Source organism: Podarcis bocagei (genome assembly GCF_964188305.1).
Source record: "Podarcis bocagei genome assembly, chromosome: 3".
Lineage (NCBI taxonomy): Eukaryota > Metazoa > Chordata > Lepidosauria > Squamata > Lacertidae > Podarcis > Podarcis bocagei.
In genome coordinates this window covers 97,398,152-97,470,240 of record NC_138127.1, presented here as the reverse complement: position 1 = coordinate 97,470,240, position 72,089 = coordinate 97,398,152, and positions in this window count along the sequence as shown.

Here is a 72,089-nt window from a genome sequence, read left to right as displayed (position 1 = left end):
CCGTTGACCTTCAGATCGGCAAGCCCAAGAGACTCAGTGGTTTAGACCACAGTGCCACCCGAATCCCATTTTCATGATGTAAGCCGCATGGACAATAACAGAGGGGTGATAACTGCACTCCTCAAATATTCAGAGCCTCTTTTTGTAGGGCTGCTGTTTGTGCTGCCACTATTGCCCCATTTCTTTTTCTCCTTGTTCATCTTCTCAGGGTCTCATGGTGTTGCAGTGCCAAGGTAGTGGCCCTACTGCTGCTGCCTACTGGCAACACTGCAGTCACCTTTTGGTTGCAGGCTCTCTCTTCCCTATCCCAGCCCTCTTCTCCCATGCAGCAGCGAGTGGAGTCAGCATCTTCAAGCTACACTGCCAACCATGCCTCACCCTCGCTGGCACAGCTGCGTGTCAGACCCAGCGCAGTGTGGGAGTTGGAGCTGCTTCCAGCTATTTCTCCACAAGCGGCTTCACTAGCTAATTACTGAATATGAAGTAGCTTTCAGGACACGAGGGCAGCGATGGCTGTTGTGTGTCCCCCCCCCCCCCCGGCCAGTTGGCAGCCCCATCTGTGCAGCTGGAAATGAACATGTCTCTCTCTGTGTGTGTGTGATCCTAGCAATATCCAAAAAGCAATCGTGTAATTTCAGAAAATGTGTCTTTTTCTATATTTATATCAGGCCTTGCTTAGAAATGGCAATCTTTTGTGTGTGTTGGGCATATATATATATATATATATATATATATATATATATATATATATATATAAGATTGACAGGTTCTTGACAGCCTCCCTGGCTTTTGCAGACCTAGGCAGGGAGCAACACCAAGCAGCACATTTATTTGTTTTATTTTATTGAATTTATATGGCTGTCCATCAATAAATATTCCCAAGGCAGGCAAGACATGAACTAAGCCAGCCAGCATAGTTCGTTCCACTCTTGTTGGATCAACATACATATGCAGTGAGCTGAATTTGATTTGGTGAGCCTGCTGTGCAGCTTTGCTCATTTACAGCTCTGTCTTAAGCATGTTTCCTCAAAAGGTAGGTTCCATTAATTCCAGACGAGCTTCCTTTCTCAGAGATGTGCTTAGGAATGTTCATAATCCTTAGCACACTTACTGGGAAAGAGGTCCTCTTGTCTCAGCGGGACTTCACGTAAGCACACTTAGCATCAAACTGTTCTTTTATTTCCAAATACCTGGGCAAATTTAGAACATGGAAGTCTATTTCGTGAAGGAAAAAAGATAATCTTCTTCTTCTTCTTTGGTGATCACTCGTAGCCTAGTAAGATTGGCTTCCATAAACATGGTTTTAACAATGAGTCCGTAAGTGATTGTGTAGGCCAATTCTGGACCCACACATCCTTCCACAGTGGGGACATAGGTTTCCAGGTGAGAGGTGATCACAGTGTGGATTTGCCAAGCGTGCCTTCCTCTTAGCACATTTCTCCCTTTCGTCCTGAGTTCGAGCGTCTTCAAAGCCCATGACATCCTTTGGTAAAGGCTGTTCTCCAACTGGAGTGCTCGCAGGCCAGTGTTTCCCAGTTGTTGGTGTTTATACTACATTTTTTAGATTTGCCTTGAGACGGTCTTTAAACCTCTTTTGTTGACCACCAGCATTACGCTTTCCATTTTGAAGTTTGGAATAGAGTAGTTGCTTGGCACTGTAAACAAGAAAAGATTGTTCATAGACTGGAAGTCTAGAAAGTAAGAAAGAGAGCTTTGTGGTTTCCCTTACATTCTCAGCCACCAGTTCCTACTAGAGATGGATGGATCTATCCATTTCAGTTCTCTTATTTTCTCTCTCTTTCTCTCTCCTTTTTTAACAATATTCAATACAGTTTTCAACTTTCATGCAGCAATTGTGGTTGTTTTGTTTCAAATCCTCATAAAAATATCAGCACTTTAATGTGAATTTATCTTAATAAACATATTTTTGTAAGGATTTTTAACTAACATACAATGGTACCTCTGGTTGTGAACGGGATCAGTTCCAGAGGCCCGTTCGCAACATGAAAAGCCCTCAACCTGAAGTGCTGTATCTGCACAGGTGCGTGACGTGATTTGGCACTTGTGCGCATGCGCAAAGCACAATTGAACATTTGTGTGCATGTGCGAGCAGCGAAACCCAGAAGTAATCCTTTCTGGTACTTCCAGGTTGCCGCGGGACGTAATCTGAAAAAACGTTACGTGAGTTATGACTGTACACATTTTTGTAAGCAATATCCCATAATATAATACATTTTGTATGCAAATACATGCATTTTTATGCATGCATTCCCCTAATATCTCCATTTTTGTAAACATTAGTTGGAGAACAGCATCACAAAATAAGTGCAGATTTGGAAGGATAGTTGTTTTCAGTTTGCACATTGTTCAGAAAGTGCAAATTTCACAGATTCATTTTTATATACAAACTGAACCACATCCCCCCCCCCAATCTCTAAGTTCTTCCATATGACTCGTCTTACTAAAATCAGATCAGGGTGAAAATCTGTATGTAACCCACATAGTTAATTCTCAAAACTATCAATAACTGAAATTGTTAATTCAACACAAACTTTTAATTTGTCCTTCTTTTTCTATATTTTACTCTGTGAGTGACAACATTATATATATATATATATATATATATATATATATATATATATACACACACACACATATACATATATATATATATATATATATATATATATATATATATATATATATATAAAATAAATCAGGTAACCATTTTGCAGTAATGCAAAAAATAAATAAATTCTTTTTTCAAGTTACAATTTGCTGACAAACACAGACTTTGAACTGGCATAGACTTAGAGTCTTTTCCCTTTTTAAAAAACAAAAAACAAAAAACAAATCAGAAGCATTTTTGATGTTTCCTATCTCACTTGAAAGTTTCATTTCTGAATGTCGCCTGAGTGACAATCAAATCAATAGGACCAAAGGAAAGTTTTCATTTTGGGACTGTGCTACTTTTAATTGAAGAAAACAAAAGGTTTTGCTGCAGTGGAAAGGAAACTTTTCCAGAGTGTCTCATTTCCCCCCAGAAAACAGTGAAGAGCTTTGCCAAAAAGTATTCAAGTCCCCTCCCCACCCTACTTTCTCCCATCTTTTCTGTTCTTCCTGTTAGACTGGGGGAGTGTCTCCTCTCAATACTTTAGGCTGAAAGTACATGCGTTCTGCTTAAAAAAAACAACTTATATGACATTTTTCATTTACACTTTTATAAATCTCAAAGCAGTTTGCAATATATCTTACCCTCCAAGCTTTTCAGCCCCTAAATCGGGAAGCTCCCTTTCTGTTCCTGAGCATTCATGCATGTGTGAGAGCACAAGACCAAAAGACACTCTTTTTTTATTTCATGAGAACAAAAAATGAGTGGCTTTCATTCTGGTGCTCTGGAGGAACCCAGCTGATTCACACCAGAGTGAGCTTCTTTTGGTTTGGCAATGGAACCAAAAAACGGGACTTCCCAGGATTCAAACAGAAGCCTTGACTACTTAAAATGGGACAGTTGAGAGGTACAAGATATGCAAAATGAGAAAAATCAATAAAGAACAGCAATTTAAACATCCTGGTAGAACCAGACTTGTCTCCCTCAATAATGGTCGGGAAACGGCAGAGTGAACAGAAAGGTCTTAACAGTATACCTGAAGGAGCGTCTCCACTCCCATCGTTCAGCCTGGACACTGAGGTCCAGCTCTGAGGGCCTTCTGGCGGTTCCCTCACTGCAAGAAGTGAAGTTACAGAGAACCAGGCAGAGGGCCTTCTTGGTAGTGGCGCCCGCCCTGTGGAACGCCCTCCATCAGATGTCAAAGAGATAAACAACTATCTGATGTTTAGAAAACATCTGAAGGCAGCCCTGTTTAAGGAAGTTTTTAATGTCTGATGCTTTATTGTATTTTTAATACCGTACTTTTCCGTCTATAAGACACCCCCTTTTTTTAGGGTGGATGGCCAAAAATCTGTCTCTCGTCTGTCCCCTCACCAGCAGAAGCTGCCAATCACCCACCCTATTGCCGCAGCGTCAGCCAATCAGCACCAGCCATTGACACAGCAAACGATAACATACCCAATTTTTTTTTTTAACAGTCCCCCAAAGCACCCCTAGTCAGTGCTTGCCTGGTCTCCGTAAGGTGCTCATGACACAAAACAGCCACTGAAGTGGAGAAGGTCCTTCTTTGAACCCTGGCTAACTGACCTTGGCCAGTCACAGACCACAGTGATGCATTATGGGAAATTAATGGCAGCCACCTAGTGTCATCTACAATTGCAGTCAAATGCCCTCAATGTCCCTCTGGCCTTAATAAATGAAAGCAACTAAGCTGCTGCTTAGTTCAGCCCTTTTTTCCTAATGTGCTCAGAGGAAAAAAGCTTGGGGTGTCAGTTTCAGCAGGTCCTCAAGAATCTCAGCACTTGCTGCAATCCAGAAGAAATCTCCAAGAAGAGGAGGAATTCTGCCTTGTATCTTTATACATATATCACTATGTATCCTCATTGAGATTCATATTTCCAGTGCTGGAACATGAGTCTGAATAACATTTCAGGTCCTTAAAATGACGAAAACATATCTGGATATGACTTGAAAGCAACGAGTGTATTACCGAATCATGGAGCTGCAAAACTGTTGTAAAACGGTGCAAATTTGTTATCCATTATTATTAATAATAATAATATTAATCGTATTAGTTGCTCATTACAAGAAAGGCTCTACATAACTCACAAAAATTAGCTAAAGGTATAGCATAAAAACAAAAAGAACACATGACAACAAAACCATTACAACCCAGAATACTTCAGCAACACAGAAAGATTTGCGATAAAAAGCAGGCCATTTTCCACCCCTAATTTTATACCAGTAGACCTGGTATGAAGCATTCTGCCATAAAGCACCAGTCCTGCTGTAAAACACCATAAGATACAGCGCTCTTCAAATGGAAAACCTGTCAAACAAAACTGCCTCAAATTTATTTGCTATTTTTGCTTGCATGGAACACAGTAGTGTTGGAATTTCCATTGGCTGCAGCAGTGAGAGGACGGCCACCTCTAACCTGGCCTGCTCCCAGATGTTGTTGGACTACAACTCCCATCACCCCTGATCATTGCACCATCCTGCCTTGGGCTGATGGGATTTTGAGTCCACCAGAGGGCAGATCTACACTCATGGCTTTTAACATTAGGGGTTAAGGAATGGTTTTGATAACCATATGGACACGCAATGTTATTTTTTTGGACGCTCACAATACGTTCTTAAACTATTACACCAGAGAGCGCTGCAGAGCAACCAGCTACCAGCAGTAGGGAGAGAGCCGTTTTGATGAGGGGGGGGGGGAACAAAGGTAGGAAACGCTTTATTTTACAAGTATGCCCTGTGACGTTTTAGAACGATATGTCTAATATCGTTCTAATAACATTAAACAGGTCAGTGTAGAACCAGCCAGAATCTAGAGGGCACCAGGTTGGAGACCTGTTTGTAGGGCAGCAGTTGAAGAAGGAGCAAAAAGGGTTTTCTTGTGTGTGTGTGTTTCTTGTGGCTGATTAGCTCTTTTCCCTGTGTAAAGGTCAGAGGGGGCAGGGTTTCTGTTGAGGCAGGGGATTAGCTGTGGGAGGAGCTTCTCAGAGTTTGTAGGGCAGCAGTTGAAGAAGGAGCAAAAAGGGTTTTCTTGTGTGTGTGTGTTTCTTGTGGCTGATTAGCTCTTTTCCCTGTGTAAAGGTCAGAGGGGGCAGGGTTTCTGTTGAGGCAGGGGATTAGCTGTGGGAGGAGCTTCTCAGAGTTTGTAGGGCAGCAGTTGAAGAAGGAGCAAAAAGGGTTTTCTTGTGTGTGTGTGTTTCTTGTGGCTGATTAGCTGTTTTCCCTGTGTAAAGGTCAGAGGGGGCAGGGTTTCTGTTGAGGCAGGGGATTAGCTGTGGGAGGAGCTTATCAGAGTTTGTAGGGCAGCGGCGCGCGCCTAGCGGCGCGCGCAGTTATATCCATCTTTTAGATTTAGGGGAGCTAGTCTCAAACGTTTGTTGGGGGAGACCTAGGTTTTTTTTTGTGGGCGAAGTTATTTGTCCTGTCTTCAAGCTTTTTATGATGGAGGACCTCTGTAGCCACCCCCAACAACACGATCTCAAGATGGAAGGGGAGGGAACAGCTGCAGTCGCCTGCGATTCCTGCGCAATGTTTGCCATCTTGCCAAAGGTTGCAGGCAGCTTCACCTGCAGCAATTGCATGTTGATTGCCCTTTTAAAAGACAAAGTCCAGCAACTGGAGGAACGTGTAGCTACGCTCCAAAGAATTAGAGAGCTGGAGCTCTTCTTGGAAGCAACAGAGCACACCGTCCCCACCAAGGAGGAGACAGGGGACTCCCCTGAGAAGGAGGCTAGTTCATCAACACAGGAGCCAGATATATGGAGAAACGTGACTCAAAGAAGTAGGAGGCCCAGGGTTCACTCTGATTGTTTAGAAATACACAATCGCTTTGAGGTCCTCTCCCCTAGCATGGAAGACGAAGAGCAGACTCCATTTGAGGATCTCTCCCTCATTACAGTCGATCAGGTATATGAAGACGAGCAGCAAAGTCAGTCCTCAGGGAATGTGCAGGCGACCTTGGAACGGACAGCTCACGGAAGAACCCCGACCAAACCCAAGAGGAGGCGTGTAGTGGTGATAGGGGATTCCCTACTGAGGGGAACAGAAGCAGTGATCTGTGGGCCTGACAAGATGTCTCGGGAAGTGTGCTGTCTCCCCGGGGCTAAGATCCAAGATGTAACTGAACGACTGCAAGGAATCATAAAACCCACTGACAAATACCCCTTCCTCTTGGTTCATGTGGGAACCAATGACACTGCAAGCAATAGCCTCCAGAAGATCAAAAGAGACTACGAGGCTCTCGGCAGGAAATTGAAGCAACTAAATGCACAAATTGTCATCTCGTCTGTCCTCCCAGTTGAACGACGTGGCCCAGGGAGAGAGGGGAAAATAGTGGAAGTGAACAGCTGGCTTCGCAAATGGTGTAAACAGGAACGGTTTGGATTCTTAGATCACGGACTGCAGTTTCTTGAAGATGGACTTCTGGCAAGTGATGGGTTGCACCTCACAACGGTTGGGAGGAATGTTTTTGCCAAAAATCTCAGAAACCTCATCAGGAGGGCTTTAAACTGACTAATGTGGGGGAGGGAGACAGTGCTCCTGAAGGTAGGAGTCTATCAATTAATGAAGATGATCATCCAAATGTCATAGACCAAATGGAGCAAACAGCACGCGGACCTAGTGGTGGGAGGAAAAAATCCTTAAATAAGAGACACGGGGGAATGATTAATGGACTTCAATGTCTGTACACTAATGCGCAAAGCATGGGAAATAAACAAGATGAGCTTGAGCTCTTGGTACAGCAAACTAAATATGACATAATAGGCATCACTGAAACCTGGTGGGATAAGTCCCACGATTGGAATGTAATAATGGGGGGATACAATCTATTTCAGAGAAACAGACCAGACAAGAAAGGAGGAGGAGTGGCGTTATATGTCAGGGATGTGTATACCTGTGAAGAGATCCAAGATTTAGAACCTCAAAGCCAAAGTGAGAACATTTGGGTCAAAATTAAGGGAGAGAAGAATAAAAGAGACCTCATTGTGGGAGTTTACTATAGACCCCCAAGCCAAACGGAGGACATAGATGATGCCTTCCTGGAACAGATGGCCAAGCATGCAAAAGGAAGGGAGATAGTAGTAATGGGGGACTTCAATTACCCGGATATTTGTTGGACGTCAAACTCAGCCAAGAGCATAAGGTCAAACAGATTCCTCACTGGCCTTGCAGACAACTTCATTGTCCAGAAAGTGGGAGAAGCAACAAGAGGAACAGCCATTTTAGATCTGGTCCTAACCAATGTTGATGACCTGGTTAGTGGGGTAGAAGTGGAAGGATCATTAGGCGCGAGTGATCATGCTCTTCTGAAGTTTACTATACAGCGGAAAGGAGCAGCCAAGCATACTAGGACTCAATTTCTTGACTTTAAGAAAGCCGACTTCATAAAACTTAGGGAAGTGCTGGGTGAGATCCCATGGACAGCAATACTAAAAGGAAAGGGAGTTCATGATGGCTGGGAGTTTGTTAAGAGGGAGATAGTAAAAGCACAACGTCAGGCAATACCAATGAGACGGAAACATGGAAGGTGCCTAAAGAAGCCAGGGTGGCTATCTAAAGAACTTTTAACTGAATTAAGATTAAAAAAGGATGTGTACAAAAAATGGAAAAGGGGGGAAACCACCAAAGAGGAATTCAAACAAATAGCCAGCACGTGTAGACACAAAGTCAGAAAAGCTAAAGCACAGAATGAACTCAGGCTTGCTAGAGAGGTTAAAAGCAACAAAAAAGGCTTTTATGGGTATGTTCGTAGCAAAAGGAAGAACAAAGAAACAGTGGGGTCACTCAGAGGAGAAGATGGTGAAATGCAAACAGGGGACACAGAAAGGGCTGAACTCCTCAATGCCTTCTTTGCCTCAGTCTTCTCCGATAAAGAAAACAATGCCCGACCTGAAGAATTTGGAGCAAATGATTCAGCAAAGGAAACACAGCCCAGAATAACTAAGGAGACAGTACAAGAATATTTGGCTAGTTTAGATGTATTCAAGTCTCCAGGGCCAGATGAACTGCATCCAAGAGTATTAAAAGAACTGGCAGATGTGATCTCAGAACCACTGGCAGTCATCTTCGAGAAATCCTGGAGAACAGGCGAAGTCCCGGCAGACTGGAGGAGGGCAAATGTTGTCCCTATTTTCAAAAAGGGGAAAAGAGAGGACCCAAATAATTACCGCCCAGTCAGTCTGACATCAATAGCAGGGAAGATTCTGGAGCAGATCATTAAGCAAACAGTCTGTGAGCACCTAGAAAGGAATGCTGTGATCACCAATAGTCAGCATGGATTTCTGAAAAATAAGTCATGTCAGACTAACCTGATCTCATTTTTTGACAGAATTACAAGCCTGGTAGATGAAGGGAACTCAGTGGATATAGCCTACCTTGATTTCAGTAAGGCATTTGACAAGGTGCCCCATGATATTCTTGTAAAGAAGCTGGTAAAATGCGGTCTTGACTCTGCTACCACTCAGTGGATTTGTAACTGGCTGACTGACCGAACCCAAAGGGTGCTCATCAATGGTTCCTCTTCATCCTGGAGAAGAGTGACTAGTGGGGTGCCACAGGGTTCTGTCTTGGGCCCGGTCTTATTTAACATCTTTATCAACGACTTGGATGATGGACTCAAGGGCATCCTGATCAAATTTGCAGATGACACCAAACTGGGAGGGGTGGCTAACACCCCAGAGGACAGGATCACACTTCAAAACGACCTTGACAGATTAGAGAACTGGGCAAAAACAAACAAAATGAATTTTAACAGGGAGAAATGTAAAGTATTGCACTTGGGCAAAAAAAATGAGAGGCACAAATACAAGATGGGTGACACCTGGCTTGAGAGCAGTACATGTGAAAAGGATCTAGGAGTCTTGGTTGACCACAAACTTGACATGAGCCAACAGTGTGACGCGGCAGCTAAAAAAGCCAATGCAATTCTGGGCTGCATCAATAGGAGTATAGCATCTAGATCAAGGGAAGTAATAGTGCCACTGTATTCTGCTCTGGTCAGACCACACCTGGAGTACTGTGTCCAGTTCTGGGCACCACAATTCAAGAAGGACACTGACAAACTGGAACGTGTCCAGAGGAGGGCAACCAAAATGGTCAAAGGCCTGGAAACGATGCCTTATGAGGAACGGTTAAGGGAGCTGGGCATGTTTAGCCTGGAGAAGAGGAGGTTAAGGGGTGATATGATAGCCATGTTCAAATATATAAAAGGATGTCACATAGAGGAGGGAGAAAGGTTGTTTTCTGCTGCTCCAGAGAAGCGAACACGGAGCAATGGATCCAAACTACAAGAAAGAAGATTCCACCTAAACATTAGGAAGAACTTCCTGACAGTAAGAGCTGTTCGACAGTGGAATTTGCTGCCAAGGAGTGTGGTGGAGTCTCCTACTTTGGAGGTCTTTAAGCAGAGGCTTGACAACCATATGTCAGGAGTGCTCTGATGGTGTTTCCTGCTTGGCAGGGGGTTGGACTCGATGGCCCTTGTGGTCTCTTCCAACTCTATGATTCTATGATTCTATGATTCTATGATTCTATCTCTATAACTAGGCCTTTGGCTGATTTAACAATTTGTGACCTTTTGAATGTGTTTGTGGGAGGTGGGGTTATTAGCTTGCATTTGTTTGCTTTGGTCTGAGATTCTGTGTTCACATTTTGTATTTCTATGTTGGGAAAGCCACTTCCGACCTCAGGAGGAGGTGGTGTTGCGGGCTCCCGCCCCCAACAGTCGCGTGGAGGCTGGCTCCCAGCCCCGCATGATCTGGGGAATCCTCTGCCGCGTCATCACCCTGGCCAGCCAATCCTGGCTTGTGGTGTGTGGCTTGCCGCATTTAAGGCAAGCACGGCAGAGGAGCTTCCTCTTTGCTGTTGATCAGCTGGGGAATTTCCCACCCACCCACCCACCCACCCTCTAGGTTTATCCTTTGACCTTGCTATGGACTTCGGTTGGTCGCCGTTAAGGGCCCTGCTAGGAATTTTTCCACTTGGCAAATTGGCACCGGCCATTTGGTTTTTTCGCCTACCTCGTAGCAAATTGTCACAACTTTCCTGGTTTGGCGGTTAGGCATTGGTCGGGGTATTGTTATGTAGATGAATGGGGGGGAGCACCATTACCTCCCCCGGTTATTTAAGGGTAGTCCGCTAAAGGACTCCGGGGGGCGTGGCCCTGTCCGAAGCCTAGGGAGGCCAGGGCCCAAGGCACGCCCCTGAGCGGTGACCCCAGGGAAGTGCCTAGTTGATGTGCATCAGCAGGCTCCCCCTGCTGGTGTTAACCCTTCCCGGCCTACAGCCGGATAGCTGATTAGGTAAAGGTAAAGGTACCCCTGCCCGTACGGGCCAGTCTTGACAGACTCTAGGGTTGTGCACCCATCTCACTCAAGAGGCCGGGGGCCAGCGCTGTCCGGAGACACTTCCGGGTCACGTGGCCAGCGTGACATCGCTGCTCTGTCAAGCCAGAGCCGCACACGGAAACGCCGTTTACCTTCCCGCTAGTAAGCGGTCCCTATTTATCTACTTGCACCCGGGGGTGCTTTCAAACTACTAGGTTGGCAGGCGCTGGGACCAAGCAGCGGGAGCGCACCCCGCCGTGGGGATTCGAACCGCCGACCTTTTGATCGGCAAGCCCTAGGCGCTGAAGCTTTTACCCACAGTGCCACCCGCGTCCCATATAGCTGATTAGCTGATTAGATCAGGACCAATGCCTAAACCAATACCACTCATCACCTGTAATCAAGAAAGCTGTGGCCAATTTTAGCCTATTAACCTTAATAATTGTGTCTGTCGTTATTTCCACTAGGAGGAGGCGGGAACCCGCCATGCTCTGTGATCTTCAGGTGAAGGGCTGTATACAAATTGTAATCATCATCATCACCATCATCTCTTTCGGCAAAGAGAATCCCATTGGGTGAGACACGGCACATGCAAATGTAAGAACTTAAGAATAACCTGTTGGACCAGGCCAATGGCCTGTCTAGGCGAACATCCTGCCCTTGCAGCTACTGACCAGATGTGTCTGGGAAACCAGCAAGCAAGATTTGAGCACTCTCCCCTCCTGTAAATTTCAGCAACTGGTATTCGGAAGCATATACCCACCAACATTCCTCTGATTAAAATCGGAACCCTCTGTCTTTTGGTGTCTTGCGAGAACCAGCTGACTCACGGCACCAAAATGGGACATTGCCGGATCCAATCAGAAGCTGGGGTGGCTTCTGTAATTCTGGGATGTCCTAGGAAAATCGGGACGGTTGTGGAGTAGGGAAGCATTGCTGCCTCCAACTGCAAAGCCAGAGCATAGCCATCATGACTAGTAGTTTTCAATAGCCCTCTCCTCCATGAATCTGTCTAATCCACTTTAAAGACATCCAAGTTTTAAAGCCATCACTGCTTCCTGTGCGAGTGAGTTCCACAGTTTAACAATGTGCTGCGTGAAGAACTAAAAAGATACCAGCAACACCATTCCTCCTTTAAGAGTTTGCCATCTATAGTAGACTAGGAAGTCACTTTACACCCTGTAATTTCTTTTTTTTAATATATATTGTGTCTGGCTCGGCAATGGTAGATATTAGGGCAGGCATAGGCAAACTCAGCCCCTCCAGATGTTTTAGGACTACAAAGCCACTCCCGACATCAGGAGGGGGGGTTGCGGGCTCATGCCCCCATCTACATCCTCACGGGGCTGGCTGCAGCCCCGCGAGACTCAGGGATTCCTGGGTCTCATTATTATTCATCATTCACCCCGCCAGCCAATTGGCTGGCAGTGGGGGTGGGCTTATTAGGGGGCATTTAAGGTCGGGGCAGCCCATGCTCGCCCCTTTTCTCCATTTTAGCAGCTGCAGTTTTCCCACCCACCCTCTAGGTTGGCATTTGGACTTTGCTATGGGCTTCGGCTGGTCGCCACAAGGGGCCTGGTAGGAGTTTTTCCATTTGGCTAATTGGCTATATTTTGGAAGCCACTTGGTTTTTTCGCCTACCTCGTAGCGAAACGTCACAACACCTTTGGTTTTGGCAGTTAGGCATTGGCAGGGGTATTATTATGCAAATGAGTTGGGGGGAAGGAACGCCATCACCTCCCCCAAATGATGAAGGGTAGTTCGTTAAAGGACTCTGGGGGGTGTCGCCTCATCCGAAACCTATGGAGGCTAGGGCCTAAAGCGCGCTCCCGAGTGGTAACCCCTTGGGGAGCGCCTAGGGATGTGCATCTTGGGGGCTCCCCCTGTTGGTGCTTAACCCTTTCTGGTTTATACCGGTTAGTCTGATAGGGCCAATGCCTCAAGCCAATACTGCTCTTACCTGTAATCAATAAAGTTGTGGCCATTTTACGCCCAGTAACCTAAATTCTGGTGTCCGGTGTCTTTATTTATTCCATCTGTGGGAGGGGGCGGGAATCGCCACGCAACTCCCATCATCCCTGGCCACTGGTCCTGTTAGCTAGGGATAATGGGAGTTGTAGTCCCAAAACATCTGGAGGGCCGAGTTTGCCTATGCCTGTATTAAGGTTTTCTGTAGAGTGAAATCAAACCATTCACTAGGAAGTCATACAAGCAGCACCTGAGACCTCATAAGCTCGCTTGCAGAAAAGGATGCTGGACTTAACATGCATTCTCCCTGTGGGCTTGCAGTGAACAATGAGCCTGAATCACAGCTGTAAATCATACCACCAAGCTGCCATAGGAATTCAAAGTACTCCAAGATGAGGAGACAGGGGAGCTATTACAGTGATAGCAAACCCATAACTTAGCATTCAGAATAAAACGTCCCCTCCAGAATACGATTGCCTTCATTCTTTCCTCTGCGTGTGTGCGAGAGAGAGAGCAATAAGTTTGCCAGAAAAGCAACATGAAATGGTATCTAATGTTACAGCGGCTGGCTAGCTTTTTCCTTTGTTAGGGAGGTGGTTGGTTAAGAGGCCAGTGTGTTTGATCATTGGGAGGCAATTTCCTGATAGCTCAGGGATCGCTCTCTGTTTATGAATGAGATACTCACCAGAGTTTGGAGAAGGGAAAGAAGCTGGTGTACGGGTGCACTGAATGTAGTTGTCTGTTTTTAAAAGAGATAGAGGAGAGTTGAGTCCTCAACTGATTTTAGGGGAACCTGGTGTTTATTTGCTACAATTCCACCCCTTTCCCCCAATGAATCCAGGGCACCATATATTGCCTTCCCTGTTTCCCTTTTGCTGTTACAGTAATACTAGGAGGTAGATTCAGCTGAGAGTCAGGGTCTAATACGGAGGTCAGCAACCTAAGGCCCGGGGGCTGGATACGGCCCGAAGTGGTCATTCAACCGGCCACTAAGCCACACACGAACCCTGCCAACCGCTCAGCAATTCCCCATGTGCTGCGATAAACCAGTGCAACGTGGCTCGGGGACTTACTTCTGCGGTGCTGGCGGGGCTTCCTATTGGCTGCAGGAAGCTGCAGACGCCTCATCAGCACCGGAAATAGCATCTGCATGTGCTTGCGTGCAGACACCTCCTCTGTGCCTTCTCGGTGCCGGAAATAGAGTCTGTGCATGCACACGCACACACAGACGCCTTCTCCGTGCCAGAACACATGCGTGTGATCCGGCCCGCAGAGAGATCTCCAGGGGAGTGAAGTGGCCCAGGCCGCTTAAGCCTTGCTGACCCCTGGTCTAACCCACTGTCATCCAATAAGTTTTGGGTCTGAGTGAGGATTTGAACCCAGGTCTTCCTGGCTCCAGGGTATCACTATAACCACCACATCACCCTGTTGTTGCTTTTGTAAATGTAAAGGGGTAAAGGGACCCATGACCATTAGGTCCAGTCGTGACCGACTTTGGGGTTGCGGCACTTATCTCGCTTTATTGGCCGAGGGAGCCAGCGTACAGCTTCTGGGTCGTGGCCAGCATGACTAAGCCGCTTCTGGTGAACCAGAGCAGCGCACGGAAACGCCGTTTACCTTCCCGCCTGAGTGGGACCTATTTATCTACTTGCACTTTGACGTGCTTTCGGACTGCTAGGTTGGCAGGAGCAGGGACCAAGCAACGGGAGCTCACCCTGTCACGGGGATTCGAACCACCGACCTTCTGATCAGCAAGTCCTAGGTTTAACCCACAGCGCCACCCACATCCCTGTTGTCGTCGTAAGGGCCTGCAATTATTTTTCTGCCACCCATTATGATCATGGTGGTGATTACTTTATATAATGTATTTATATCTCTGCTTTCTCCTAAGTTTGGATTCAAGATGGCTTACAAGACTTTTAAAATAGCATTGTGAAATGCAAAGTAACAAAAAGATACTGGATAAAAGCAGTAGTTGAAATACAATAAAGTCAAGACTAACCTGGGTGCAAGAAGAGCTTGAAGAGGTGTCTGTCCAAATATGGATGTGTAGGGCTGCAATACATCCTAATTTTCAAAGGCAGAATTGACGTCCAGGGGGAATTTCCAAAAGGTGGTTCTTTGTCCTGGATCTTTAGCAAGTCAGCTGAACAATCATGGGCTTTTTGGCGTTTTCGGTGGTTTCCGAAAGAGAGTTCAACAATTTTGGGGTGTTCTGGTTTTTACTTTTTGGCAACCCTGTGGATATGAGAAGCTGCAAAAGAAGAAAGAATAAGTGGCAACCCCCCCCCCCCTTCAAAATGAAAATGCATCCCCCCCATCATTTTTCAGGAGGGTTTCATTTTACCCCACCCATCAAATGGTTCAAAAAGATTTTGCAGCTTCAAGAACTGAGCTGGCAGGTAGGCAGTGCTTCCTTTCCAATTCATACGTGATGACATGGCTTCTGACAGCAGCAGGGTATGAAAGGTAGAGGAGAGATGGAGTGTGAGGTGTGGATTTCAAATGAGGGACCAAGGAAGAAGAGGTATTTTCCTGCAGCAGAGAAGTGCAGAGCAGCCACTGTCAAACCGTCTAGCTTTAGATGGGGGGGGTGTCTTTTCCAGCCCGAGCATCACTTCTTTTCTTCACGCGAACCACATGCAGGTGGTGGGTGGGGCCAAAGCAATTGTTGCAACTCTTACAGGAGGCTACATCCCAGTCACAAACGCTGGACATTTCGACACACACAAACATGTATTTCCTGTTAAGTGTCATTGTTCAATGTAGATTGAAATGGGAAATATATAATGTGCCTGTATTGTACATTGTGAAGCATGGAAAACTCTAGGAAGTTGAAGAGCCCAGCAGGTGAATCTGCAGCATTTGACTGTCTCAGGAGACAATGGAGGAGTCAGTCTTTGGGGGTAAAATCAAACTGTTGGAAAGTTACAGCTCCTGCTATGACTGTAGAGACCGATATGGGAGAGACATGTTTTATTGCAGGTGGGGCAGAGAAAGGCGTCCAGTTTTGTTGCTACAGGTGCACCATGGTGTTCCTTCTCTCTGTGCTCCTCCCAGTGGTCATTCCTCCTCTGGTCACTGCTATGGATATACAACCTGGCTGCCTGTGTCCAGGCACTGTGATAATCTGCAAAAGATTCCCATACAGCAGAGTTAATGGGACTTAATCATGGAAGAACATCACATTGCACTGCTAATTCTCCTTGATGTCTCAGTGGCTTTCAATACTATTGACCATGGTATCCTTCTGGGACAGATCTGAGTCAGGGGTGGGTGTGACAGCCCTTTAGATATTTGAAGATGGCTCACCTTCACCCCCCAGTCTCCTGCAGGCTAAATATAGCCAACTTCCTCAACCATTCCTCATATGGCTTGGTTTCCATATTCCAAATTCCATATTCACCCATCAAGATTACAAAGATATTTGATTATATTACAGTCACACACTAGATTCGGGTACCACTTTCCCATGTCTCTCTCCCCCTCCAACACCCTTTTCAAACTGTTCTAATCCTGTTGACACACCTAGCAAGCATTAATCTGGGTCTTAAACAATCACTAAGGTAATTTTTCTGCCTTTCTGTAAATTATTGGTAATGCAGAATATAGTGCACGCTCCGATACTCAGCATCTTTCTCGGGTCTTGGCTTTTCATCCCAATGCATTTTATCTGTGGATTTGCAGATAATAAATCCATGAAACAAATGCATGCAGACACACATCCCTGAATTTATTACTTCATTAAGTTAAACTTCATTAGGGTTATTGAAGTGAAGCTAATATCTGAGGTGTGCCATATCAGGCTGTGTTTTGAGGCTGCGGAAGTAAAATATAGAAATAAGACAAAAACATTTTTAAGTCTTTGTGGGAGATAATATTGTGGTCATGTGTCCAAGTTTATTTTTCTTTCCTTTGCTGATATGTTAAAAATCATCAGCTGAGATCTGGATAAAGGTGACCCTCCTTTGGAGATCACGTGATTGTTCAACAGAAGCAGGGCCTTTTGTGTTGTGGCACCTCTCCAAATAAGGTGCCATGGAAGGAAGGGAAGGGGCTAAGGAAAGGAAAACGTAAGGGAGAGAAACAGACATTGGGGTTGCATCCAGATGAAATCACTCACCTTGGTTTGTTTGGGAATATAGAAGAGGAGGAGAAGGAGGAGGAGGAGGAGGAGTTTGGACTTGATATCCCACCTTTCACTCCCCTTAAGGAGTCTCAAAGCGGCTAACATTCTCCTTTCCCTTCCTCCCCCACAACAAACACTCTGTGAGGTGAGGGAGGTTGAGAGACTTGTGACTAGCCCAAGGTCACCCAGCAGCTGCATGTAGAGGAGCGGGGAAGCGAACCCGGTTCACCAGATTACGAGTCCACCGCTCTTAACCACTACACCACACTGGCTCCCAGCATGGAATGGAATGGAAGGAGCTGCTTTGAACCAAGTCAACAGAAGTATAGTGTCCAGATCAAGGGAAGTAATAGTACCACGCTATTCTGCCTTGGTCAGACCACACCTGGAATACTGTGTCCAATTCTGGGCACCACAGTTGAAGAAGGATGTTGACAAGCTGGAACGTGTCCAGATGAGGGCAGCCCAGGGGACCAAGGGTCTGGAAACCAAGCCTTATGAGGAACGGTTGAAGGAGCTGGGTATGTTTAGCCTGGAAAAGAGGAGACTGAAAGGAGATATGCTTGCCATCTTCAAATATCTCAAGAGCTATCACATAGAAGAGGGAACAAGCTTGCTTTCTCCTGCTCTGGAGGGCAGGACTCTAACCATTGGCTTCAAGTTACAAGAAAGGAGTTTCCAACTAAACATCAGGAATAACTTTCTGACAGCTAAGGGCTGTTTGACAGTGGAATGGACTCCCTCGGGAAGTTGTGAACTCTCCTTCATTGGAGGTCCATATGCAACCAGACCAGAATCAAGACTATTGTGTTGATATGCAAATCCCTAAAGAACTTGGGTCCTGGACCACCTGAGCCTTTAAATCCCAGCCCAATCACCAACACCACCTGGAGGAACAATGCTCATTTGCTCCCTTATTATAGAGACACAACTTAAACAGAAGTTGGGCGTTTAGTGCCACCAGTCCCATGCTGACAAACACTCTTCCAGGAGAGACTCATCAGGCATCCTCACTATCAATTTTCAGGCATCTCTTCAATGCTTTTTTAAGCCAACAGGCCTATGCAGTTCAACATTTTCCTTGAGTAGCCAGTCATTTTAATGATTGTTAATTGTATTTCTTTTAACTGGTTTCTCATGCCTTCCAACAGTTCTCCAATGAAAATAGGGAATTTTAATATTAATTCCCCAGCCCCCTGACTGGGTTGCCCCAGCCACTCTGGGACACATCCAACATATGTAAAAGCATGATAAAAATTAAACATTAAAAAAAAACCCTTCCCTATACAGGGCTGCCTTCAGATATCTTCTAAAGGTTGTATAACTACTTATCTCCTTGGCTTTGGGGTGGGAGGGGTGGTCCTCATAACTCCATATCCTCCAACATTTTCTGATGAAAATAGTGTTGTCCTAAGGAAAGGTGGGGATGCAGGTGGTGCTGTGTGTTAAACCACTGAGCCTAGGACTTGCCAATCAGAAGGTTGGCGGTTCGAATCCCCGCGACTGGGTGAGCTCCCGTCGCTCGGTCCCTGCTCCTGCCAACCTAGCAGTTCGAAAGCATGTCAAAGTGCAAGTAGATAAAAAGGTACCACTCCTGCGGGAAGGTAAACGGCGTTTCCGTGCGCTGCTCTGGTTCGCCAGAAGTGGCTTAGTCATGCTGGCCGCATGACCCGGAAGCTGTATGGCTGCTCCCTCTGCCAGTAAAGCAAGATGAGTGCCGTAACCCTAGAGTCAGCCATGACTGGACCTAATGGTCAGGGGTCCCTTACCTTTATCTTTAAGGAAAGGTGGGACATCCCAGGACCAAATCAGGAACTGGGATTCCTTCTGTAAATCCAGGACTGTCCCTGGAAAATTGGGACACCTGGAGTGTCTGGGTTTCTAAAAATGTTTTTAGATTGCTCCACAGTGTCCTGATATTCTATGAGAGGGCAGTATGTAAACAGTCCAATCAATCAATGACTCAGTCAATCAAATTGTCCCAATTGGAATGGCCTAGTCCAATGGACCAAGCAGTCGCCCCATATGAACCATATGGCCCTGGAGGATGTGGCGAAGCAGTTCAGTAATGATGGGCAGGCTTCTTTCCTTATGCCCCTTGTCAAGAAACCTCTTCTAAGCTTCTGGGGGACGCCAAAGTTCCCAGGAACTCCATTTGAAAGCTGCTGGACTAGTGAGCAAGCTTCTTCAAGCAACTCACTGCCTGACAGGGGTTGGGCCTTGAGCGGGTTTTAATCATTCAACTAGAAATACCTTTGGTGAATAATCTTACTTTGAAGGCCAATATGAAAGGGGCCTTTTGAAGTTTTGGAGTTTGATTTTCTCTAAAGAGTGATTAAGCAGTTTTTGCACTTGCGATCCAGCCCAAAGGCCCTCAGCATGCAGAGTTATTTTTTTCTTCTCCTCAGATTAAGGAGATTTACATGTATGTAAGGCTACCCTGTTTATCCGGATGTCCTCAGAGACAGTTATAAGATGTTTGGGTTGCTCGTAATTTACTGAAGGAAAAGGAGAAGGAGGGAGAGCATTCTGTGAATGGTACAGCAAAGACCTGTGTGCACATTGTTAGAGCAGGTAATTGAAATGGGAAAAGAATGGAACTAAATGCCAGAATGAAAGCTGCTGTCATAATATACGACAGTGTGCTAAGTCATGATGAAAATATGCTGTCACTGGTGTATAGCAATGATTAGAATCCAGCATGAGTTTTTTAAAAAAGTGCTTAGAAATCAAAGCTGTGCCAAATTTATTTCAACAATGGCATTTCCTCTGGCACAAGAAGGTAGTCAGGACCTTTAATTCCAAATTATAAGAGACAGGAAGACATGAAGCTGTCTTACACACTGAGCCAGTTCATTGGTCCACCTAGCTCAGTATTGTCTATAATGATTGGTAGTGACCCTCCAAGATTTCCCAGTCCTGCCTGGGGATGCCAGGGGTTGAACCTCAGATCTTCTGCATGCAAAACAGATGCTCTACCACTGAGCTTCCATTATCTGTGTCATTATGACAACCAGTGTTTGAGGAGGGTCTATGTCAAGCATCCCCAAACTCGGCCCTCCAGCTGTTTTGGGACTACAACTCCCACCATCCCAAGCTAACAGGACCAGTGGTCAGGGATGATGGGATTTGTAGTCCCAAAACAGCTGGAGGGCCGAGTTTGGGGATGCCTGGTTTATGTTGTGGGAACTATTATGAGGAATGCATTGTGCAGTGCACCATGGGAGACCCTGAAGCATGTTAGGTCTTCCCATATGAATCCCACCTATTCCTGTAGAGAATCATTAAATGGGGACACCAGTAGGGTGGGAGTTGAGTCTGCTCCCTGGTGACCCTACTGCTTTTACCACTGTAAATTATAGCTCCATATTTTAGCCTTGGATCTGGTCTGATATATGCAAAAGTATGGAATGGTATAGTCTTGAGTAGGTAGAGTTGACTGCACCACTTCAGACTGCAAGTGGGAGGTGCCATTTTTGTATTCTTCCCATTTTTTTTATTTAAATAAATAAATCCTGAAAATGGGGGAAAATCTAAGACATTAGGGAGAAAAAAATATAGACCAGTTTACTGTGTTGTCCTAAATTCTATAGGTATTTATTTACCGTATTTTTCCATGTATAAGACTAGGTTTTTTTCCTAAAAAATAATGTCAAAAATTAGGGGGCATCTTATACACGGGGCCATCTCCCCCCATTTTCTTAAATCTGAGTCCCCCAAATAGGGGGCATCTTATACATGGGGGCATCTTATAGACGAAAAAATACGGTATGCTAATCGGAAGATGTTGCCTTACTGGAATAAGTCCACACATAATTGTTGTGACCTTGAAGAAGGTTTCCAGTGAAAACATTTGTGCAATTTACCCTATGGTTCTAGGACTGGAGATTCAGTCTGGATTATATCCATGGATCCCTTCCAGGCTTATAATTTTGTACCACAGAGGCTTAGAATCCAGTAGAAGAGGCTACTGAACTAGACAGAACAGTTTATTTGTAAGACAACGGCCTTATCTGGCCAGTTTAGTGCCACCATTTACATGTCCAAAGAGGTTGCCCTGTTGCAATACAGACAAATGGGTGTAACTTTTCCTGCTTTGCCTGTCTGGATGCTATGTCATTCTAGGACAGAGAGCAAAAGGGCAAGTGGGGTTGTGTGTAAGAAAGATTTTGTTGATGGTGAGAGCTGAAAGGAGACCAGTTTTGGTGAAAGGAGACCAGTCATTCACACCTGGAGTCTCTAGCCACTCTGAGATTTGAGTGCATGCAAACATATGCATTTATTTACTTACTTATTAAGAATAACATAGTCTCTAAAATAAGTACACTTAAGTTGGAAGTGTAAGAAAAAAGAAGGCATGTTCTACCATATGTGGTGGACATGGAAAATAATAAAAGAATGCTGGGAAATGATATATAATGAATAGGAAAAAAATGTTTAAAAAAACCTTTGTAAAACAAACAAACAAACTAACAAACACCACCCAGAAGCTTCTTATTAGGAATAATAGGTGATGAAATACCAAAGGATTAGAAAAGATGGTTCATGTATGTGCTGACAGCCGCAAAAATGCTTTTTGCCCAGAGATGGAAGGAAGAGAAAGTCCCCACCAAAGAGGAATGGATAACCCAGATGATGGACTATGCTGAAATAGCAAAAATGACCATGAATATCAGAAACCAAGATGAGAAGAAATTTAGTAAAGAATGGAAAAAAATTACAGAGTACCTTAAAGATTACTGTAGATATTTAAAAACGTTAGCAGGATTGTTATAACGCTTATAATGTAATAAGGTTAAAGTTAAAAGTGGATATAAAATGAATTTGGAAACTGTAATTAGATGCTCTACAACTGCCTGTCCAGATTATATAGAGGTAAAGGTAAAGGTACCCCTGACTGTTAGGTCCAGTAGTGGACAACTCTGGGGTTGAGGCGCTCATCTCACTCTATAGGCCGAGGGAGCCGGCGTTTGTCCGCAGACAGCTTCCAGGTCATGTGGCCGGCATGACTAACCCGCTTCTGGTGAACCAGAGCAGTGCACGGAAACACAGTTTACCTTCCCGCCGGAGCGGTACCTATTTATCTACTTGCACTTTGATGTGCTTTTGAACTGCTAGGTGGGCAGGAGCTGGGACTGAACAACGGGAGCTCACTCCATCACGGGGATCTGAACCGCCGACCTTCCGATTGGCAAGTCCTAGGCTTAGTGGTTTACACCACAGCGCCACCCGCGTCCCTGCCCAGAATATATACTGGTGAATAATTGTAGGAATCTCTGCCATTCCAGAATAAGTGCAAGCGCCTTTATTGCAAAATTAACCATACTTCTTTTAGTTCTTCTTTAAGGGGAAGGGTCGGTTTTATTAACACGTCTCCTTCAGGAGCCAGGACGAGATGGGTTACTTCAAACAAAATGAATACTACATTGAACCACCAGGGGAAATCCTTCACTGATGTGGAATAAGAGTGGGGGGATGACACTATCCTTCTGGCAATATGAGGCTAGGGGTGTTCAGAGAACGCAGGTGTCCTGCATTTCTTCTGCAGAAGATTAAAGGCTGTGCTCTGGCTTGATACTGAAAATATTATGGTTATCGGCACCGGCCTTTTTAATTTTAATTAGAGTGTCTAATAAAAGGCAAACAATCTGCTAAACTTTAAACAGATGTCCTGGACTTGTAAATTACTAATCAGTTATTATCTGACTTCAAAGGTCCTCCAACGCCTGCAGCAATGTGGAGTAGACTTGGAATTGCTGGATGTAATTTGCCAAGATTAAGACGAAGCACCTTTTAAATTCTGCCTCATGATCTGAAGGTGGCGATGAGAAAGAGATATGGGGGTCCCACTACTCTGGAGTCCTGATAAAGCATTGCCCCTGCCCTAGCATTTATCAATTTTTAACCACGGTACAGGGCTTCAAGCAATCAATTATTTCTCAGCTTGGCAAGGGACTCGACTCTACCAGATAAACCAGAAATCAATTTTAATGCCCTGTAGCGGACTTCTAAATATGTTTTCCCACCTCCCAACTACACTGAAAATAAACAACGGCTACACTTTTCATCACCGCCATTTTGACACTTTCTGTGTACATACAGTGTTTAAAATGGGAGGTGGGCATTCGGATTTCTCTTTGTTCTGCTGTTTTAGAACTAAATGAGAAGAAAACATTATCTTTCTCCCCATCCAGAAAAGAGGTAAAGGTAAAGGTAAAGGCAAAGGGACACCTGACCATTAGGTCCAGTCATGACCGACTCTGGGGTTGCGGCACTCATCTCGCTTTATTGGCCGAGGGAGCCGGCATGCAGCTTCTGGGTCATGTGGCCAGCATGACTAAGCCGCTTCTGGAAAACCAGAGCAGCACATGGAAACGCTGTTTACCTTCCCGCCGGAGCTGTACCTGTTTATCTACTTGCACTGGTATGCTTTCAAACTGCTACGTTGGCAGGAGCAGGGACTGAGCAACGGAAGCTCACCCCGTTGCAGGGATTCGAATCGTCGACCTTCTGATCAGCAAGTCCTAGGCTCTGTGGTTTAACCCACAGCGCCACCCGCGTCACTAGAAAAGAGGTGGTGGTAAGTAAATGCAAAACCAGATTTAATAGGGTGTGTTTCTTCTCTCATCTCCTGGTACTGATAATTCCAAGGCACTGATAATGCCTGGAAGGTTTGTGGATTAAAGAGCAGTCAGCAAGCCAAGGTTCAGTCTCCAGCATCTTCAAGTAAGGCTCAGAGATACCTGGAGCGCCATTGCCAGTAAGTGTAGACAATGCTGGGCAAAATGGACCAAATATCTGACTTTGTAGAAGGCATGTTATAGTTTCTGATGTATCCATTTCCTGGTTTGGAAACCTCCAGTTCACACTGGAATCTCACCCAGAGGCACCAGTAAATGTGTTGAAATGAGCCCCACTGATGTCCAAATCGGACTGTGTGAGATGCTAACCTGAGAGATTTCACCACCCTGCTCCCAAAGCCATTTATTTTTGGACGAAGAGGGATGTCTCCCCCCGGGGCCTCCACAACACCAGGTGGGCAAGACAGGTTAACCCAAAATGTTGAGCAATATCCTGCTCACAGGTCCGCAGTCCTGAGCAGTGAGCCTTGGGAAATGCCAATCACCCATTCAGGTGACTCAGGGTGCTAACCTATTATCGGCTTATTTGATAAATTCCCTACACATTCTAGCCTAAACCTGATCAAATTAAGAGGGACATCCATGCTAATTGTAATTCCTCACCCTCAGTACAGAAGGGCCGGGGGGGGGGGGGAGTATCCTGTTTGGCCCCAGAAAAACTAACTGGTCTTTTACAAGGGAGAAAAGAGGCTGAGTGGGTGCAAGTAAATTGGAAAGAGGCTTGATTTTTTTAAAAAAACACATCTTTATTGAAAGTTCAAAAAGTTCAAAAAGTTATATGTGCACTAAACGTAGATAAAAGAGAAAAAGAAAAAGAAAAACAGAACCCATGTAGAAGGGGAAAATAAAGGGGTGAAATATACTTTACGAGGTTGTTATTGTTCTTCACCAGATTACAATATTAGTAAGAATGGATTCCAAATATCATTGAATTTGTCCATGGCAATTCTGTGTTTATATGCAAGTTGTTCATATGTTGTGGCTTTATTTTCAGTCCAGTCGTAGAAGGGATCCACATTTTTATTTTTCCAGTTTCCAGTTTTATTTTTCCAGTTCATCAGTCTTTTTGCTGTGGTAACGCTGCAAGGAGAATGCACTCATGTTGTCCTTTTGTAAGGTTCCATGTGCTGATTTTGCTCTGCAAATGTAAGGTTGTTCCGTACAGTTCTGTTGATAGTTTCAGTTACCTTCTGCCAAAAATCTTTCAATATAGGACAGTGAAAAAACATATGTTTTAGAGAAGCATTATCCCTATTGCATCTCCAAGGGGCTTGATTTAGGGCCTATTGAGCAGTTAAATAGCCAACCTAGCAGTTCGAAAGCATGCCAAAGTGCAAGTAGATAAATAGGTACCGCTCTGGCGGGAAGGTTAACGGCATTTCCGTGCGCTGCTGTGGTTCGCCAGAAGTGGCTTAGTCATGCTGGCCACATGACCCGGAAGCTGTCTGCGGACAAACACCAGCTCTTTCAGCCAGTAAAGTGAGATGAGTGCTGCAACCCCAGAGTCATTTGTGACTGGACTTAATGGTCAAGGGTCCCTTTACCTTTACCTTTAAGCTCCACCCACTGCTTTGTGACAACATTGTGTGAGCCTGCATGCTGGCATTGTGCCCCATGAAACCAGCCCCACCAGTGAAAGCCCTGTGCAAGTGCATCCACATGTGCAATGGGGCTTTCCTCCCCCCCCCCCACTGTATGTCCCCATTGTGAGACTAAGCTAAGAGAGAGCTGAGGAGAGCTAGGCACAGGAGCGCAGTGGCGCAGCAGAAATGTGCCGGACGCCATCATAATCCCACACCCATGCCCCCCAAAGTGTGCTCTGGAGAGGTCAGGAGAACGCCCAGAAGTGTACACTATATGCAGGGAGGAAAGGGAGGGTATCATTCCATCTGCATAATGCTTATGCAGACAGAACAATTGGAAGAGCGCAAAATTGAATTCTGCCCACTATTCTGCACGCACAGTTCTGCAAACCTAATGTATAGATCATCACTATCACAGATTGGGTTATATTCATCTGCTTCAAGCCCATCTTGTTACAGAATGCTTAACTCAGCTCGGATCATTACGTTCTTCGGCAAAAAGGTAATGAACTCTACCCTTCTATTCTTTGACAGCAAACCTTTGCCGCACTCTGAAGTTGGAGTAATGCCGTTGCGTTACCCTTCGGCTAATTGCAACCTTTTGCCTACCAGACATAATTCATGCCCTTATTCCTTCCACTCATCCAGCACATAAACAGCTTTTGTAGGCAGGGGGACACCCCATTTTGATGCTTCGCTCTCATATTCTCCCTGTCAAAAGGAGTTTTAACAGGGAAGTAAACTGTTGCAACGAAGAACTTCGATAAAAATAAAAATGATGAGGCACCTCGATAAAGAGCTGCAATTTATTTTGTTTTGTTTTATGCAAGCAATTGCCGTTTAAGCTGCCATACACATTGTACACATTAGCTACTACAGTGTGCCATTTAAAATAAATGCTGGTGAGTTACAGTTTTGCGTATAAAGTCTCCATAAGTTCTTTGGAATATGGTTGCTCGTGAAAATAGAGAAAGAGGGGGGGGGAGAGAGAGAGAGAGAGAGAGAGAGAGAGAGAGAGAGAGAGAGAAATCCATCTGATATTTTTGCCTTGGAAGCCACTCTGGGCCTTGGAAGAGTTTTCCAAAACAAGAATTCTGACAATCTTCTTCGAGGGTCAATGGCAACCTGCATGGTTGATGGTCAAAGACATTGTAAGCAGTATCTGGGTGGGTAGAGGTTTCCTACCCTTGTTATATCTAAATTAATAATGCTTTAGCCCTTGGGAAATGGAGAGGAAGGGGCATTTATTTATCAAGTTCCTCAAGTAATGTCATCAGAGGTATCGCTGAGAATGCAGCTTCTATGCATGCCCTACCCCAGTTGATGATCTTAGGTATTATGTATTCAGGTGAAGCCTGAAGTTGAAATTAAAGAGGACCCCTGACAGTTACGTCCAGTCGCAAACGACTCTGGGGTTGTGGCGCTCATCTCGCTTTACTGGCAGAGGGAGCTGGCATTTGTCCACAGACAGTTTTTCTGGGTATTGTGGCCAGCATGACTAAGCCACCTCTGCCGAAACCAAATGCCATTTACCTTCCCGCCGGAGTGGTACCTATTTATCTACTTGCACTGGCATGCTTTCGAACTGCTAGGTTGGCAGGAGCTGGGACCAAGCAACGGGAGCTCACCCCATTGTGGGGATTCGAACCGCCAACCTTCTGATCAGCAAGCCCTAGGTTCAGTGGTTTAGACCACAGCGCCACCCGAGTCCCTACGAGGTTGAAATTAGTTCCCTTTAAAATCAGCAAGCCATCCCTTTACAGTGCCTTCCAAATGGGGTTGGAGGTGCAAACTGGTTGACTGGTCACCAAATCTGGAATCTGTGGGCTTGTTCCAGTTTTTCTTTTATATCAAAAGTCAAAGATGTCAGGGCTAGACCTAGGCGCACGTCAGCAATAAAACAATAAATCCCAAGCAGAGTGACAACCCAAGGCTAGTGACGTTCTCTTTATTCAAGGAAACAAGCCACAGCTCAGGCCTAGTGGTCTCAGCAACCCTTTCCAGGAGGCCCCAATGAAGCAGTTGCGAGGACTGGAGTTCCCTATCTTCCCTTCACTCTTTAAGGCTCCTCCCCAGGTTCTTTCCCCAGTAGCCTAAGGCTCTGCCTTCTTGTCTCTCATTGCTCTGCCCACTTCATTACTTTGTTCTGGGAGACCAGAGGGGAGGGGAGAAGAAGAAGAGTTTGGATTTGATATCCTGCCTTTCACTCCCTTTAAGGAGTCTCAAAGCGGCTAACATTCTCCTTTCCCTTCCTCCCCCACAACAAACACTCTGTGAGGTGAGTGGGGCTGAGAGACTTCAGAGAAGTGTGACTGGCCCAAGGTCACCCAGCAGCTGCATGTGGAGGAGCAGAGACGCGAACCCGGTTCCCCAGATTACGAGACTACCGCTCTTAACCACTACACCACACTGGCTCTCAAGCCAGTGTGTAAGCTCTCACTGGGGAGCTGGTCGCAGGAGATGGGGAAGATTCCCTGTCTTCTTCCACAGTCTGTCTAGGCTCAGCCTCAAAGCACTGCTCTCTGGACTACAATTCCCATCATTCCTGACCGCTGGTCCTGCTAGCTAGGGATGATGGGAGTTGTAGTCCAAAAACAGCTGGAGACCCAAGTTTGGAAACCCTGATCTAAGGGGTAATGATGCATATTTAAAGGACATGGTGTGGTAATTTCCCTTAATAAATTTGGGAGCTTTTAGGTGCTTTAAAACTAAGACACTCTCTGTCAGTAACATGTTGAAGGTCTGAGGTTCTCTGTATTTGGTAGTGTTTACTAATATCCAGCAGGTAAGACTCTTAATAATGTGAAAGGAAAACCTGTGACGACTGACACACCCCAAGATCAAATTAAGAATAGGGCACATTGGAAACCGATCTGGAATTTTATTTCTACAGAGTCACTAAGAGTTAAAGCTTAATACAATTTTGTATGGTATTTTCACCAATAGATGCATTTTTATGCACACTTTATACTAGTTGCTGTATTTTTGCATATATTACTTGCCTGCAGAACAGCACGGCAAAATTCAGAGTAGTGCACATTTGTAAGGATGGCTGTTGTTTTGGTTTGTGTAAAAAGCTAAAGGGACCCCTGACCATTAGGTCCAGTCGTCACTGACTCTGGGGTTGTGGCACTCATCTCGCTTTATTAGCCGAGGGAGCCGGCGTACAGCTTCTGGGTCATGTGGCCAGCATGACTAAGCCGCTTCTGGTGAACCAGAGCAGCGCACGGCAACGCCGTTCACCTTCCCGCCGGAGCGATACCTATTTATCTACTTGCACTTTGACGTGCTTTCGAACTGCTAGGTTGGCAGGAGCAGGGACCGGGCAACGGGAGCTCACCCCATCGTGGGAATTCGAACCGCCGACCTTCTGATCGGCAAGTCCTAGGCTCTGTGGTTTAACCCACAGCGCCACCCGCATCCTGCGGGTGTTTTGGTTAATGTAGGGTTATGGAAATTGTGAATTTGGTAGGTTCACCTTTAAATGGGACCTGAATGGATCTTCTCCCCCATCGCTGGGAAGCTGTGTATGAGAAGGAGAGAGGGGAGAGACTAGTGGAGTCTTTGAGGTCATTGTGTGGCTGAGGGTTGCAGTAGTCCCCCCCTCTGTCCCCCACAGAACAAATTTCACAGGAATAAAAGTTCTTAGCAAGCCAGCCTGTTTCATTTGTATCTTGTTCCTTTTCAGTAAACAAACTGCATGTCTAACCCAGCTTATATGAACAGTTTATATCCCTGTGTTCAGAAATACCCTCCAGCTAGAGAGCATTTTATATTCTTTGATTGTTTTTAATCTCGGTTTGCACAGAGCCCCATTGAAATCAAGGGCTTTTATAGTCACCCTCCAGCATTTGTAAGTATCAATGGCAAAACTGAAAAGATTTCTCTCTTCCTCTACTTTTTTTTTTTTGGTCACACTGATCAGTTAAACTGTCAGTAGACTAAAAGCACTTGTAGAATAACCCAAGAGCGAGGTGAGAAAAGGGTTGTGGGTGCCGAGGAGCAAGCGAAAAGAAACCACTTGGTAATAAAAATATAAAATAAGCATGTCTGGAAGGCACTGGAACAATCAGCTCCAAACTATCATAGAGCCGGTCAGTTCCTTAGCGTTTATGACTGATAGCACTGCAATGAAAAATCTGGCAATAAGATGGATAGTAAATATGATGGTGGGAATATACTTGCATTCCAAATGCAAGTCAAAAACAAAACAAGCGACGAGAAAGCAAGCGGAGAATGTCAATAAGAGTTTTTAGTGTTTGGCTGGTTAAGGAGGGTGTACTGCTCAGATGAGGTATTTGATATACTCAAGCAGCACATCAGATCCACAGAAGGCATCCAAGAGCACATTTCCGAGCACAATTCATAGTGTTGGTGTTGACCTTTAAAGCTCTAAACAGCCTCGGCCCAGTAGACCTGAAGGAGCGTCTCCACCCCTATCATTCAGTCCGGACACTGAGGTCCAGCACCGAGGGCCTTCTGGCGGTTCCCTCATTGCGAGAAGCCAATTTACAGGGAACCAGGCAGAGGGCCTTCTCGGTAGTGGCACCCGCCCTGTGGAACGCCCTCCCACAAGATGTCAAAGAGAAAAATAACTACCAAACTTTTAGAAGACATCTAAAGGCAGCCCTGTTTAGGGAAGCTTTTAATGTTTAATAGGTTATTGTATTTTAGTGTTTTGTTGGAAGCCGCCCAGAGTGGCTGGGGAAACCCAGCCAGATGGGCGAGGTATAAATAATAAATAATTATTATTATTATTATTATTATTATTATTATTATTATTATTATTATTATTATTATTATTATTATTATAGCAACTGTGCTGATCTCCTCCTCTGAGCATGCAGATGTTACATCATGGCAGTGGTGATGATCTGGGCACTGACCGATAGGCAGTCACAGCACCTGGGCATACACGTAGTCATGCTGGCCACATGACCTGGAAGCTGTACGCCGGCTCCCTCGGCCAATAAAGCGAGATGAGCGCTGCAACTCCAGAGTCGGCCACGACTGGACCTAATGGTCAGGGGTCCCTTTACTTTTACTTACAACTGGCATGCAGCCCCTGAAAAGTTGCCTAGAAGGAAATGAGAAAAGTTTCTCTCCCTGTGCTACAAAATCTGCAAAAAGAAATTGGTCGGCTTGCTAAAAGAATGTAACATGTTTTTAAAAAATGCATCTGTGTACAGTGAGCAATGATGACTCTCTGAAAAACATTCATCTGCGCTCTGCCTGAAATAGAAAGTAGTGATGGCAACAAGCTCACAAGTGTAGGCACTGAATTACAGGTGTCCCTCTGACAGATTCGTTTCAAATCAATATCCAGTGTCTGTTTTCATCCCTAATTAATTTGTATCGAGCTCCAATGAAGGCTTCCAGCCAATGGTTTGTTGCAATTATATCTTGGGAACATGTGGAAGGTTAATTTGGATATTCCAGATTCTTTCTAGAGCAAACTTTAAAAAAATTATTTGTTAGGAAGATTTCTGGTCTGAAGCTCAACATCAAAAAAACTAAGATCGTGGCCACTGGTCCCATTACCTCCTGGCAAACAGAAGGTGAAGAAATGGAGGCAGTGAGAGTTTTTACTTTCTTGGGCTCCATGATCACTGCAGATGGTAACAGCAGTCACAAAATTAAAAGACGCCTGCTCCTTGGGAGAAAAGCAATGACAAACCTAGACAGCATCTTAAGAAGCAGAGACATCACCTTGCTGACAATGGCCCGTATAGTTAAAGCTATGGTTTAACCAGTAGTGATGTATGGAAGTGAGAGCTGGACCATAAAGAAGGCTGATTGCTGAAGAATTGATGCTTTTGAATTATGGTGCTGGAGGAGACTCTTGAGAGTCCCATGGACTGCAAGAAGATCAAACCTATCCATTCTGAAAGAAATCAGCCCTGAGTGCTCACTGGAAGGACAGATCCTGAAGCTGAGGCTCCAATACTTTGGCCACATCATGAGAAGAGAAGACTCCCTGGAAAAGACCCTGATTTTGGGAAAGATTGAGGGCACAAGGAAAAGGGGACGACAGAGGATGAGATGGTTGGATAGTGTTCTCGAAGCTACCAGCATGAGTCTGACCAAACTGCAGGAGGCAGTGGAAGACAGGAGTGTTTGGCGTGCTCTGGTCCATGGGGTCACGAAGAGTCGGACACGACTAAATGACTAAACAACAACAACAAATTTCTTATCCACTCATTAACATATAATCCCAAGGCAGGTTAAAATTGAAAAATACAGTTTTTGAAAAAACAACTGAAACCATTGCAATGATCAAACTGTTACGGAAAAGCAGCAATGCGAGGGCGAGCTGCAGCTGGCTGGAATGCAAAACAGGATGTTGATGTTTGGGACTGTACCGGGGAAACAAAGGGGCAGTCTATTCACTGTACTGAGCACCGGATGTTAGCTCAGAGTGTCATTTGACCTGTACTGGAAGTACAGGGGTGGAGTTTATCTCTCTGCTGTTGGAGACTGAACTGTGCAGACGCGTTTCTCTGTACTGCTGCAAAGACAGAAATAAAACATGTAAATACATTTCTGTCTGTCTCTTTTCCCCTCCCTGGGGGAGGCAGGGAGGGCAGGGAAGAATGGTGTGTTCTTCTCACGCTTGAGGAGGATCGCCGATAGTGACCTAGCCTGTATCCTGCCGGGAGACGCAGACGGGGAGGTCAACAAGGAGATTAAGCCGAGTGCCTGGAGCATGGCCAGTTCCTCTGATCAGGCTTAATATCCGACACAAACATCATTCCAAATTTAACACAATAATGTACATTTGGCGAAAGAGAGGAGTCCGACAAATGAGAATACCTTAACTGTTCAAGGCCGGGGTGAAGAGGTATATATATTCAGCATATGGAGAATGCAGTACCATGAATGTGCTAGATGCTTCTCTGTGGGGAGAGAGTATCGTAACTTAGAAACTGCTGCAGAGAAGGTCTTCTCTCAGCCTGCCGTTCCTCACACTTCTGAGGCAGTCAGAACTACCAAGAGAGCTCCCTCTACACAGCTTAATACCTGGGAAGCTTGGTAGGGGTGGAGGTTGTCTCTCAGATATTTAGGGTCCAAGACGCTGAGGGCTTTAAACACTAATCTGAGCATCTTGAACTGGCCCCAGAAATTAAATGGCAACCACAGCAGCTGTTTAAATTCTTGTTTCCCAAATACCTACCACATCTGGAAATGCTCTTCACCAAAATTATTTTCCATATAGTGCTCTCAAGCCCCATTCAGTTGTTGTTGTTGTTGTTGTTGTTGTTGTTGTTGTTGTTCTTCTTCTTCTTCTTCTTCTTCTTCTTCTTCTTCTTCTTCTTCTTCTTCTTCTTCTTCTTCTTCTTTGGTAATGGGTTGTGTTTGTATAAAGGTAAAGGTAAAGGGACCCCTGACCATTAGGTCCAGTCGTGACCAACTCTGGGGTTGCGGCGCTCATCTCGCTTTATTGGCTGAGGGAGCTGGCGTACAACTTCCAGGTCATGTGGCCAGCATGACTAAGCCACTTCCGGTGAACTAGAGCAGCGCATGGAAATACTGTTTACCTTCCCGCCAGAGCAGTACCTATTTATCTACTTGCACTTTGACGTGCTTTTGAACTGCTAGGTTGGCAGGAGCAGAGACCAAACAAAGGGAGCTCACCCCGTTGCGGGGATTTGAACTGCTGACCTTCTGATCGGCAAGTCCTAGGCTCTGTGGTTTAACCCACAGCGACACCCGCGTCCCTGCAACCAACCAGGCATGCCATGCCTTCGTATTAAAGTCCTGTTTGAAAAGGTGTTTGCATTTGACATTTCTTGAGCATGCTCCTGGGGAAACAGTCGTGAGTTAAAACACTCAGGCCCAAGGTGAGAGAAGCAAATTAATTCCTCTGGTTTGCTTGAAAAATAAGTCTCTGCTACAATTCAAAATGGCACGAGGGGAGTTGTATAGCATCGGAGACATCGTCAGATCCATCAAGCCGCTCTGTAGTTGACAAAGCAGAACTAAAGCATTGACCCACAGTGGTAAAGAGTCCTCTGTCCTCTACAAATGTTATCCTTGGAGACACAGGCACCAAGAAACAAAAATGTAAGAATTGACATTAGGACAGACTTCCTCAGCCAGGCATGCATCGTCGATGCTCAAGTCCTGTGGGTTGTATGTGATTTGGGGGGGGGGGGATATTTCTGTAGAAAAAGAGGAAACTTATGCCAAACAAATAGCCCTCTCTCAGAAGCATGGAAGCTAAGAGCAAAGGATTCTAGTAGCAGAAGTTGCAACCTTATACATCAGCCTTCGTCAGTTACCTGAGTGCAGGATTAGGCTCCTGAGCAGTGTGGCGGATTTTGCTGTTAGGTCAGCTACTTAGGCAGCAATTGTGCTTTTTTGTTTCTTATTCTCCCTGACATTTTAACTGGTAGATTTATTAATTTGTTTATTCATTTCACTTATGAATCACTTCCAACAAAGCATCTTGAAGCAATTTCGCAATACAATAAAGAAACACATATAAAACGATTGCACATATAAAAATGATTAAAATAATTGCATTTATAAACACAGAAGCAAATTTTTTTAAAGAAACCATGAAAGAGAATATGTTGGAAGCAAGGGTGATTTGGATCTCTTCTCCATTCTTCTGCATAAATCCCATGAGAGCAATTTGGTAGGTGTTGTTAGCAAATCTTTACCCACAAAGTGTGCCATAAACTGTCTGGAGCGTTGAGAGTTTAGAATTAGGGGCGGCCTTTTTGCATTTAAACAGGCCCAATTTATCAGGTGAGCAGAGCATGTAAATGTTGCGTGTGTGAATTGGCTGATTGAGCTAATCAATGAATATTAATCTGATGCTGAAATGGAAAACACATGTATATTCTAATGCAATGGACAATATATGTCAAGTTTCTAAAGATTTGTCCCTTGAATCCTGGATTTTATAACTTCTCTCAAACTCCCATTAACTTCGATTCATCAAGCAACTCTTTCCACAGGAGTCTCACCAAGCCCTTCTCTTCAAGGGAGAAGGGGAAGAGAACCGAGAACAACTTCTAGCCCATGTTCCATGTTGGTCCAAAGGCAGCAGGTTGCCACAGGGTCAAGCTCCACCAATAGTACTCCACCAAGCAGAGCTTAGCCTTGGCCCCATGACCATGGTTGCCTGGGGCCATATTGGAGTGTGCATAGCACTGGTGCTGAAATTTGTGGGTGCTCGGCCCTTTCATGGGAATGATAATAATAATAGAATCATAGAATCATAGAATCATAGAATCATAGCATCATAGCATCATAGAGTTGGAAGAGACCACAAGGGCCATCGAGTCCAACCCCCTGCCAAGCAGGAAACACCATCAGAGCACTCCTGACATATGGTTGTCAAGCCTCTGCTTAAAGACCTCCAAAGCAGGAGACTCCACCACACTCCTTGGCAGCAAATTCCACTGTCGAACAGCTCTTACTGTCAGGAAGTTCTTCCTAATGTTTAGGTGGAATCTTCTTTCTTGTAGTTTGGATCCATTGCTCCGTGTCCGCTTCTCTGGAGCAATAATAATAATAAAATAATAATAATAAAATAATAATAAAATAATAATAATAATAATAATAATAATAATAATAATAATAATAATTTATTATTATTATTATTATTATTATTATTATTATTATTATTATTATTATTATTATTATTATTATTATTATTATTATTATTATTATTATTTTGTGGGTGGTCCAGGAATCCGGTACCTAGGCAACCAAGGCTGGCTAATGCTGAGCCAGAACTTTGGGGCTATCTAGCCCAGTCTTGGGACGTGGGTGGCACTGTGGTTAAACCACAGAGCCTAGGATTTACTGATCAGAAGGCCGGCGGTTCGAATCCCCGCAATGGGGTGAGCTCCTGTTGCTCGGTCCCTGCTCCTGCCAACCTAGCAGTTCGAAAGCACGTCAAAGTGCAAGTAGATAAATAGGTACCACTCCGGCGGGAAGGTAAACGGCGTTTCTGTGTGCTGCTCTGGTTCGCCAGAAGCGGCTTAGTCATGCTGGCCACATGACCTCGGACAATAAAACGAGATGAGTGTTGCAACCCCAGAGTCGGTCACGACTGGATCTAATGGTCTTTAGCTTTACCCTTTACCTTTACCTTAGCCCAGTATTGCTGGGTCAGATTTCTGGTTCCTTCCAGTAGTTTTGGACCCAAGCTCCCAAACATGTTGAGTGGGGCTGATGGGAGTTGTAGTCCAAAATACTCTGGACAAAACTGGAGTATACCAACTGTGAATGGCTCTTCAGTGTTTCAGCAGGGCTCCAACATGGGCTGGATAAGATGATAGCACATCCTCTATTTGATACATCATGTGGGAAGGAGTGCATGTGTCCTGCTACTCTTCCAGAGAACTAGCCCCACTTCCATTGTCCCTCCCCCTCAAATATCCATGTTGAGATGGAACATGCATAAGCTACCTACTTTTTTTTTTTAATCCATCATGTGGTGAAAATTCCATGACTTACTGGTGAATTTCATTTCGTGAATCGGCCATGCAATTTTAGACTATGTGCTATGGATTTCATGCTCACAGATGGCATTCTCACATTTCATCCCCACATGGAGTAGGGATGGGTGAATATTTCAGCTTCCCTTGGTTTCTTATTTTTTCCAGTCCTAAGTTTAGTTCTCCACATTTCAACATCAGTTTGAATTGTTTTTTAAGTCCTCATGAAAATTCATCAGCATTTGTTATGCAAATTTCTTCTGCTATGCACATTTGTATGCAATTTTGCCCAATATTCACATTTTTGAAAAGCAATTTTGAGTAATATAATGCAGTACACACACTCATTTATGTGTACACTTTAGCCTAGCACAAGCATTTTTGTACTAACTGGAGAACTGTACTGAAAAAAATCAGAGAAATTTGAATTTTGAAGAATGGTTGAGTTTCAGATCATGTATTGTTTTGGAATGTGTGAATTAGGTAAATTCAACTTTAGATGCAAACTGAATTGAATTTCTTCCCCAGTGGAGGCAGGACCAGTGTGCTAGCAGAACTGGCTTTACCCCAAGCAGGATTTGGGGAGCTGTATTTTCCAATTCAGGGCACTGTTTATGACCAGACAATATTCATATCTATGGAGTAGAAGATTACAATAAATTGCTTTTAAGAAAGGAGAAAAGAGGCATTATTTTTGGAAGCAGACCTGTAACATCTTATCCTTTAAAACTCTCACTAGCACAGATGGCAGCCCTGCTACCACAATGGTTCCCCCACACATTCCTGCCACCTGTACCCCATCAGGACCCCATGTGCACTGGAGGTCTCCCTGCTTCCAAGTGCCCAATAAAGACATACCTTGGAAGTCAAATGGAATCCGTTCTGGAATTCCATTTGACTTCCAAAACATTCAGGAACAAAGGCTCAGCTTCTGAATGGCTGCAGGAAGTTCCTGCAGACAATCAGAAGCCGTGAAAGCACCGCCGAATGTTCGGCTTCCAAAAGAATGTTTGAAAGCAATCACTTGCAGTTTTCGATCGTTCGAATTCCAAGGTACAACTGTACCACCCAATGGAACTCACCTTATAGTTTGAGGACCAGTGATATGAAAAGACATTGGGTTGTTATTGACTAATTCATACTCAGAGTGGACTTGCTGAAATAACTTGCCATTGATTTCCATTGATTTCAATGGTTTGACTACGACTAACACTAGATATCACTCAGTATATCTTGCTCTGAGTAAGAGGGAGCCCTAATTGGAAGAGATACAGTGGTGCCTCACAAGACGAAAAGAATCCGTTCTGTGATTCTCTTCGTCTAGCGTTTTTTTTGTCTTGCGAAGCAAGCCCATTGACGGATTAGCGGATTAGCGCTATTAGCGCTATTAGCGGCTTTTAGCGGCTTTTAGCAGCTTATCTGCTGATCGGATCAGCTGATAAGCGGCTTAGCGACTTAGAAAAAGGGGGGGAAGGGGAAAAAAGCCAGCAGGAACTCGCAAGACATTGTCGTCTTGCAAAGCAGGGCCATAGGAAATTCGTTTTGCGAAGCACCTCCAAAATGGAAAACTCTTTCGTCTAGCGAGTTTTCCGTCTTGTGAGGCATTCGTCTTGCGGGGCACCACTGTATTGTAATAGGCTGGTGTGTCCTTTAAAGCTCTCAAGTCTAGGCTGCTGCAGAATGAGGGCTAAACATCTCCTTTCATTGCCAATAGTATTGGGTTTTTTTTAGCTCATAAACTGTGTGGAAGCACTTGTAATGTGTCAGCCCTATGAGGAACCCTCTAACATCTTCCCACTGGGGAGCCTCTTTTAAACTTCTTATCAGCAAAGGCACTAGACGACCTCCAAGATGCAGGAAGAATGGAGGAGGGAGGCATATTCTGAGAACAAAGCTTCTATTTTCCCCTGCATTGTTTGATATGCTGATCTTCTAGAGTGGTACATTAAAATTGCACCATACCAGTAAGGATTAAAAGGAGCAAAATGGATTTTTAAAACCCTCTATTTATAGTAATTTCTTATCCCTTTCAATTATGATGCATTTGATGTTTTAACTAGCTCTGCTGTGCTTACTTATCATCTTCCCAAACAAAAACAACTCCATAGTTCACATAAGGCCTTATGAACAGTCCTGCAGGATTGGGCCAAAGCCTCATCAAGGCCAGCATCCTGTTCTCACAGTGGCTAACCAGATTCCTATGGGAAGCATGCAAGCAGGATAATAATAATAATAATAATAATAATAATAATAATAATAATAATAATAATAATAATAATAATAATAATAATAATTTATTTATACCCCACTTATCTGGCTGGGTTTCCCAACAGAATATTAAAAACACAATAAAACATCAAACATTAAAAACTTCCCTTCAGATGTCTTCTAAAAGTCAGATAGTTGTTTATTTCCTTGACATCTTAAAGGAGGGCGGTCCACAGGGTGGGTGCCACTATTAGGAAGGCCCTCTGCCTGGTTCCCTGTTACCTCACTTCTCGCAGGGAGGGAACCACCAGAAGGCCCTCAGGGCTGGACCTCAGTGTCCAGGCAGAACGATGGGGGTGGAGCACCCTCCCCTCCTGTGGCAAATGGTATTTGGAAGTATTATCTGGTATGCAGGCTGAGACCCTACCTGCCCGCGGACTGTCTTGCCAGAGTGTTGCATGCTCTGGTTAACTCCCGCTTGGACTACTGCAATGCGCTCTATGTGGGGCTACCTCTGAAAGTGACCTGGAAACTACAACTAATCCAGAATGTGGCAGCTAGACTGGTGATTGGGAGTGGCTGCCGAGACCACATAACACCGGTCTTGAAAGACAAACATTGGCTCCCAGTACGTTTCCGAGCAAAATTCAAAGTGTTGGTGCTGACCTTTAAAGCCCTAAACAGCCTCGGTCCAGTATACCTGAAGGAGCGTCTCCATCCCCATCGTTCTACACAGACACTGAGGTCCAGCGCCGAGGGCCTTCTGGCAGTTCCCTCCCTGCAAGAAGCCAAGTTACAGGGAACCAGGCAGAGGGCCTTCTTGGTAGTGGCGCCCTCCCTGTGGAATGCCCTCCCACCAGATGTCAAAGAGAACAACAACTACCAGACTTTTAGAAGACATCTGAAGGCAGCCCTGTTTAGGGAAGCTTTTAATGTTTGATGTATTACAGTATTTTAATATTTTGTTGGAAGCCGCCCAGAGTGGCTGGGGAAGCCCAGCCAGATGGGTGGGGTATAAATAATAAATGATGGTGATGGTGATGGTGATGGTGATGGTGATGGTGATGGTGATGATTATATAATGCAGAGCCTGAGTCTTCATTAGCCTTGGCAAACAGGAGCTGGCTCTAGCCCAGTGCTGGGTTACCAAATAGGCAAAATAGGCACTGGCTTATGGGCCCCACACCTTTTAGGGGTTCCGCAAGAACAGATAAAAATAATATTGATTTCATCTTGAAAGAAAATTGTAATCAATCTTTCTTAGTTCTGTGTTATCCCACTAGAGCACACTCACAAGAAACCTCCAAATATGAAGGTTTCTGTGAGTAGACTTCCTAGATATCCTGAAAGATTTCACCACCCAAAAATTGAGGAAAGTGAATGTTTAAAGTTTTGTTGGTTTTTTTTAAAAAAATAATAATTAACAAAAGTTTTATAAGTGTGTGTCATATTGTTTAATAATGTTTAATCGTTTTTGTTGAATAACATAATAGGTTAATTTGTTTAATAACATAAATAATTGTGAATGCCTGTTTTGTGTAATAAAATTGGCTTATTAGATTTGTTGGTTGGTAAAATGAAAAACGTATTAGGAGATAATTTGCAAGGGGGGCTGTGAGATTTCAACTGCCTAAGGGCCTCCATAGGATCTAATCCTGAACTGGTCCAGCCTCACATTGCTACCCAAAGGGTACTTTGCTGTGTTTCCAAGCTCATCTTGGCTCTTCCTCCGAGAACAGAAAGGACTCCAAATCACAGGAAAAGCTGGGTGGCTTTTTTCTTTTTCTTTTAGTGAGCTATAGATTTCATTGAACCTTCGCAGGCTCATTAGTTCAGCTAACAGCTTCCACTTGTTAAGAAGCTCTGCGGGTAAGGACAGCAGCGGCAGTCAATGATGCTTAAACAGGGATGGCGGCAGAGACCATTGTGCCAGCTATTGCTAAGGTTAGGAGAGGGGAATGGGCGCATAAACTGTCGTGGTGGAAGTAAAGGCTCTCTTTAAAACAGAACCATTCAGCCTCACTGCACAATGTTCAGATGAGGCCATTGTTCGCTAAAACAAGGGAAAGAAGGGAAGTGAATAAAACATCAGTCACGGGCAACTTTCTCTTGTACCCTATTAACCCCGCTGCTTTCCACCAGATTGCCCAGCTTTCAAGGAAGCGAGTGTCTAGCTTTTATAGCTGACTCCTTTCTCTGTGTGTTCCCTGCTCACATACTTCACAAAATAGAAAGTTCATGGGCTTCCAGCCCACCTGGCAGACACATCTATAGAGAAAAGACCATAAGGCTGCTCAAGTCTACATCAGCTTAAGGAATCCAGAAACAACAATTGTCGTTTGCAGAAGATATTCAAGAACTATCTAGCATTATTGAATGCTTGGGGTCCCTATATCCTAGAGACCTAGAACAATGTTCAACCCGAGAGCCACAGTCCCTTCTGGGCAATCTCCTGGAGGCCACATGTGAGATCAGAGGCAAAAGTTGATGAAGCAACGCCACAGAAGGCTAGCTACTATAAGCTCCTCTCTTACTCTTCCATGGAGACAAGCGTTATCAAAGTTGAAGGACAGATTCCAGCCCAGCAAAGACACTCCAGGGACAGAGCAAGGCCAGTGAAGTGGTATGGCCTGGGGAGAATTCCAAGGGCCACATAAAGAGGCCTTGAGGGCCACACTCCATCCACGGGCCTCATGTTCCTCACCCCTGCTGTATTCCATATCTGGGGTTGTGGCTACCTGGATTGAGAGGGGAGTGAGGTGACATCTGCTCCCTGCCATATATATTGGCAAAACCTATTGGCATTTCACAACTTTCTGACTAGTTGCAGGACCTTAGCCAGACCTAGCAGAGTAAACGCAAACGTTCACGAAAGCAATTGGCAACTTGGCTGCAGACAGGATGGACGAAGAAGGAAGCGGGAACTTGTAGTTAGGTGTTTATTATATACAGTGGACTATTTACAGGAACAGAACAGAATACAGATCTTTAGCTAGCTCTCTCATACAGGACTCACAACTCTCAACCTCCAACTCCTACACTGACACTCGTACTACCACACATTCCAGTTAGTGGGCCATTAATCATTATTCCCGTGAGAGAACTTGACCAATCATGGAGCTGTCTCCATGCCTCTTTATCACCAGGCAGACTCAGTGGCGTAGCGTGGGGGGGTGCCAGGGGTGCCGGCCGCACCAGGCGCAACATCTGGGGGGGGGCGCGAGTCCAGAGGGAAGGGACAAGTTCCTTCCTCCGCCGGGCTCCCCGCCGCCACCCCCAGCCTTGCGCCCTAGCCGCCGCTGCGGCTGCGCTCCACTCACTGCTCGCAGGAGGAGCAGCCGCTGCAGCAGCGCCGACACCGCCACCGCCGCCTGGCCGGGCACGGGCAGCCTCCGCACCCCGACGCCGACACCATCCACTCGGCCCAGCCACAGGCGGTGGCTGCTTCTGCCGACTGGGAGGGAGGAGAGCTCCGAGGGGCCTCGCTGCGCCCTGCGCTCCCCAAAACCCTCCGAGAGGAAGCCGGCAGGCGGGTGAGGGTCTCCCGGCAGAAGGGGTCGCCACTGGCTCCGGCTCTCAGCGCAAGTCTCAGCCCGGGGGGGGGGGCGAGGACGGAGCACGGCCAGAAGCCCCCGGACCCAGCCGGGAGGAGGAGAGGCGCTCGCCAAGCCCGGATCTGGAACTCCACCTACAGCCCAAGGAGAGGAGGGGGCGGGGAGGCACCCGAGGGGAGGGGGCTTTGGCTGCCTCGGCCCGCGGGGGCTCCGCAAATAATAAATTTAATAAATTCCTGCTGAGCCTTGGGGGGGGGTCCTTGGCTCCTTTGCTTGCCCCCAGCCCCAGTGGCGTAGCGTGGGGGGTGCAGGGGGGCCGGGCGCAACATCTGGGGGGGCGCTCGCACTCGAGTGCTAAAATCCACGGGTTAGGGGGCGCAAATTACTTGCCTTGCCCCGGGTGCTGACAACCCACGCTACGCCACTGGGCAGACTTACTCCTTCACATTGCCTTGGCTGTCTGCCAAACCCTAATTGACTCTGTGTGAGTAGCTGCATGTATTCAGATTCCCAACAATATGCTCACCTCCATCAAAACTGTGAGCAGATTCAATAAGTACCCAATTGATGCACTTTTAGGGTTCCAAATCTTCGCTGGCAGCCACATTTCTACCTCTTCCATACCTACTGTGGGCCACATGGCCATGGCTTTGGAAAAACGAGCTCACAGGCTAAACTGGGGCCCGCATGCTGTAGGTTTCTGGCCTCCTGGTCTACACAAACAGGCAGCAGTTTTCAAATAGTTCAGACATGGGTCTCTTCAAGCCCTGCATAGAGATGCCATTGATCAAACCCGGGATTTTCTGCCTGCAAAGCAGATACTCTCTCTCTGAGCTATGTGTGCTGGGACCGGGGGTTAAGCCAAGCAACGCGGTCCAGGTCCAGTCCCGAATCCAAGGGTTCTGCGAAGAGTCAGTCCGACAGGGCCAAGGCAGGAAACCTGGCTAGATCAGGCACAGGGTTACAGGCAGGTTCTAGCAAACAGCAATGTTGCTCCCACAACCTGGGGGGGAGTCCGGCAGCCTTTTATCTCTGTCGGGGTAACAGCCAGTCCTGATCCCCTTTTGACTCAGCTCCCTGTTTCACCCGAAGGTGAACACTCCTCCTGTGAGTGCTCAGGTCTCCTTCTCTCAGACTTCAGCCTCTGCAGCTCAGGAGATGACAGTGAGTTACTAGACCCAGTTACTTCAGCCTCTCCTGACCCAACTGGTAGTGGAGCAGCTGTAAGTGATTGCCCAGCTGAAGGCAATGAGGTAATCCCCGCATCTGGAGCCAGGGCAGGCTCAGGCCCCTGACTCGGCCCAGCTGGTGCTTGCTGCAGAGGAACCTGTGCAGACTGGGGCTCTTCAGAATCAGGCCCCAGACTTGGTTCCGATTCCGCCTGAGGCAGAGGATCTGGTACAGACTGGTACAGACACTCCTCTGGTTCCGAGTCCGAGCCCGAGTCCCAGGCCATCACACCATGTATGGTCCTTCCACATCAACAGGATAGCTGTACAGTGGTACCTTGGTTCTCAAACTTAATCCGTTCCGGAAGTCCATCCCAAAACCAAAGCGTTCCAAAACCAAGGTGTGCTTTCCCATAGAAAGTAATGCAAAATGGATTAATCCGTTCCAGACTTTTAAAAACAACCCCTAAAACAGCAATTTAACATGAATTTTACTATCTAACAAGACCAACTGATCAATAAAATGAAAGCAAGAATCAATTTACTGCACTACAAAATAAATAAGACAGTATTGTAGATGATAAAAATTAAAATTATTTTTTCCCTTACCTGCACTGATGATAGTCATTGTTTGGATGGGGGGCTTTTATCCATTTCCACAGTCACACAATCAATCAATAAGTAGCTGAACTGGGTTCCACACAGTCACAAAAACAAATTAACAGAAAATGCCTCAAAAACTCCATTTGAATTCCTAAATGTTCAAAATGTCCTAAATGTTCAAAAACTACAGCACAGCTTCTGATTGGTGCAGGTGCCCCGGAAACAATAGCCGACAACTGCATTGGATGTTCGGCTTCTGAAAAACGTTTGGAAACCAGAACACTTACTTCCAGGTTATCGGAGTTTGAGAACCAAAGTGTTTGAGAACCAAAGTGTTTGAGAACCAAGGTACCATTGTACATCCTCTTTCTCTTTCTCCCACTAATCCTTTTCCTAGATGCTATTCTTTTTTTGCAACTCGCATAAAATCCAATATTTGAGGGAGAGGAAATGATCGGTATTGTTATAATGCATTGCTCACGCAAGTGTCTTGCTCTGCAGTAATGAACATTCAAGGCACATCAGGGTGGGAATCTGGGAGCATGGGCACGCTTCCACAGGAATCTCTTCAACAATAAGTCCTGAATGTGTGGCTTTCTGAACTATTAAAAGCACAGGTGAGATCCTACCAATCACAGAAACAATTGATTCTCTATGACTTTGTGGCTTCGGTTTTAAATAGGGTTTTGAAATTCAATTAGCTAATGGACAGGGCAAACCCATGGTGCAATGTGTCCTGGGGAGGCTGTCTAAGTTGGTTGTGGGAGGAATTTGGTTCAGTTTGCATTTCACTGTGAACCTAGCTAATTCATGCAATACGTGCATTGAAACGTAAGACCATAAGAGCTGCCATCAGGTCCATCTTGTGATTCTACAGGGCTTTACTTAAGAGGGGAGGTATCTGAGAGGTGAACTTTGTTGAAGGAGACAGTGCTGAATGCGATTTCCACCAGATTTCACCCAAAGCTAAATTGTGACCATAGAATCACAGAATGGTGATGTTGGAAAATATCCTGAGGGTCATCTAGTCCAACCCCTTGCAACACAGGAATCGCAACTAATGCATCTATGATGTGATGAATTTTGAGAAAGGGTTCAGGGCAAAATATTTGAGGAATGCTGTGAGAAGCTCAAAGAGTCTCACTCAGACTTGGCAAATGTCCTGGGGTTGTGCTGGTTTGTACATTCCTAGCGTAAATAAGGATTAACCCACACACACACACTTCTGTAAAAAACAGCAGTGGTAACTCTTAACAACCTCAACCTCAAAACTCCAAGAAATAAATAAAAAATCTAAAAAGACATGGAGACTTTGTTTCCTTCTAGTGACTCACTATGAACCACCTGAACACTTGGAGACAGAAAATGTGTCTTAATTAATTTATGTTTTCTGTCCCCATTTAATATTTTTAGATGCTCTACTGTGTGCATTTGATACTGGAAAGCTGGATGACTCTCAACTCGAGTTTGTTGTTATATAGTTTAGTAGCATTGTTAAAAATTCATTTTTCCCCTAATCTGTCACTATGCACTTTTAGCTGAGAGCATCTGTTTAAATTATTTACCACGCAGTAACAGCTGGAAATTTCTGACAAGACTCTTTCTAAAAGCTCAACTCCCAGATGCAGTTTCTGTTTAGATTTCCTGGGATCTCTTAACCACCCCCGCCCCCTTCTCATTTGCTGTTTTATTGCACTTTTGAGAATTCAGACCTTAGCGAGTTGATTAAACTTTTACATCTGAAGGAGCAGGTCAGTAAATTTTTAGACTCTCTCCTGTGATTATGGTTACCGATAAAAATGCATCTTAAAAAAAGTTTCCTTTCACTCACTTAAGACTCAGCCATATAGGTTTGTCTCATAAACTCAGGAGCAATGACGGTAAATGTTTTGATAATGTGTACCATGATGCTAGTTAAGGTCATGAGTCAGGTCTGCCACTCTGCACACTGCGTCCTGGGTGTTTAAAGGGGAGGAGGAGACACCAGGTTAAATCCCTGATGTGCCCCAGTAGGACTGGCAAATACCCCTGCCTGCATCCTGGAAGAAATAGTGACAGTCAGTGTAGACACTATAAGGATGGAGGATAATTCTGATTTTGTTGCTGTTGTTTAGTCATTTAGTTGTGTCCGATTCAAGTTATAAGAAAGGGGATTCCAGCTAAACCTCAGGAAGAACTTTCTGACTTTAAGAGCTGCTCGGCAGTGGAATGGTCTCTCTCAGGAGGTTGTGGACTCTCCTTCCTTGGAGGTTTTCAAAGCATCTGTCTTGGATGCTCTAGCTGAGATTCTTGCAATGCAGGGGGTTGGGCCTGATGACCCTTGGGGTCCCTTCAAACTGTCTGGAGTCCAGGTTGTGGCTTGATGATGGAGTCCGGCACGCTTTCCTGCGCCACACTGGACTCCCGTGCGTAGCTCACTGTCAGCATCCTTCAGCAGAGTCTCCGCAGCGGTAGAAAACTGTTGCAATGTGTGTGTAATAAATCAGACTGTACGCAGGCTTTCTTGCTTATCTCCAACAGTCTTTAATCGTGTAGAAAAACATCATAAATCAGCCTGGCGAAAGAGCGCACATCTTTCGCCTCTCGGTCAAAACTGAAAGAGACTCACACACAGAGAACGTTCCCGTATGTGAACATAACCACGCCTCAGAATGTGAGAAGTCACTCAGAACTGTTTAACCCTGTAAGTTCTGATTCTCTTCACACAGGTTCCTAGCTTGATAACACAATAAGCATAGATAATTAAAAAGGAGGATTTATTGCAAAAACAGATAGCTCCAGGCGGCTCTAACAAAGCTTCCGGCATCATTACTCAAGACGACCCTTCCGGTGTCGACAGAAGATATTGAACTTATGACCCTTACGTTTTATGTTTAGCTTCCTATCTAGCAGCCCTCCCATTCGCCAACTCTTCGGACTGAGTGGATCAACTCCAACCTTTTTCGGTTCTGAGAGGCTGTCTCTGAGTTTGTTCGCTGATGTTTGTGCTTCCGGCGAGTTTTGGCTGTGTTCTAGCCTCCTCTCAGCTACTACCTTATCAGCCTGCCCATCAAGGTCAGGAAGAGCCGAAGTCTGCAGCAGCCGGCTCTCCCCTGCCTGACTAACATCAAAGCCTCTCTGTTCCTGGCTACTTTCTGCAGTTGGCTATAAACCTTCGCTGGGAGCTGGATCATTCCTGACACAAACTCTATGATTCTATTAAATACTTTCACCACTGACCCAGAATATTATACACCTCTATTGTGCCCTATTCTGAACCCTTCTTGAATGTTTTTGCTTGGCTGGTCTGGATCTTTGAACCTCTTCCTTGCCTGGACATAGACTAAAGAGGGGTGTATCTGGGAAAACCTCTGGCTTCTGCATGGCTGGTAAGAGTCACATATGCCCATTCACCACTTTTGCCTCTGGCCTGTCCATCAATGGTATGTGGCCCCAGGAAAGTGAGCCATAAGGGAATTTGGCCGTTGGGCTTAGGTAGGGCTCCCCACTCCTTGTACATAAGGTAGCTTTGTACGTGTTTTCCTCTTTCTAGATCTGGACTGAGAAAGAACAGTAAATGGCAGCAAGGTGGCCTCCCCCAGGGCCAGATTTAGGTTTGATGAGGCCCTAAGCTATCGAAGGTAATGGGGCCCTTTATATGTGATATTTTAGGGAGCAGGCTAGCAGGTTACTTTCATCAAAGGAGCCTACACAACACAAAACACTGTTGCTGTATGTAGGTTTTATTCTACAGTGGTACCTCGGGTTAAGTACTTAATTTGTTCCAGAGGTCCGTTCTTAATCTGAAGCAGTTCTTAACCTGAAGCACCACTTTAGCTAATGGCGTCTCCTGCTGCCGCCGTGCCGCCGGAGCACGATTTCTGTTCTCATCCTGAAACAAATTTCTTAACCCGAGATACTATTTCTGGGTTAGCGGAGTCTGTAACCTGAAGCGTATGTAACCCAATGTACCACTGTGTTTGTTTTTTATCTTATATTTTGGAAATGTACATCCAGTTTTTTCCCTCTAATTTTTTTTAGGGGCCCGAAGAGAGTGGGGCCCTAAGCTATAGCTTGTTTAGCTTATACGTAAATCCGGCACTGGCCTCCCCCTTTGCATCTGTCTTATGGAGGTGTTGCAGGAGCAGGGGAGGTAATAGTGGCTGGAAGGAGTTTTGGGTAGCAGCAGTGAGTTTTACCTCATGCACGAAGGTGTAATTTTCTGTCCTGCACCGCTGTTTCTGTTCTGCTGCAGGCAAACTTCTGCCAAACATTATGCTGTCTGCTTCAGTGAAATTGCATAACTTGGTAATTTACATAATTAACTATGTTATGATGTTATTCCACCCATTCATTTGAATGCAAAGGAAGCACAATGCAAGGTGTTTGTGTGTCTGTGGATAATTAATTTTGTATCATTTGTGGGCTGAATCCAACAACAGCCAATATCAATCCTCTTCACTGAATTGATTCCCGTTTTGAACAACGAGTAAGTGAATACTAGCAATTTCCACTCCTGATTCTGTTTTCTTCGGATTTCTCTGACATCCTAAACGACACCCAAACCTTTCACCCCACCCTCCAAATCCACTAATGTCTGAACCTCTCATCTTTTGGCTCAGAACTAGTTTACACTCATTTTTCTTGCTTTTGTATAGAAAATGATGAATAATGGTGTGTGTCATCCCCCAAAAAACAAATTCAATGCATGGTTTCAGTTTCACTATAAACCCTAGCCATTTAAAACTGACGGTCAGAAATCCCCTTTCCCCTCCTGTTCCTCAAAGTGGTGTTTTCTTTAGGGTTTTGTCTCCCTTTTCCAGCAGCTGCTGTCTGTGAGCTAGGCAGTTTCGCAGCCTCATGGTGGAATCGGTTAAGGAGGAAACAAAGCAAAGTTCAAAGGAGGTCCATTAGCCTCAATATGCCATTCCACTCAAGAGCAACATCTCCTGCCGTGACTCACTGCGTTTTTACCTCAGAATCTTTAAAAACGCACGGCAGAGAAAGAAACTGCTCCACCAGCAATGCTTATTATAAATGAGGATTTATCCTTAATGTGGATGAGGACATAGGGGGCTTCAAAGTGGGGTGCCTAAAATCAGGTGAAGTTCTACCTGATTTGGTGTGATTCCTCCTCCTGCCAACAACCTTCCATGTCTTCCCGACCCACCAAGCTTTCCAGTGGGTGCAAATGGTGGCAGAGAGAAAAGGAGATTGGAAGAGTGATGCACAAGCTAACAGTGTCAGCAGACTTTTTCAGCAGGGGGCTGGTCCACTGTCCCTCAGACCTTGTGGGGGGCTGGCCTATTTTTTTTGGGGGGGATGAATGAATTCTTATGCCCCACAAATAACCCAGAGATGCATTTTAAATAAAAGCACACATTCTACTCATGTAAAAACACCAGGCAGGCCCCACAAATAACCCAGAGTTGCATTATTATTAATAATAATAATAGTAATTTATTATTTGTACCCTGCCCATCTGGCGGTGTTTTCCCAGCCACTCGGGGCTGCTTCCAACAAAGATTAAAAATACATTAAAATGTTACACATTAAAAACTTCCCTGAACAGGGCTGCCTTCAGACATCTTCTAAATGTCAGGTAGTTGTTTATTTCCTTGACATCTGATGGGAGGGCGTTCCACAGGGCAGGCACCACTACCAAGAAGGCCCTCTGCCTGGTTCCCTGTAGCTTTGCTTCTAGCACTGAGGGAACCGCCAGAAGGCCCTCAGCGCTGGACCTCAGTGTCTGAGCAGAACGATTGGGGTGGAGATGCTCCTTCAGGTATACTGGGCTGAGGCTGTTTAGGGCTTTAAAGGTCAACATCAACACTTTGAATTGTGCTCAGAAACATACTGGGATGAAAATTGTTCATCTAGAGCATGGATTCTACTACTGAGCCATGGTCCTTCTGTGTGGTCATTGTTATGCAGTAGGCAGCCCTCCCTAGAAACTTTCTCTAGGCACCATACTGGGACACATAAAAGGACACATTCTACTCATGTAAAAACACAGTGATTCCTGGGCCGGATTTAGAAGGGGATTGGGCCAGATCTGGCCCCCGGGCCTTAGTTTGCCTACCCATGGTTCGGGGCAAAATTATGAGGGGCCGTTAACTACCGTGTTATACACACACACACACACACACACACTTGGTTAAAAAATAAAGGACTCAGGGAAAACAGACTGAAAAAACAGAGAGTCTCCTTCCGATATAACAAAAATATACTTAATGGCTGCACAGTTATGAGTCATACTGTGTTTACAAACCTGAGCAGAAATAAGTATAATATCGTTTTCAGATATGCTAAGTAAGAAATTATAAGGTATTTTAATTTAAAGGCATTTCATATGCAAATAGGCTTATTGCTATCTGTTTTGGTTAGACTAAGTTTTTAGCTGCATCCATGGCTATGTACTGATATGTATGCAAATGTAAACATTTATGATATCTATTTTCATGGTTATTTCTGTTGCAAGAAATTTAAATTGATAAAACCTATGATCTTGGTTTGTCTTAATCCAGTCTGGATGGCGAAATGTTCCTTCCATGAACTTCCTGCCTTATCCTAGGATAAAGGCCAATGCATTCAATGACCAAGCCCATATCCAAAGCCATGAGGTATAGAAACTTGCTTGGTGTTGTTGTTTAGCCGTTTAGTCATGTCCGACTCTTTGTGACCCCATGGACCAGAGCATGCCAGGCACTCCTGTCTTCCACTGCCTCCTGCAGTTTGGTCAAACTCATGTTCGTAGCTTTGCGAACACTGTCCAACAATCTCGTCCTCTGTCATCCCCTTCTCCTTGTGCCCTCCATCTTTCCCAACACCAGGGTCTTTTCCAGGGAGTCTTGTCTTCTCATGAGGTGGCCAAAGTATTGGAGCCTCAGTTTCAGGACCTGTCCTTCCAGTGAGCACTCAGGGCTGATTTCCTTCAGAATGGAGAGGTTTGATCTTCTTGCAGTCCATGGGACTCTCAAGAGTCTCCTCCAGCACCATAATTCAAAAGCATCAATTCTTCGGCGATCCGCCTTCTTTATGGTCCAGCTCTCACTTCCATACATCACTACTAGGAAATAGAAACTTGCAGAGTTAAATTAAATTTGGGATTCTCAGAAATCACATGCTACTTGTCTGAGCTTCTGCAAACACTGAACCTCCAGGTGGGAAACCTAACAGATGACTACAAAACCTGATGATAGCTGTATTTTGGTACTATTGGCAGTATAGTACTATTTGGTTCTAGGGGCATCACCCCATAGCAACCCAAGATTGCTGGTGCTGCTGCTCGCGTGAGTGTTGGGAGGACCGCTCCCTTTTCTGCCAACTCCATCCGGCCTAGGGGGCGGGGCCTGCACTCATCGCCACTGCATAAGAGGCCAGAGAGAGGCCTCCGGGACACGACTGCTGGTGCTGCTGCTCGCGTGAGTGTTGGGAGGACCGCTCCCTTTTCTGCCAACTCCATCCGGCCTAGGGGGCGGGGCCTGCACTCATCGCCACAGCATAAGAGGCCTGGGAGAGGCCTCCGGGACACGACTGCTGGTGCTGCTGCTCGCGTGAGTGTTGGGAGGACCGCTCCCTTTTCTGCCAACTCCATCCGGCCTAGGGGGCGGGGCCTGCACTCATCGCCACAGCATAAGAGGCCTGGGAGAGGCCTCCGGGACACGACTGCTGGTGCTGCTGCTCGCGTGAGTGTTGGGAGGACCGCTCCCTTTTCTGCCAACTCCATCCGGCCTAGGGGGCGGGGCCTGCACTACCATTACAGTTTAGAGGACAGAGCAGCTACCGGCAGCAATGGACAAAATAGTTCTAAATGTTTTAATTGCTTTTAATTTGCAGCACCTTAAATGGGGGTTGTTATTTTTTATAATATTATATTATTTCATTATCTGCTGCAAATGTTAAAGATGTTTATATATATTTTAAGGTGTTTTAAAGGTGCTTTTATTGTTTACTTTGTTGTACCACCGTGAATGGTGGTTTTTATCTATGTATTTTTGTTTGTTCCATTTTGTTTTGTTTTTGGGGTTGAATATTGAGTGGGGTGGGGATTGGTTTTGTTTGGGCATAATTGTCTTTGGTTGTTTTGCTTTTTATTTTGTAAATGGAGGTTAGTATGAGGCCTGGGATTGCTACCGTGGAGGGGCGAGGGAGGTATGGCGGTGGGGGCAGATGTTATAGGCGAAGGGGATCGAGATACGGATATGCTCGTACCCCTTCCAATCTGCGCCCCATCCCGAGAGACGAGGGTAGGGTGAGCAAGGATTACTTACCTCCTTCACTGGTGTTGTGCAATGCCAGGTCTATAGGCAACAAAACCGCTACCCTGCGAGATTTCTTTATCTCGCAGGGAGTCGACCTGGCTTGTGTGACGGAGACCTGGGTGCGCGAAGGGGTAACTGTTACCCCCGGGTTTCACCGTCCTCCACCAGTCACGGACTGTGGGCTGGGGGGGAGGGGTGGCAGTATTAATCCGGGAAAATTGTTCTTTCAGGGCTTTACCATCGCCATCGATCCCCGGCATTGAATGTGTTGGCCTAGTGTGGGGCTCCGAGGAGAGCTTGGCTGTCTGGCTGGTGTACCGGCCACCTAGCGCACCAGCAGCCACCCTGTCAGGCCTGCTGGAGGCGGTGGCCGGCTGGGCCTTGGAGTTCCCTAACCTATTGGTATTGGGAGACTTCAACTTCCATGCTGATGCCACTCCCTCCTCACAGGCTCTGGACCTGGTGTCTTCCATGGCAACACTAGGGCTCTCCCAGTTTGTTTCGGGCCCCACACATCAAGCAGGCCACACGCTGGATTTGATCTTTGGTGCTGGTATAGATGTGATCATGTCTCCTTCGATGAAGGTGCCATGGTCTGATCACTACGCTCTGAAAGCCAGGATTGACTTTCCACCCCCACCCTGCTTAGGTGGCGAGCCGATTTGGGCTCGCCCGCAGAGGCTGATGGACCCGGATAGATTCCGTCAAGCCTTGCGGGACCTTACTCCCCCTGGCGACTCATTGACTGAGCTTGTTGAGGGCTGGAATACCCAGCTCCTGGCAGCCATCGATGAGATCGCACCTAAGCGCCCTCTGCGACCCCGCAGAAACCGGGCTCCCTGGTTTACCGAGGAGCTTCGGAAAATGAAGCGGGACCTCAGACGGCTAGAGCGAGTATGGCGGGGTGCCCGTGACGGAGCCTCAAGAACATCTTATAGGGTTTTTATGAAAACCTATGAGATGGCAGTGAAGGCCGCTAAGAAGTCTTACTTCTCGGCCTCCATTGCATCCGCTAGCTCTCGCCCGGCGCAATTATTTAGTATAATTCGGTCTTTAACGTCCCTTGAAGGACAGCCAAATTTAAATAACAATCTGACACACAGCTGTGAGGCATTTGCGAGCTTTTTTGCGGAGAAGGACCTGTTCCTCCGCCATGACCTCCCTGCCAATTTGGATACAATAAAGGAACTGGAGGCCCCTCGACTGTCCTCGGGTCCAGTATTGGACCACTTTGACCGGATATCTCCAGCCGATGTGGACAGTTTCCTCCAAGCTGGAAAGCCCACCACCTGTCCTCTTGACCCGTGCCCGTCATGGCTGATTAGAGCGTGTCCAGACGAGGTGTGGGGCCCCCTGGGGGATATCATCAATTTGTTCCTTGGCACCGGGATATTCCCAGGGGAACTGAAGGAGGCGGTGGTGCGTCCGCTCTTAAAGAAAACATCATTAGATCCCTCAGATCTATCCAATTACCGCCCGGTCTCAAATCTTCCATTCCTGGGTAAGGTGATTGAGAGAGCGGTTGCTGAACAGCTTGGTAGGTTTCTGGATGAAACATCTGCTCTGGATCCATTCCAGTCCGGCTTCCGCGCTGGTCATGGGACCGAGACGGCTCTGGTCACCCTAACAGATGATCTCCGCAGGCAGCTCGATCGAGGCGGGTCGGGGCTGCTGATTCTTCTAGATCTGTCAGCAGCCTTTGACATGGTGGATCACGAACTCCTGGACCACCGCCTTGCCGACGTGGGGATCCAGGGCACAGTCCTTCAATGGCTGCGCTCGTTTCTCTCTGGTCGGGGACAGAGGGTGGCGCTTGGGGGGGAATTGTCATCACGCCACTCCTTGGTGTGTGGAGTGCCTCAGGGTGCAATTCTCTCCCCGATGCTTTTTAACATCTTTATGCGCCCCCTTGCCCAGCTTGTCCGGAGTTTTGGGCTGGGTTGCCATCAGTATGCTGATGACACCCAACTCTATCTGTTGATGGATGGCCATCCTGACTCGGCCCCAGACACACTGACCAGATGTCTGGAAGCTGTGGCTGGATGGTTACGTGGGAGCCGGTTGAAGTTAAATCCTTCGAAGACAGAGGTCCTCTGGCTGGGGCGGGACGATATGGGATCGAGGGGGCAACTCCCATCTCTTGCGGGGGTGCAATTAGTGCCAGCACCGGCCGTTAAGAGTTTGGGTGTAATCTTCGATACCTCCCTCTCTATGGAGGCGCAGATTACAGCTATAACAAAGGCGGCATTTTTTCATCTCCGCCAAGCTAAGCAGTTGGCCCCTTATCTCTCTCGTCCTGACCTAGCCACTGTGATCCATGCGACGGTCACCTCCAGACTGGATTATTGTAACTCGCTCTACGTGGGGCTGCCCTTGAGGCTGACCCAGAAACTCCAGCGGGTGCAGAATGCCGCGGCGAGACTCCTTATGGGGTCTTCGCTGCGAGAGCACATTCATCCGGTATTATACCAGCTGCACTGGCTCCCGGTAGAGTACAGGATCAGGTTTAAGGTGCTGGTTTTAACCTTTAAAGCCCTATACGGCCTAGGACCCTCGTACCTACGGGACCGCCTCTCCTGGTATGCCCCACAGAGAAACCTACGGTCTGCAAATAATAACATCCTCAAGGTCCCAGGCCTCAGAGAGGTTAGGCTGGCCTCAACTAGAGCCAGGGCCTTCTCGGCTGCGGCTCCAAACTGGTGGAATGCTCTGTCACAAGAGACTAGGGCCCTGCGGGACCTGACATCTTTCCGCAGGGCCTGCAAGACAGAGTTGTTCCGCCAGGCTTTTGGTCAGGGCGCAGCCTGACTCCCTCCTCTGGCAACCTGCTCAGAATTTTGCTTAATTGGTTGCCATCAATTTGATTTAATTAATTTTTATAATGAAATATTTTTAGATTGTGTGATTATTTGACTGATTATTCGATTGTTGTTAGACGCCCTGAGCCCGGCTTCGGCTGGGGAGGGCGGGATATAAATAAAATTTATTATTATTATTATTATTATTTGTCAGAGCTGCTTCCAGATCCTAGCTCACAGAGGATCACGCTAGCCAGCGGTCACTTTATAAAAGTCTTTATTGAGTTACAGTTTCCATTCTCAAGCTGCTGCGCGCAACTCTACGTCTTATGGGTTAGACCGGCGAAGCTCCGTCTGAGTCTCCGCCCCCTGTGCACCAGCTTACTAACCTAGCTTTACTCCACCTTTTCCGCCTGACCGTTCTTCTCTGGGTCCCTCTGCCCCCCGTGGTCTCTTCCTTCCGGGACTCTTCTGACGCGGACCCCCCGGACCCTCCTGTCTCCATGCGCCGGGCTTTAGGACCTGGCTCCCTTTCCGGGCTGCTTACTGCGCCACCTTCCTGTGCATTTGAACTTGGCGCGCGCGCCCAACCTTCCACTTTCCGCCTGACCGTTTCTTCGCTCCCCGATGGAGGTGTGGCCACTCCTGACTCGTGTCCTCCCTCCTGTTGCGAGCTGCCAGCGCTCGATACCTGGCGCCCTTCTTCTCCCCTGCTCTCTGTTGGTGACGCTGGTCCCGATTTCCAACTGCTCCCCTCTGAGCCCCCTCTGGACCCTTCTCCCTGGGGTGTCCCCCTAGGCTCCCCCCTTGCTCTGGCCACTGGTGCTCCTTTCTGTGAATCTTCTGATTCACTGGAAAGACTCGGAGATCTCGGGTCGTCGTCATCACTCATCTTTTCTTCTGCCTCCTCCCCCTCGCTCTCTGTTTCCTCCCTTGCCCTCGCCTCTGCTCCTGAACCCCTGACATCCATCCCCCCCTCGAAGCCCCCCCTTCCCCCTCGCCTCCTTCCGGTGCGGGAGCTGGGTGCTGCCGTGTCATGGGGACGAATGTCGGATACAGTTCGCTTCCCGTGGCGGGCCTCCAACTGAAGACTTCCGGTTCTTCCTCCCTGCTCTCGTCGACAATGGTCACCTCCGCTTCCATCTCTGTGCCGCCGTGCTCGAAGCCCAGGTCGTCCCCGAACACGTCCATGTCCGTCTCTCCCTCGTTTCCTTCTGGGGACGTTGCTCGTCCTGGACCCTCCAGCCACTTCCTGCGCCACTGCTCCTCTGGTCTATCGTCCCACCAATACGAGGGTTCTGAGGCAGATCCCGAGGGTGACCCCTCCGGGGAACGAGTGTCTCGTGTCGGTTCCTCGTCCGAGTCGAACCCCTGGAACGTGCTGGCTGAAAGCGTGGGTGTGAAAAGCCAGTCGTCGAAAAAGTCAGCTGGCATGGGTCTGTGTGGGAAGAGGGCATGAAACTCGTCTTTGAGCAGTGGTTCCTCCAAAGCGTAGCCCGGCACCCAGCTGTTGGCACTGGCTGGGGTGCCCTCTCTGGCGAGAAGGTATTCTACCCCCTCTTCTCCCCATCTGGTGTCTAAAATCTCTGTGACTTCGTTGATGGGCTCCTCCTGTGCCACTCCACCTTGCTCGGTTCCCTCTCGGAGCGGACTCGGTGCCGTTCCCGGTTCCTGAAATCTGTGAGGTGCCTTGTAGGGAGTGAGCACCAATCTGTGGAACACCGGATGCATCCTGGAGCCCTCCGGGAGCGCCAGCCTGAAAGCCACCGGGTTGACTTGCTCTTCGACTTGGTAGGGCCCCAGTTGTTTATGCCCTAGTTTCTTCTTCGCTAATGACCTGGCCGGCACTGCGTGGGCTGCTAACCAGACCCAGTCTCCCACATGGATCTCTTCGCCAACCCTCCTGTGTTTGTCCGCTTGTACCTTGTATGCGTGTTTAGCCAGCTCCAGGTGCCGCCGAAGCTGATCGTGGACCTCCTGCAACTCCGACGCGAACGCATCCGCTGTCTGCGGCTCCCCCTCCCCCATTCTTTCCAGTCCCGGGAAAGTTCTGGGATGCCTCCCGTTGTTGGCGAAGAACGGCGTCACCCCCGTGGACACGTGCTTCGTGTTGTTGTAGGCGAACTCGGCGAGAGGCAGGTAATCCACCCACGTCGCAGGCTGTTGATTAGCATAACATCTCAGGTACTGCTGCATGATGGCATTGACCCGCTCCGCTTGTCCGTTGGTCTGCGGGTGTCTAGCCGAAGCCAGGTTGATCTTGACATTCAGGAAGCCCATCAGCTTCTGCCAGAAGTTCGAGATGAACTGCCGCCCCCGGTCAGACAGTATAGACCGCGGCAGACCGTGAACCTTGAACACGTGATCTATGAACAGTTTGGCGGTTTGTTCCGCCGTGGCCACCTTCGCACACGGGATGAAATGTGCCATCTTGGAGAACAAGTCCACCACCACCAGCACTGCCGTCTTGCCCCTCGAGCTGGGTAGATCCGTGACAAAGTCCAGGGCCACTCTCTCCCACGGTTCGAACGGGGTTTGCAGCGGTTCCAGCAGTCCGGCCGGCGGTCTGTGTACTGGTTTGGCCCTCTGGCAGGTGTCGCATCTCGCCACGTAGTCCGCGACCTCCCCTCTCATTCTGGGCCACCAGAAATCCCTGGTGACTAATTCCATCGTCTTCTCTGTGCCAAAGTGCCCGGCAGTGGGCGCGTCGTGCAACTGCTGCAGTACCTTGGCGCGAAGATCATCCCCCGGCACGTAGATGGCCCCTTCACGGAGGAGTGGAACGTGGAACTCACCGGTCGCCGCCGTGCCCCTTTGCGCCTCTGCCATCTTGGCTCGCGCGAAGGTATCATCCTGCAACACTCTCCTCACCGCATCCAGGTCAACTGTAGCCGAAGCACACGCCCACACCGTCGGTGCGAAGATGTGCATGGCAGCCGCTGGCGTCGCCTCCTCCAGATACTGTGGTTTACGGGATAGGGCATCCGCCATGACGTTGGTGTCTCCCGGGACATACTCAATTCGGAAGTCGAAGTTTGCGAAGAACTCGGCCCAACGTATCTGCCTCTGGTTCAGGAACTGCGCCGTGCGCCAGTGCTCCAGATTCTTGTGGTCCGTGCAGACCTGCACTGTGTGCTTGGCGCCGATCAGGAAGTGCCTCCACGCCTTGAATGCAGCATGAATGGCGAGCAACTCCCTGTCCCAGATGGTGTAATTCTGTTCAGACTTGCTGAGCTTCCTGGAGTAAAACGCTCCCGGCCTCCAAGCCCCGTGCGGGTCTTGCTGCAACAGGACTGCTCCCACGGCTCTGTCTGATGCGTCCGTCTCCACCCTCATCGGCCTGCTGGGGTTGACATGCAACAGCTGCTCTTCCGACGCGAAGAGACGCTTGAGTGCCTGAAAGGACTGCTCCGCCTGTTCCGTCCAGATGAACTTCTTTTTCTTGGAACTGAGCATGTCCGTGATGGCCGCTGTTTGCATAGCGAACCCCTTGATAAACTTGCGATAGAAGTTCGCAAAGCCGACAAACCGCTGGACTTCCTTCCGGTTGCGCAGGCTCTTCCAGTCCAACACTGCACGAACCTTGGCACTGTCCATGGCGAGCCCCTTGTCTGACAACCTGTAGCCCAGGAAATCCACCTCCATCACGTCGAACTGGCATTTTTCCAGCTTGGCGTAAAGCCTATGCTGCTGTAGCCTGCTCAGCACTTCCTTGACGTGTCTGTCGTGATCCTGTTGCGATTCAGAAAATATCAGGATGTCATCCAAGAAGCAGACACACGTCTTGTAGAGGAGCCCCGCCAGCACGTGATGCATGAAAGCTTGAAAACAGTGGGAGCCATTTTGCAATCCAAAAGGCATAACTCTGTATTCGTAGGTGCCCAGGGGCGTGAACATGGCTGTCTTCCCCTCATCACCTTCCCGCATGCGAATGAGGTTGTACGCCCCACGCAGGTCCAACTTGGTGAACACGCGGCCCTTGCGTACCGTCGCGAGGAGGTCGTCGATCCTGGGCATGGGGAAGTCCGATGGCTTGGTCACACTGTTCAAGATCCGATAGTCCACTACAAGTCTTTTTTGGGGCGTGTCCTTCTTCTTAACAAAGAATACAGGACTGCCCCCCACTGCCTTGGACTCCCGGATGAAACCGCGCTGCAAATTATGATCTATGAACTCTTTGAGTTCCCGTAGCTCGTCCTCAGACATGGAATACAGCTTCCCCTTGGGCAGCGCCGCCCCTGGCAGTAGGTCAATCTTGCAGTCATATGATCTGTGGGGGGGTAGCTTGTCCGCTTCCTTCTCGCAGAAGACCTCTAAAAATCCCGCGTATTTGTGGGGGATTGCTTGCAGCGTCCCCAGCTGCAGTTGCGCTTCCTCCTCCTCTCCCTCCTGCCGGGGCAGAATGCAGTGTTCAGCGCAATATGATGAGCCGAAGACCAGCTGCCGCTGGTACCAAGCCAACGTCGGACTGTGTCTGTCCAGCCAACTCATGCCCAAGACAATAGGCGTGTCCGACAGTTGGGTGACATTAAAACTGATGACTTCCCTGTGATTTCCAAGTCGCATCACCATTGGTGGCGTTTGCTTCACCACCTGCCCCCCTAACAGCTCCCTGCCATCCACCGTGATGACCTGCAGGGGCAGCGTGGCAGGCAGCAGCTGTATAGCGTGTTTATCTACAAAGTCTTGCCCTATAAAGTCCGCATTGCTTCCTGAGTCAACGGTGATTGGCACGTCTAGAGTGAGGCCATTGGGTAGCTGAAGCGATGCAGTGAGCTGCACTACTGGTTTGGGCGGGAGGGGGTCTGTGGGCTGCAAAATCTCTGGGGACTGCTTCACTGACTCGTCTGGCTGGGCCCCAGTGCCTCTGTCTCCAGCCAGACTCCGTTGTTTCCCTGCTGTGAGTCTCCGTGCTGAGTAGCTGCAGTCACCGTTGCAGAGGCTGCATTGAGCTTGTGGATCCTCTGGGGACACTCTTTCGCCATGTGCTGCGGACTTTCGCAGATGTAACACTTCCTGTTCCCTCTAGGAGGCTTCGCTTTGGCTGCTCCCGGTGCTGTGGCTCTGGTTGCTGACTGAGCCCTGGCACCTCCAACCTCCATAGGTTCCGCTCCCCCTCCTGGCGGAGGCGTGGATTGCGCACACGCAGCTTCCCTGGGAACGAAGGAGAACCCTCTCGCTGGTTCGCGCCCTCCACGCCCTTCGTCCCTGCTCCACGGACGTTCTTCCAGCCTCACCCCAACCGCCAGCGCCCTCTGAACGACCTCCTGCGTGCTCCTGGGTCTCTCCCCCCTTGCAATTTCGTCTTTAACCGCGCTGTTCAATCCTTCCCAAAATAGGTCTCTGACTGGGGCTGAATCTCTGTCCCATTCCAGGGCACTGACCAATGCAAAAAAGCGGGCATGGTACTGACGTACGCTGGCCCTCCCTTGCTTCAGTCCATGTACCTCCTTCCGGGCAAGATCCACGTCTATGCTAGATAAAAAGCAGCCATCCATCGCTTTAATAAAGGCATCCGCGGTTTGGAGCGCTGGATCCTTATCTCTCCACAAATTGCGCAGCCATGCTTTAGCATCTCCATGCAAATGGGACATGATAAATCCCACCTTCTCTTGCTCATCTCTAAAGTCTTTGTTCAGCAGTTGCAGTGCACACTGTACATCTGCTCTAAAGTTGGGGTACAGTTGTAAATTCCCATCGAAGTGAGAGACTAGACCGCCTGTTCTTCTCCCCAACCCAATCCCCTCCGGTTTGGGTGTCAGTTGCCCTTGCTTCGTAAGCACTTCCAACCTGACCTGGAGATCCCTGTAGGCGGCAGCTGCGTCCTCCTCTCTCTTCCTGGATGCAAGTATCTCGGCATTCAGTCGTGTCACTGCTTCTCTGAGTTCCCCTATCTGCTGTTCGGCCGTCATATTGTCTGCCGTTCGTGAGCTCGGTAGTAGGCACCCGCCTTCTCTCCTGTCCGCGAGGCTGTAGATGCCCACAACTTGAGACGGAGCTTACTGTCAGAGCTGCTCCAGATCCTAGCTCACAGAGGATCACGCTAGCCAGCGGTCACTTTATAAAAGTCTTTATTGAGTTACAGTTTCCATTCTCAAGCTGCTGCGCGCAACTCTACGTCTTATGGGTTAGACCGGCGAAGCTCCGTCTGAGTCTCCGCCCCCTGTGCACCAGCTTACTAACCTAGCTTTACTCCACCTTTTCCGCCTGACCGTTCTTCTCTGGGTCCCTCTGCCCCCCGTGGTCTCTTCCTTCCGGGACTCTTCTGACGCGGACCCCCCGGACCCTCCTGTCTCCTTGCGCCGGGCTTTAGGACCTGGCTCCCTTTCCGGGCTGCTTACTGCGCCACCTTCCTGTGCATTTGAACTTGGCGCGCGCGCCCAACCTTCCACTTTCCGCCTGACCGTTTCTTCGCTCCCCGATGGAGGTGTGGCCACTCCTGACTCGTGCCCTCCCTCCTGTTGCGAGCTGCCAGCGCTCGATACCTGGCGCCCTTCTTCTCCCCTGCTCTCTGTTGGTGACGCTGGTCCCGATTTCCAACTGCTCCCCTCTGAGCCCCCTCTGGACCCTTCTCCCTGGGGTGTCCCCCTAGGCTCCCCCCTTGCTCTGGCCACTGGTGCTCCTTTCTGTGAATCTTCTGATTCACTGGAAAGACTCGGAGATCTCGGGTCGTCGTCATCACTCATCTTTTCTTCTGCCTCCTCCCCCTCGCTCTCTGTTTCCTCCCTTGCCCTCGCCTCTGCTCCTGAACCCCTGACATTATTATTTGAGGAAGCACAAGGATAGCTCAAGACATTTTCTTCTTCTACAAACCCTTCTCACTTCATTTTGTTTCAAATTTTTCAGCTGAGGAGCTAAAGCAGACGGCAGGACAGGGGGAGAACAAACTCCTCCCACATGAAATGATCTATCAGCTTTAAAGCTCAACAGCCAAGAACCCTTTGTCAATAGGAATAAATTGTGACATCTGCTTGTTTGCATGTATAATGAGAACTGGCATTTCTGAGCACAATGCTGGAAGCATCATCTTCCTGGAAAGAGATATATTTTGTGACAGTAGATTCATGACAGCCCAGTGGAAGAGAACATTAGGTTGGTATACGAGTCAGAAAGGGGGAGGGAACTATACATACAATAAAACTTGCAAAACGGATAGTCTTGTAAGAATTTCTTCTTGTGGGATTATTATTATTATTATTATTATTATTATTATTATTATTACTCACATCTGGGCGTGGTCAGTGTTGGGAAAGTAAAAATAGGCATATAAAAGGTCTATAAAAGGATAATTTCTGGATGCAAAATTCAAGGTTTGGGGTAAGTATTCTTTGGTCAGAAAACCCCAGTAGATATTTAAAATCACAAAATATCCAGAAAAGAAAAACATGGAAATATAGGCTGTTAGACCTTTAAAATATGCCTTTCCGCATTCCTTCCAAAGTTCCCCTCATCTCCTAGCATCGAAAAAGATCACACGTTTGTTAAGTTTAAAATTGGTTTACTTACAAACTCTTCAAAGGTCAGGTTCATGTGCTTTTCCATATATCAGTCAGAAAACACAGGTAGTAAAACGTAGCTTAACTGCAGTGGTGAAAGTTCATAAATTATTGGTATAGGAACTCAAGGGAAGCTTGTTAGAGCCATGTGGTCTGAACTTGGAGCAACAAGCTTAGACCTCACATGTTAAGATTCTCCGGCGGACTGAGGAAGAGCAGTAGACTTGAATTCCTTCCTTTCCAAGGTGAGGAGGAGTGACCTAGTTTAGCCCGCCAAGACAACTTACTCTATCACATTAACCCCTTCATGCACAAATTAGACTTAAGCATGTTGGTTACATGAGGCTGGTTCTCCCACAGTCAGCACTCAGATGCCACAAGTATCCTTTTCTGGTGCAAAGGCTACATCTTCAGTATACATGTCCTAAACAGGCAACATCCTGGAGAATTTTATAATCAAATCCACAGTAGTGGCTGGGTGTATAAGCTGTTGCACAGTAAAGCCAGTAACAAATATGATGTGCATCAATTCTCCAAATCTTCATTGTACTGCTATCCGGGAACATTATGTGCATTCAGGGCAACTGCTGGTAAAGATGTCACCAAACTTCATATTCTCGGCTTGGTATACAAAATATCATGCTTTTTGGATAGGAGACAAGTGGATGGATCAATGGATTGGAAGAGATGAGACCCTGTTTCCTTCCAAATGTTGTAACGAGGTGGGTGATTGGATGTAATTTTGTTCATATTCACCCAGAATGAACTTAGTCGTTTTGCATTTTCCCCATGAAAGTAACTGCAGTCTTGAACTAAACTGAGGACAGGGTGATGCTAAAATGGTGCTTATGCATCATTAATTGGATATAACAATATGCAACAATGCTTTATAGCAGCATTGCAAAGCATCATTTATCCACAATTGCAGACTGATATCACAGAAGTGAAATATCACTGTGCATGATTGTGAAAATTCTCACTGAAATTACAGAAAAGGTGTTGAACGTCCCTAAAAAATTGAAAGCCGTTTTATATCTTGAAGTTGCTTAGGACTAGAAGAACTCAAAGGCGTGCCATTTAGCCTTGCAAATACGGTAGGCATGATGCAATGTATCTGATACCGTGGTTTAGGTTCTGCAAAACTTGCTTTAATTAGGTTGCAAAAGAGCTGAGCACTTTTGGAAAGTTTGTTGCTTTGGCGATGAAAATCTAGACAGATTGTCTTCCATGTTGATAGCATTATTTCAGATGTTTCAATGTCTACAAAACTGACAGATACAAAAATAAATTCAGGGAATGATATTTCAAAGAAGGAAAGAGAGTGTTTCTTCGGCTAAGAGGCACAAATCACATACGTCACTGTGATACACTCTCTACTCATAAGTTGCCACAGCATACTTAAAGAAGACTTCATTGTGTATCTTTTCATTGTGCATGCATACTACCATATTCTACCCTCTTGTAAAGCAAGTATTCTATGTAGCATGACCATGGCTGAAGCATAGGACTGCTGGTAAATATTTTGTCGGAAGACTTCTAAACCCAGGATGCAGTGTGAACATGAGCAGCGCAAAACATGCACAAAAGCATCTTGCCTTCTTTTTTCAAGAACACAGCTGTAAACAAATCCATGCATGACTGGGCAAACAGAACTGCCAGAAATTTGAGAAGCCAATGGGAATATTCATGGAGACATTGCTACATTCTTGGAATCTGTATCTTCAACCCCACTAAATTGATTAGACAACGTGGATTTAAATAGAAGGTCCACCCAGCAGTTTCCTTGCCTGTGCTATCAATTGTCTCTTGCTCAGAGCAGTGGCAGAGGTACCCCCTCCGGCACCGGGGCGGCGGAGCCTGTACGGACTGTGCATGCACAGCGTCCCATATGGACTGCACATGTGCGGCATCCCATGCGTGCACACTCCGTACGGAATGCTGCACATGGGCACTCCATACGGGCTGCCGCTTGCATGGCATCCACACGGGCCTCCGCTTGCATGGCGACCACAGGGGCTGCTGTGCGAGTGGTATCCCATACAGACTGTGCATGTGCTGGGACCATACAGGATGCCGCACATGTGCAGTCCATATGGGATGCCACTCTTGCACGGCGCCGTATGGACGCCATAGCTGTCAACCGTCCCTTATTTGGTGGGAAACTCCCTTATCCCAGCGCTGTGTCCCGCTGCTGTCCCTTATTGATGATGTCCCTTAAATTTCCTGGGTTTCAAAGGAAGTAGCTCCTCTCCCTGCCTCCCTCCCGGCCAGGGAGGAGGGAGGCTCCAACTGTGTTGTTTGGCTGCCCCCCCGCCCCCCTCCGGCCTCCTCTCACCAGCCTCGGCCCCCAGGAGCCCCTCCCCACCAGGACTGAGGAGCCTTGAGAAGAGAGCGAGGGCAACCATAGAGACACATAGGTGTTCCAAGGGCTAACCATAGAGGGGGAAAGCGGAGGAAGGACTGCAAGAGCTTCTCCCATAGATTTGTAGTGGTAGACTAGCATAGATAGTCTGATCTGCAGGTTTACTTCGGGCACTATTTCCCCCCGTTCCTCCAGCCCCACCTGATGGAACTGAGAGCTGCAGATGGAGCACAAGAGAAAAGATACAGAACTGCATCTTCACAGCTTGGACTTCGTTTTGCGCGAAAAGTGGTTGGTGCTTGTAGTTCTTTAATTGCAGTGTTTCATCAGCTGGTGTCTTGGGCAGCAACCTCTGGAAATGAAGGGCTAAAAACCGGCGCTGCTCTTCCAAATTATCTGGTCCCTTTTAACTTCGTATTTCAGCTGGTTGACTAAAATCCCTTATTTTGGCTGCTGGTCCCTTATTTTTGAGGCTGCTGGTCCCTTATTTTCAAATCTGTAAGTTGACAGCTATGATGGACGCCCGTACGGACAGCATGCAAGAGCAGCAGCCCGTATGGACGGCGCGTGAGAGCGGTAGCCCATACGGATGCCATGCAAGCGTCGCCCATACAGACTGCGGGAGCCCTTAGCCGCTCTACAGTTGGGGGGAGGCAGGAGCCATCTTGTCACCCCTCCCAGAGTGGAACCCAGGTCGGACTGCCCCCACCATCGCCCCTTCCTATGCCTGTGGCTCAGAGCAGTGATGTTTGAAGATGCTCGAACTCAGGACAAAAGGGAGAAACATGCTAAGAGGAAGGCATGTTTGTCAAATCCACACCATGATCAACTCCTGCCCGGAAACCTTTGTCCCCACTGTTGAAGGACATGTGAATCCAGAATTGGCCTCCACAGTCACTTACGGACTCACTGTTAAGACCGTGTTCATGAAAGACAATCTTACTCGGCTATGAGGGATCGCCGAAGAAGACATATTACTATTCGTGCTGAAGCAGCAAAAGAGTCTCTCTGGTGTGGAGCTTTAACTAATAGCTTTTGTGCATGAAATTGATGTGAGCTCCCTCAAGGGTTTCGCTTCAACTTCTCCAGTTGTCATTCATGCCCTGCATAGGCTGACCATGTTTGAATCGCAGTATGCTGGGGCACGGTCAGTTTTGTTGGTGTCCTGATTCTGTTTCTCTTCTTTCTGTGTGCGTGCCTTGCCTTGCACTTCCATTCCAATCTGAATTACATTGCAATTTTCGAGCCCAGTAAACAGCTTGTGGGGCAGATTCTGACATTCTGCCAATATTGCCCAAGTCCGAATGCACTTTAAGAGAAGGATAGATTGAAAATATCAATTATAGAAGCTGATTTTCAACTACTGTTAACTGGCATGGTTCATTTGTTCAGTAAACCCACTGTTGTGGTTTGAGTTGGGTCACAGTGGGTTCCTTTGTGTATCTGTTAAGGTTGCTCATTCACTGGTTGCACTAATTCAGGGGCCAGTAAGCTAAGGCCCATGGGCCGGAAGCAGCCTGTGGAGGTTGTTTCACCAGCCCACGAGCCGCCCCCAAACTAAGCTGCTTGCTAGCGCACTGAGCTAAACTGGTGCAGCACAGCGCTGGGACTCACTTCTGCTGTGCCGGAAATCGTGTGTGCACATGGGATCTCCATGGGACCAATCCGGCCCAGGCAAGATAAACCTTGTTGACCCATGCACTAATTGTTTTTAAGCTTATGTGGTTAATAAATATTGTTCCACTCATTAGGACCCCCAGGGTGTCTTTTGTTCTTATCACAGAATCCTGAGACATGGCAGAGCTTGCCATCTGCTGTCTTTACAGGTGATTGGATGAAAAATTGTATTTATTTTCCCGAAAAAAACCCCACCCAGTTAAATGTGGCACTTTTTCAATCCATCAGAAGGTTTTTTTTAACCAACTGAAAGGCTGGTAGATTTCTGTCTTTGTGGCAATTAATTGAAAAGTTTGATTGATGAAATTTAGCCCTAATTTAGATAAATGTTTACTCGCTAAACTAATAATAATAATAAACAACAACAGCTAATAATAGTAGCAATGGTGAGAAATAATGATTGGCATTCTGAACTCCCCCTTAAAGGGGAAAAACAAAGGAGGTTTAACTGCAAGCAATACTGGGAACGAACACTGCAATACAAGCCAAGAATATCCAGCATTTTATTTACTTTGAAATTGCTTTTCAACAATACTGGGAGCAGGTCTGCATTATTCCCTTAAGTTCCAATCACAGTCAACCTCAGGTCTCTCCCTCTTGCTCATTTTATATTTATGTTCTCCATTTCTGCAAACCATGCACTATGTATCCCTGAGAATTTGTCTGCATTACATTTCATTTGTCACTGATACTGTTAGCCCAGTCAGGAGCAATTACACAAAATGATGCAGTGAGAGTGGATGGAAACAATGCATCTCGGAATTTACATTACCCGAGACATAAGATATTTGCTACATACACAATGGCGGGCATTTCTCAGGGACTGGGAGCTTGGGTGCCTCTATTAGGATTAATATGTTTCAAGGAAGCTTGAGCATTGTGGCAATTAATCAAGGGCCCCGTAATTAAGGTGGCCTTGATTTAAGCAAATTATCTTTAAAGCTTTTCAGGAATCAATGGTTTAGACAAAAGTGCAAAGTCAGTAAAGAGGGTGGTTTTATAAGTGGATTCTTACTGCTGATTTATGATTGAATTTCCATGAAGGACTCGCTTGCCTGTTGCCGCCGCCGCCACCACAATTGCAAATGGACACAGAAATCCAGAAAACCTTTATTATGGCCTGCTCACAATGGTGATTTTTATGGTGCTCTTTTTTCTTACTGGGCAAAATATTCATGCCTGTAACAAGAAACTCAAGAGACTCAGCTTCTCATGAATGGGGGAAACATACCTCCAACATTTATCCAATGAAAATAGGGGTGTCCTATTCTATTATTATTATTATTATTATTATTATTATTATTATTATTATTATTATTATTCCCCACACATCTGACAGGGTTGTCCAAGCCCAGGGGTGCAAACTTGAAACAAATATGGGGGGACAAATAAGCCCCGCCCTGCATAATTGATCACACGATAGGACGCACCCACACTATTTGAATGGTAATGCATATCAACTTAGGGAGCCCCCACCCCCTCAAATATTTTATTGTGTCCAAACCACTTTGGACGGCTTCCAACATATATAAAAACATGATAAAATATTAAACTTTTTTTTTAAAAAAAAAACCTTCCCTATATGTCTTCTAAAGGTTGTATACTTACTTATCTCCTTGGCTTTGTGGTCGCTTAACTCCATACCCTACAATATTTCTCAGGTGAAAATAGGGATGTCCTAAAGAATCGGGAAGGGACGTGGGTGGCGCTGTGGTCTAAACCACTGAGCCTAGGGCTTGCTGATCAGAAGGTTGGCGGTTTGAATCCCCGTGACGGGGTGAGCTCCCGTTGCTCGGTCCCTGCTCTTGCCAACCTAGCAGTTTGAAAGCACGTCAAAGTGCAAGTAGATAAATAGGTACTGCTACGGCAGGAAGGTAAATGGCATTTCCGTGTGCTGCTCTGGTTCGCCAGAAGCGGCTTAGTCATGCTGGCCACATGATCTGGAAGCTGTACGCCGGCTCCCTCAGCCAATAAAGTGAGATGAGCGCCGCAAACCCAGAGTCAGTCACGACTGGACCTAATGGTCAGGGGTCCCTTTACCTTTAAGGAAAAGCGGGACATTCTGTGATCCAATCAGAAACTGAGGTGACTTCTGTCAATCTGGGACTGTCCTTGCAAAATAGGGACACTTGCAGGGTCTGGGGAGAAGCTACATCTGTTGAATTCCTGCTTGCCTTGTTTTAAGTGTGTTATAATTCTGAAACAGCCCTTTAAATGGAAAGAAATTGCTTATGCCCACTTTCAATTCCCTCTAGCGGCAGTGATTCTTCCAAGAAGAGCAACCTATGACATATTACGATGTGGAGTGCTCTTGCTCAGCAGTTCAGCCAGCCAACCATGCCCTCTTCCACATGACAGTCATACCTCGGGTTACATATGCTTCAGGCTGCGTTTTTTCAGGTTACGGACGCGCCGAAACCTGGAAGAACTGGAATGGGTTACTTCCGGGTTTTGGTGGTCATGCATGCGCAGAAGTGCTAAATCGTGCTTTGTGCATGTGCAGAAGTGCCAAATCACACCCCACAGGTGCGCAGACATGCTGCTGCAGGTTGCGAACACTGTGGGTTGCAAACATGCATCCCACACAGATCGCATTTGCAACCCTAGTGTCCACTGTACTCTATTCTATCTCCACCTGGTTTTCTGCTCCCCATGGCGAGACAGAATTCTGTGCCCCCCAGCAAATAAACTGCCCAGAAATGTCCTTTAATTGTAAATATTTTCCCCCGTATAGAAACGCTCCCGAGCTGAAAGAAATGCCCCATTTGGATTCAATTAGATTTCTCCAAGGAAGCAGCCAATTAATCCCTGGGCAGACAAATTAACCGGGACCAGATAGGTCACAGATCACCATAAGGGGCTGCATGGCCAAAGGCTACAAGTTTGCTTGTGTTTGGACTAAATTAGCACCACCCAGCATCATCAAGGGCAATTTTATCCAGGAGCGATCACCAGCCTCCTGATCACAGTCAGCCTTCAATGTTAAAGTAGTGGAAGGAAGAAGATGGATGCAGCAAACTGGGGAGATTATGAGCTATTCCACAGAAATGCATCAGTATAGCAACGAGAGGCTTGAGCCATCAGTATCTGTTATTTTTTTCCAGATAGCTCTGCGGTGGACACTAGGATAGTGCTCCCTCCCCAAGGCCCCTCTCCTTCAGTGTGCTGTTAAATTGGCTCCTCTTTTGTTCTTGCTGAACCACAGGTAAGCTGTATAAATGACTCAGTGCAAGTTACTGGATGTAACTCTCGCTTTTGGGGCGAGCCGTAAAACAGATATATTGCCTCTATTTTCTCCCTGTCCTCTTTTCTTTTGCAAATTGTATCTGTAGGCCTAAGCACACCGGCGAAAGCTCAAACAAAAGTGCACTGAAAATTCCTCCCTTGCTGTATACGTCTGTGGTTCACCTCAGGGGCTTAAGGTGGACATGGTGACAGGCAGGGGCAATAGATGGCTGTTGTTTTTCCTCCCATATATCAACAGCCCTTTCAATAACATTCCCAGAGAGTTAGACATTCAAATTCAACATATTTTGCTGGGTCAACTTAAGTTTTCAAGCTGTGTTGCAAGGAACCCAGAAGCTTATCAGAGGCTCTCTGGTGAAAGGATCAGTAATGGGAAGCGAACCATTAGTGACAAACCCCTGCAATATGTAGATACAGCTAAATGATTGGTACAGTGCAGGAATGGCTAATGTCTCCCCACAGATCATGTTGAACTCAAATCCCCATCAGTGATGGGGCACCTGTGGACCTTCAGAAGTTACTGGACTCCAATTTCCATCATCCTCAGATGTTATTGGACTCCAATTCCCATCAGCCCCAGCCAGCCTGTGAATCACTTTAAGAGGTGCAGGTTTTTTTAAACCAGGCATAGGCAAACTCGGCCCTCCAGATGTTTTGGGACTACAATTTCCATCATCCCTGACCACTGGTCCTGCTAGCTAGGGATCATGGGAGTTGTAGGCCAAAACATCTGGAGGGCCAAGTTTGCCTATGCCTGTTTTAAACCATTAATAGCTGCCAAGAGGAATGTTTTCATTGCACTGGGCAAATGTAAGCATTATATAGCAGTTGATACATCATCATGCTTTATCTATGGACTCTTAACAATATAATTTATATCTTTTTCTTTCATTTATTTGAAACATTTATAATTTACTGCCCTTCTGTATGGTTAGCAGGCAGTTGCAACCCTCACCATGCATGGGTTTTCTCATAGCGCGTCCGATATTTGACTTATAGAAATATCTGTTTATTCAGTCGGTATTGTAGTTTCAGGGATGCTCTTGTTGTTCTCCGTTAGGGCAAACTTAAGAGGCAAAACTAATAAACGCAAACTCTACAGCATTTATTTAAGAAGAAAAGGGGGAGTGAAACAAATATGAAGGGTTTCTGTAATCTAGATTTGTCACACGTGATCCTGGCAATTAATTACTCTGCCTGAATATTCAAAAATAATGATTTTTTTAAAAAAAGGATTAACAAGTTTTAACATTTTTATTACCTTCCCATTCACAGCAGCCTGGGTATATCTCATTATTCTGAGATTGGGCTCTGCTGCTGTTCTAATCCATTGTTGTGCTGCCAGAGTGTCTTGGGGGTACTGAAAATATTAATTAAACCAGCAGGCCATTGACTGCTGAAAAGCATCTATTGGAAGGTTCATGCAGTTCTTCTTCTTAAGACTAAGTATTTTTTAGGGATGCATAAGTTCCTGAGAGATGGCCAACCTGGTAGTCTAAGACAGGGATATGTCTGCTTATTCAAGGTCCAGATTCTCCTCCTCCTCCTCCTCCTCCTCCTCCTCCTCCTCCTCCTCCTCCTCCTTCTTCTCAAAACAACATCCCTTCAGACAGAGAAAGAAGGAGAGGGGATTGGTTTATCTGGAGCCTGAAGAACAGTGTGTTGAGACACACCTGCTCTTGCTGAGATAATATATAGGTCAACCAGAATTTCTGGCCCCTAAAAAGCTCTGCGGGGATGGTTCACAATCCACTGAGGTGTCTACTGCTAGCAGGTTGCTTGCAATTATTCAAATACTCACAGCAGAGCTATAGTTTAGCACATCTATAATTAGCTAGACGTAGGTGTTCATATATGGAAACATTGTGGTGTTTAATATATAGACATGGATTTTACATTGCAATTACTCACGGAGTGTTTTCATTTTCAGCAGTGCTGAGCTAAATGGTCGAAAGTGAACATTTTCAGCAGTAATGTCTTTTTTCTCTGCAAGGGGGGGGAGAATCAAAACCTTTTACCCCTCCCTGAAACTTTCCTTTTCACATTTTTTTCACTCCAGTTCACAGTCTGAATGCCGGCTGTTTCAGCACCATTTTTTTGGGGGGGGGGGGAGAGTGTGGAATATAGTCCTTATTCCTAGTTAGGTCTGAGCGCATAACACCAACCCTGACCTGATTGCACTGGCTGACAATTAGTTTCCAGGCCCAGTTCAAAGTGCTGATTTTGACCTACAAAGTCTTAGGTGGCTCATGACCCCAATACAGTGGTACCTCTGTCAGGAAAAAGCAGCAATGCAAGAGCGAGCTGCAGGTGTCTGGAATGCAAAACAGGATGTTGATGTTTGGGACTGTACTATTGGAACAAAGGGGCAGTCTATTCACTGTACTGAGCACCAGATGTTAGCTCAGAGTGTCATCTGACCTGTACTGGAAGTACAGGGGTGGAGTTTCTCTCTCTACTGTTGGAGACTGGAGAGTGCAGACGTGTTTCTCTGTACTGCTGCAATGACAGAAATAAAGACATGTAAATAGATTTCTGTCTGTCTCTTTCCCCCTCCCTGAGGGAAGCAGGGAGGAGGGAGGAGAGGTGTGTCCCTCTCACGCTGAGTGGGATCGCCGATAGTGACCTCACCTGTATCCTGCCGGGAGACACAGACGGGGAGGTCAACAAGGATCTCAAGCCGAATGCCTGGAGAATGGCCAGTTACCTCTGACTGCGGCCTGAGAATCCAACAACCTCAGGATGCGAACGTTCTGGAGCCCCGTTCGCATCCTGAACAGAACGCAAGACGCGATGGTCGTTCTGCACGTGCGCGGATCACGTTTCGCCACTTCCGCACATGTGCACGACGTCATTTTGAGTGTCTGCGCATGCGTGAGTGGCGAAACCTGGAAGTAACGCGCTCCGTTACTTCTTAGTTGCCACGGAGTGCAACTCGAATGCGCTCAACCCGGAGCACATTCAACTCGAGGTATGACTGTACCTCAAGAACAGTCTCTCAC